The following is a 72089-nucleotide window of genomic DNA, read 5'->3' as shown; positions in this document are numbered from 1 at the left end:
ATCAATGATCATATGAATGTTGTAGTGTACATATTTTAGTTTTGTATTTAGATATATACCTCAAATAATTGTTATGATGTATAATATGTCTAAATAAGAATATAATTTGTAGTTTTGCACAAAAGGTAAAGGGTTTTACCATTATGCAATTAAAACAAGTGTTATACCCTTACATACCACGATAAAGTTTATGGTGAGACTATAAAAATAAAGGTAATTATATTCAAACTAAAAATGTCATACATATTGTATAAGACTCAAATTGGTGAACCCCATTATTTCTCGATTCTCGATTGAAATTGCTCAAAGAAACTAGTTTTGACTAGTGTCCCAAACCACTTGATTGAGAATCTATTGGTATGTGTGAATCTTGTATTCAAAGCAAGATTAATTCATGACTTCTTTCTAGAAAAGAATTATGAATATAGCAAGATATTCGCCCTATTTACACTTTGAAGTGTATGGTCGAATACAATTTCAATCAAAAGGGGTTATTACTTCTTCATCTCTTTTACCAACGAACTTGGTAGATACTTGGTATCCACTTAGTGAGGTAAGAAAAGAAATTCTATGAATAAGTTCAATGAATGTTTAAAAGTATCATAACCTAGAAATTATGACCAAAGTATTAGTACTTTGTTAATATTGGGAACAATAATGTGAAGACATTTATATGCACCAAAAGGAGTGTGATATGGTATCACAAGTTCACCTTCATAATATTAAAAGGTGAAAAAGAATCCTATGCGATATGATTAAATCTTTACTATAAAGTTTATAAAGTTGGAAGTAGTTTCTATCACAATTTGTCTAGTATTTTCTTATTCCACTAAAACAAAACATAATTAAAGCAATCATCTACATTTTATATGTGATATGGTTAGGCATGGTACCTAAATTGTAGCTTGTTTCGATAATGAACGTGTGGTCTCTCTTCCTACATGATCACAAGAACAAAGGGTTTGTGGCTCGTGATGCTGTCTATTAGAGAAAAGAGGATTATTTCTTATAGACAGAGTGGGAGAAAATGTTCAAGAGCCACAAACTGAGAATAAGACGTAGGAAGATGTTTCTTCCTGGTCAAAATCAGTAAATATTTCTTCAAAATCTAAGTCGGACAGGAGTTATGTTATTTTAGAAAATAACAATCCTGTAACTTATTATGATGCTTTATCTAGTTTCAACTCCGCAAAAGTCCGAAGCAAGCATAAACATGAAAATGTTTATTAACTTGGTTAGTTGGTGGCAAAGGGTTTTGCACGCAACAACAATGCTTTATTGTATTCGGATATGATTTGATATAGTTGGATTTTAAAATCATCTTGCATGAGTTTTGTAAATCACAACTATCCTAAAGTAGTATGCGAACTTAAGAGGAAGTCTTAAGTAGATGTCAAAGAGTTAAATTGTATGTTTTGATCATGTGATAAACATTTCTCGATTTATCGAGTAGTTTTGTTTATACATGAAGTTTAGTGGGAGTAATGTGGTGTTATTAGTCTTATATGTGAGGGACATATTGATCATTGTGAATGATGGAAGACTTAGGAGAAGAATAATACATTTCTAAGATATCCAGACCTATAAAGATAGTGCTGTGAGGATATTAGCGTTAAATGAATATTCTTATATTGATAAGAGTCTAGTCATGTTCAAAGGTATTGAACATGTAAAAATTGAATCCACTCGTTTCCGCTGCTGGATTAATTCATTACGCTTAGATGTATAACCATTCTTAAATTTCCTATATTTGGAGTATGACGAAAAGTTACAAATCGAATTTTTGAGAAAAGTCTCAATATAGCGATATAGTTTATTGGTTAGTTCCCTTGGAGCACTAAAGAAATGAAGCTAAGTGATTAGAATTGATATGGATTTATGTGCAAGCAGTTACACGATAACCATATTCTAATCACACTAGGATGGTTAGAGAACCATCTTGGCTATATTATTTAAGGAGAATATCTGCTAGATACGCTCTAGGCAGTAGAACAATGAGAGATTTACAACAAAAATTGAGTACACTTGCAATTTTGAAAAATGCAAGAAGGAAGGGATGTTATTAGGATTCGGTTTTATGAATTAGAGGAACCATGGTAGTTCGATCCAACAACCAAAGGTCTTATCCCTGCACACTGTGAGGACAGTGGGAGTGATTCCATGTAACACCCCCATACTCCGAGTGCCTTACCAGGACCACTCAGGTATGAAGACATCACCATCTCGGTTGCCCGAGGTATGATAATCAAATAGACAAAACAGAAACAACATTTATTATAAGTAATTTAATGAATAAGTACAATCCTCGAAACCAAACTGAAAGTACAATACATTATTCCAAACTATCTGTTCTCAACTGAAATGTAAATAAATACTAAACTACAGCGGAAGACTCTATCGTCATGTCGTGGCCATCCCAAGCCTATCCCAAGATCATCTCTATACCTGTTCAATATCTGCTCACCATCCCCGAATGGATCACCGCAGGTTTTACAAAACAACACCGGGGTCAGTACTAATCACACAATCAATATAGATAACAACAATAAGACAAACAAACAGCTGAACACACACACACCACCAACTCCCATCATCTCAATATCGATCGTCCACTTTGGACTAGTCCCGCCGCGATGGGGGACGCAGCCGTTCCCACCTAAGCCCCGCTCATCGTACGAGCGATAACCCTGTCCATTAATGTGCACATCCCCTTTCGTGGCGGGTTCCACGAAGGGCGAAACTAGGGCGTGAGATCACTCCCGCAAGTGACCCCACTCAGCCGAGAACGCATCTCGAGAGCCATAGAAACCAATCACAATCACAATCACAATCACAATCACAATCATCATATCAAACAACTAATTACAGCACATCACCAATATCCCATTATGGGACTAATGCGAGTAGGAAATCCTACCCGGAAAGCACAACACGCAGACGGTATCTACAGTTGTCTCAAAACGCCTCTTCTACGAATTCTCCTCCTAACATATAACACATAAAGACTACCAATTACTTACTATTCACAAAACCCCAAATCCTAAATTAGGGTTTGACCAAACCTAGCAAAACATTATATAAATTATACTAAAAGCTTACCCTCGACGCAAGGAATCCAACGACACGAACTACGATACGAACTGACCGTCTGAACTCCGGGAATTGTTAAGGATGCGATTAAGAAGATGATGATCGCTTTCTCTCTTAAACAGGTTTTAGGTTTTGGTAAAAGTGAATTAAAACAACGACGATTATGTTTAAATACCCTAATCGCATAATTAACAAAACCCGCGAAAAACTCCCCGTAAACCGGACACTCGATCGAGTACCCAAGGTACTCGATCGAGTACCCCCTTACTCGATCGAGTGCCCCAGCTACTCGATCGAGTGCCCAACAGGTCAGAAACTATTTTGCTTCGCCACTTACCCTTACTCGACAGAGTAAGGCCTACTCGATAGAGTACCCCCAAGACTATAAATACGGAGTATTACAGTCTTCCCTCCTTAAAAGGAACTTCGTCCCCGAAGTTCAAACCACCACTAAACAAAGGTACTCCCATAAGCCTCCCGACTCGAAGGTCAAACAAAACACGACGTAAAACATGATACTAACCCCAACCTATCCCGACAATCATACCGACACAACATATAAAAGGTGTATATAGAACTCTTAAAAACTCTCGCGATCATCTCCTACCCCCCTAAAAGAAACAAGGTTACGTCCCCGTAACCATACATACCTGATCAAAAAGGAGAGGGTAACGCTCTTTCATGATATCCTCTGCCTCCCATGTAGCTTCCTCAGACTCGTGGTTAGACCAAAGGATCTTAAGCAAAACTGTCTCACCACTCCTGGTCTTTCTAACCTTTCGGTCTAGGATCTGCTTAGGCACCTCCAGATATGATAAAGACTCATCCAGCTCTAAGCTCTCTGCCTCCAACACATGTGACGGGTCACTCACATACTTCCGCAGCTGCGATACATGAAACACATTATGCACTCTCTCCAATGCAGCCGGTAAAGCCAAACGATAAGCCACTTCCCCAACTCGCTCTAAGATCTCATAAGGCCCTATAAACTTCTGACTTAGTTTGCCTTTCTTCCCAAACCTCATAACCCCACGCATAGGAGACACTTTTAGAAGAACCTTGTCCCCAACCTGAAACTCTATGTCCCGACGATGTAGATCTGCATAACTCTTTTGTCGATCCTGGGCTGCTCTCATCCGTTCTCGATCATCTTAACTTTCCACCATCTCATGTACCATCTCTGGTCCTAAAACCACCGCCTCAAAGACTATCGTCCCAACAGATCGGACTCCTACATCTCCTCCCATACAAAGCCTCAAACGGTGCCATACCAATACTAGTGTGATAGTTGTTGTTGTAAGAAAACTCTATCAAGTCCAACCTCTCGCTCCCGGCCTACCACCAAAATCCATCACACAAGCTCGCAACATATCCTCAAGAGTCTTGATTGTTCTCTCAGTCTGCCCGTCTGTTGCAGGATGAAATGCTGTACTCATCTTCAAAGCTGTTCCCAACGATTCCTGCAACTCCTTCCAAAACCTTGATATAAACCTCGCATCTCTGTCAGACACTATGTCCTTAGGGACTCCATGTAACTTAAGCACGTTCTTTCGATAGGCCATAGCCAGTTGTGCCTTAGTCCATGTATCTTTCATTGGAACAAAGTGAGCTGACTTGGTCAGACGATCCACTATCACCCAAATCATGTTGTTACCTTGTTGACTCTTCGGCAAACCCACAATGAAATCCATGGAAATGGATTCCCACTTCCACTCAGGCACCTCTAAAGACTAAACCTTACCTTGTGGTCTTCTCTGTTCCCCTTTAACTCTCTGGCATGTCGACAACGGACACAAACTCAAATTGTCTCTTTCTTCATCCTGTGCCACCAAAACGTTTTCTTCAAATCCTTGTAAAGCTTGTCTTCACCCGGATGAACTGAATATGGTGTGCAATGCGCTTCTGTCATGATTGTCTTTTTCAACTCCTCATCATTAGGAACACACCACCTACCATCAAACCTCAAGCTACCATCTGTATGAATGGAAAACCGGACACTGTCCTTTCTCTACTCCGCTCTCCACTCCACTATCTTAGGATCCAAAGCCCGCTTATCCCGAATATCATCATAAAACTCCATGTGTACTGTCATATCACCCATAGCATCTCCTTTCTGCATCATATGAATCCCAAAGCTCGCTACCTCATCCCTCAGCCTCATCAAAGATAGAGCTGTACACAAGGAATGTATACTCTTTCTACTCAAAGCATCAGTAACAACATTGGCCTTCCCCTCATGGTAGATGATTTCCATGTCGTAGTCACCAATCAGCTCCATCCACCTCCTCTGTCTCATGTTCAACTCCTTCTGCGTGAAGATGTACTTGAGACTCTTGTGATCAGAAAATACCTTAAAGATTGCTCCATAAAGGTAGTGCCTCCAAATCTTGAGAGCAAACACCACTGCACCCAACTCCAGGTCATGAGTAGGGTAGTTCTCCTCATAAGGCTTCAACTGCCTAGAAGCATAGGCAATTACTTTACCATTCTGCATCAACACACATCCCAACCCATTCTTCGAGGCATCTGTATAGACCTCGAAATTCTCGCTCCCTTCAGGCAATGCCAAGACAGGAGCTGTGGTCAAACGCTCCTTTAAGGTTTGAAACGCCGTCTCACAACTCTCATCCCAACGAAACCTGTTCTCTTTCCTCATCAACGCTGTCATCGGTCTAGCTATCTTGGAGAAATCCTTCACGAACCGTCTGTAGTATCCAGCTAAACCCAAGAAACTCCTCACTTCAAAGAACATTCTTTGGTGCTTCCCACTTTGTCACCGCCTCAATCTTCGCCGGATCCACAACTACTCCATCTTTAGAGATTACATGCCCCGTAAAGGCAACTTTCTCCAACAGAACTCACACTTGGACAAGCTTAGCATACAACTCATGATCCCTCAAAGTCTGCAACACGATCCTCAGATGCTCCTCATGCTCCTCCTTAGTCTTAGAGTAGACCAAGATGTCATCGATAAACACTACTACAAACTGATCCAAGAATTGTCTGAAGTATCTATTCATCAAATCCATAAACACTGCCGGCGCATTAGACAACCCAAATGGCATCACCACATACCCATAGTGGCCATACCTTGACGTGAAAGTTGTCTTTGGTATGTCCACCTCTCTAATCTTCACCGATGGTACCCCGACCTCAAATCAATCTTAGAAAAGACTGTTGCACCACTCAACCGATCAAACAGGTCATCTATCCTTGGCAAAGGGTACTTGTTCTTTATCGTCACACGGTTCACCTCCGGTAATCTATGCACAGACCTCAAACTCCCATCTTTCTTCTTCACGAAAAGAACGGTGCTCCCAAGGCGATACACTTGGTCTAATGTATCCCTTCTCTATCAAATCATCCAATTGCTTCCTAAGCTCCTCCATCTCCTTAGGACCCATACGGTACGGTGCCTTAGAGATTGGCCCCGTCCCCGGCTTCAACTCAACGGTGAAATCTATCTCCCTCTTCGGTGGCAACCCGGAATCTCCTCGGAAAAACATCTCGCAAACTCTCCCACCACCGGTATCTCATCAATCGCCGGGCTCTCTATCCGGTCATCTCTCACATGGCACAGGATCAAAGGACATCCCTTCCTCGGATACGACTTCAAGGTGATGTTTGCAATCAACTTAACTTTGGGTTTGACTAGAAACCCACGGTAAGACACACTTACACCCTTAGGACCTCTTAGGGACACTTTCTTTTGATGACAATCTATCTTAGCCTTATACTTTCCTAACCAATCCATCCCAACTATCATCTCAAAACCATTAAAAGGAAACTCTAGCAAGTCTACAGGGAAATCGACTTGCCCAACTATCAAAGATATATCTCTAAACAACCTCCCACACGATACAGACTCACCTGAAGGTATGAAAACTTGCTCCCTAACCGACTCATATACCCTCAAACCCAATCGTTTTACATGACTCAAGACACAAACGACCGAGAAGCCCCCGAATCAAACAAAACAAACGTAGGAATACCATTAACAAGGAATGTACCGGTGATAACGTGCGCATCCTCCTCACCGCTTCTTGTCCATCATGAACAACTTCACATCGGTCTTCTCGCCCACCTCCCCGGACAAGATTAGGCGATGCGGTCGGCTTAGCACCCGACCCTTGATTGTTGTTGTTGTTCATCGGTGTCTTCGCATAAGAATTACCGCCGTTGCGGTTGCCTCCACTGGTAGCTCGACCTCCCGGTTTGGCCATGATCCACTGGTCCGTTGCTCGCAAAGCTCGTGTGCGGGTCTCGAAAAGATCCGGTGCGCTCGTGCACTCATGTCTCTTGTGGCCTACGCCACCACAACCAAAGCAGTCACTCCCCAGCTATTGCTCACACTCCCACGACCTCGCCCAAAGGAAGTTCCAAAGACTAAACCCGGACCCGTAAGAAAATCCCTTAGATTGATTGTGGTTGCCTTTCTTGAAATTAGATTGGCCACCACCCTCGCTCTCGGACTTCCTCTTCTCCCCACCCGACCTCTCCCGAGCCATCTCCACTAGTCTCTCGGCTCTCCCGGCCCTCTCATACGCTTCCTTCACATCGTAAGGACTCCCACGGGTAACTTATCCATAATCTTCGTGGTTAGCCCTCTCTCAAACCTCAAAGCCAGATTCTCCTCACTCAAACCCATATCCTCAAAGATATCCGGATTTCTCATTGAACCGCCCGTAGTACTCAGCCCACGTACATCTCACCGTCATCTTAAACTTGTCGAACTCCTCTCTCAACTTACTCCTCACATGTTCTCGTACGAACTCCTTCCTCACGGCCCTACGAAACTCCTCCCAAGGTATAGCAGGTAACCCTTGGTTGGTATATATCTCCTTGGCACTCACTTTCACCGAATCCCACCATTTGCCACCGCCTCCCTCGATAGAATGCAGCCGATCCACTCTCATCTCATCAGGACGAACTAAATCTAGTATGTTCTCCATCTCCCTCACCAACTATCAAGATGGTTAGGCTCCTCAACTCCCTTGTACTCCTTCGGGTTAAACCTCGCAATATAGAGGCTGACTTTAGCATGGTCAACCTCCTTCTCCTTACTCTTATCCTTGTCCTCATTCACTCTCTTCAGGGTCTCAAGAAGAGCGTCCTGGTGCTCTAACATCTTGACGATGTCGTCCGTAGTCATAAGCTCAGCTCTCGCGTACAAAGCATTTCTCTTGGGCGGCATCTTGAAGCTATATAAGAAAGGGATAAACATAAACACGCGTACTAAACCTCAAAACACGAAACGCGCCGCCAGAACCTACTCGATCGAGTATCCAAACCCACTCGATCGAGTAACGGGCTACTCGATCGAGTGCCCCATGTACTCGATCGAGTACCCAAACTCCGTAACCAAACAGACCTTCGATCTCTAACCCACTCGATCGAGTATCTAGGCTACTCGATCGAGTGATTTCTACTCGATCGAGTACCCTAGTTACTCGATCGAGTGCCCCAAAACTCGATTCTGGACTCAAAATCGCCAAAAACCTACCCGATCGAGTCAGCCTCACTCGATCAAGTACCACCAATACGTAAGAGCTACCCGCATATTACGTCGTATACTAACATTCTAACTTTATAAATCACATTATATCATAACAATCATGCTATTAATTGCCACGTTGTAAAAACATTCCATCATGCTATCATTTTATCAACAATGTCTATATATATATAACATTACTTTTCTTTCATCTCATCAACTTCCAATTCGAACATCCAACCGTCAACACATTCCATCACATTGTTACGCAAGTTACTAAGCACACACATGACTCAACACACATTTCCCCCATGTGGCCGGTTCAAAGTTGTAGGGCGACCCCCGCGACTTTAGGACGTCTCCCAAGCCTTTGCACTAGCTCCTACAACTTTTACCCCGGGTTCATTTTAATTGACTCCCTATGTTCATTAAGTTCATTGGTTACGAGTTTCGTGGATCGTCGCTCGATACCATTTGTAACACCCCATACTACTCCGAGTGCCTTACCAGGACCACTCAGGTATGAAGACATCACCATCTCGGTTGCCCGAGGTATGATAATCAAATAGACAAAACAGAAACAACATTTATTATAAGTAATTTAATGAATAAGTACAATCCTCGAAACCAAACTGAAAGTACAATACATTATTCCAAACTATCTGTTCTCAACTGAAATGTAAATAAATACTAAACTACAGCGGAAGACTCTATCGTCATGTCGTGGCCATCCCAAACTATCCCAAAGATCATCTCTATACCTTTCAATATCTCGCTCACCATCCCCGAATGGATCACCGCAGTTTTACAAAACAACACCGGGTCGAGTACTAATCACACAATCAATATAGATAACAACAATAAGACAAACAGACAATTTGAACACACACACACCACCAACTCCCATCATCTCAATATCGACCGTCCACCGGACCACCGCCAGTGGGGGACGCAGCCGTTCCCACCTAAGCCCCGCTCATCGTACGAGCGATAACCCTGTCCATTAATGTGCACATCCCCTTTCGTGGCGGGTTCCACGAAGGGCGAAACTAGGGCGTAAGATCACTCCCGCAAGTGACCCCACTCTCACCGAGAACGCATCTCGAGAGCCATAGAAACCAATCACAATCACAATCACAATCACAATCACAATCATCATATCAAACAACTAATTACAAAGACATCACCAATATCCCATTATGGGACTAATACCGAGTAGGAAATCCCACCGGAAAGCACAACACGCAGACGGTATCTACAAATTGTCTCAAAACGCCTCTTCTACGAATTCTCCTCCTAACATATAACACATAAAGACTACCAATTACTTACTATTCATAAAACCCCCAAATCCTAAATTAGGGTTTGACCAAACCTAGCAAAACATTATATAAATTATACTAAAAGCTTACCCTCAACGCAAGGAATCCAACGACACGAACTACGATACGAACTGACCGTCTGAACTCCGGGAATTGTTAAGGATGCGATTAAGAAGATGACTGACTGCTTTCTCTCTTAAACAGGTTTTAGGTTTTGGTAAAAGTGAATTAAAACAACGACGATTATGTTTAAATACCCTAATCGCATAATTAACAAAACCCGCGAAAAACTCCCCAGTAAATGGGACACTCGATCGAGTACCCAAGGTACTCGATCGAGTACCCCCCTACTCGATCGAGTGCCCCAGCTACTCGATCGAGTGCCCAACAGGTCAGAAACTATTTTGCTTCGCCACTTACCCTTACTCGACAGACTAAGGCCTACTCGATAGAGTACCCCCAAGACTATAAATACGGAGTATTACATTCCAAGCCTAAGGAACCTATCTCTAGATTGGATTTGGACACGTACTCAAAAGGTTGTTATGATAAAGATTATACAAAGGGAAATGGTACAAGGTTAGGGAAAGTGGAATGTATTGCTAAAACTTGCTAACCACGGCCTTTTCATAGGCTAAGCTTAATAAGTCATGCCATTTCAATTGAGTTGAGATGTATAGTTGTATTCAATATTGAGTATGGATTATAGATTATGTAGTAATTGATATGATATCAATTTTACATATGTGATAATGCATTCATCGTTTGAGTTTTATTAAAACTCTTTTATTACTTTGTTATATCCAAATAGCTTGTAAGGCCAACGTTGAACCCTATTAAAGTGAACTGGATTAACATAGTATTCGCCCCTAGTTACTTATATGAGGTGACATCTCGAAGTAACTAGAGTGGGATGCGATTGATGGCAAGTTCAAGAGCCATAGAGTCATAAGAGATGACTAGTCGATCACATAGGGAGACTGTGAGGGACACTCTGTCGGGCTTATGACCGCTAATAGAGTTCTGGAAATTTTTATAGCTTGGTCGTGGCGAGAGCTACTATGGTATTCTTATGAATCGATTCTTTGACTAATGACTGTTCACCTAAGATGGCACAGTTTCAGAGTGACTTTGATTTATGTCCGGCGACCTTCGTAATTGGGATATAATGGACATGTTTTGGGTCATAATGAGCTGTGGCTAATCGAGGGAAGAGTGCAATAAGAATTGTCCATCCCCGTCAGGGTTATCTTATATCTCAAGGCCACTCAAGGAGCAATGAACTGGAAATGTGTGGCCACGCTCGGAAGGTATCTATGGTAGATAATTCCCGTCAGACAGTTATTCTCCAAATCAAGGAAACCACTCATGATATGATCAAATGCAAGTACGACCTGTAAGACACCTTGCATTGAGTGGGAGATAGTAATGGGACAAGAGAAATGGTGACGCACACTTGTCGCGGACAAGTGGGAGATTGTTGGAGTATGTGTCCTCGACAATAATGCGATCACATGTTTAAATCTCATAATAAGAATACATGAGGGAAAGAAATTTTTATTGTCAACTGATCCACATTAATCGGTAATGATTTGGATGACTAGAGTTTGACATTACTGTCGTATGACGGTGGTGATCAGTTGATCCCTTAAGGTCATACCTCTAGGGTAACACTCTTAATTGATTAATTAATTAATTGTATGATGATACAAGTTAATTAATTTGTTAAAATTAACAAGTGATTTTGTGAGTGAGAATTCTTATCTTATTGTAATTCGATTAAATAAGATTCGTACTAAGTGATTAAATTGTTTTATTACTTAGGTTTATTTATTGTTTATGAAACAATTAAAATAAGAATGAATGGTTTATTATGAATACAAGTAGTTGTGATTTATAATTCTATGACTCATTTTAAGTACTTGTAATTGTGAATTACTAGTTAATTTTGTATGTGATTTATTTTATGTATAATGATTTTAAATAAGTTAAAAATGCATTATTAAGTAACATGTCCAATATGTCACACTACACAAATTGGCAATTGACAAAGTTAAAATGGAGGTCATCTATTATAATGTAAAACCGAAACAAGGGTGTGTTAGTGGGTGTTGTTTTATCAATTATTTTATTAGCATGCTTAAGGACATAATGATGTGCCTTTTGCATAAAACAAGAACAACACCCTACCCTATACTTAGATAAGAGAAAAAGGGTGTCTTAAAAAAAGAGAAGTGTGCTCCCCATACACACCATGGAACCGACACCCCCTTCCTCTCTCATCTTATTGAGAATTATTCTCTAAAATTTATTCATTCTCACAAAATAATTATATTGATAATTTTCTTATTCTCTCTAGCTTTTGTTGAAGAACACACTAGAAAACTAACTCACAAATTTCTCTAATATTATCTCATCCTTACTAGTAGTAGTATACAGTAATATTAGTTGTTATCTTTAAGGGACATATACTAATTTCTAGCATCAAAATTAGTACATGTATTAAGAATGATTACCTTGGTACAAATCCTTAAGGAGTACATCTTGCAATTAGATCTAAGGTTTTTTGGGGCATTTGGATTATTCTTTAAGGAGACTAATTTGGTAGGAGACCAAATTAGTATAAACCACTCGACCCTCTTTGTAAGAATAATTGATTTTTCTTCTTACTTTGTAATTTTGTTATGTATGCATAAGTTCCTTTTAGTTTATGACTAAACTAAAATAAAATGTTATTAGAAGTGTCTAATAAGAGATATATGAATCCTTCAAATATATCCCATAAATCTTATTTTACGAAATAAGGAAGTAGAGATCCACCGCAATTTCCTAAAAGAAACGCGGAATTCTTTCTTCCGCAGAAAGAAACCTTTGGGGAAATGACGCAGCATATGCTACGCCTCTTCGAAGGATCGCAGCAGCTGCTGCGCCTCTTCCCCAGCTCGTTTCTGCCTGTTTTCAGATTTTTCCGTGATTTGTTTCCAAAGTTTGAGTCATTCCATAACTCTTCATATTTTTTAGTATAAATAGGGACCTTCGTGCCACATATTTTTCACGCGAGTGTCCCCCCTTCTCTTCTCCCTTTTCATTCTAAGACCGTGCTCTAAGCTTTCGACGCCTACGTGCTTGATCAATCGACCACGTAAGCTCAGATCATTCCGAGTTCCACTCACGTTGCATGACCGACCAATTTGACCACTATACATCAATCAATTTAATCTAAATCTTCTAACGAGGGCACTTTCTACGTACATTCGAGTCGACCAATCACAAAATGTTAACTTAGTTAATCTCGTTTCGTTAAACATGTAAGTCTGAGGGTATAAATCTCATCTTTTATTGTATTTTTCATTTTTTGTACCACTTATTGTAAGATTTACGTCAAAAGTATGTTTAAACCGACTTCTAAAACCCTTTTATCAAACCAGACGCCGAGAAGAAATGCAGCAATAGTTGCGCCTCTTCGAAGAGTCGCAACATCTGCTGCGCCTCTTCCAGAGGCTGCCGCTGTTTCTGCTCTTCTTCTTCTTCTTCCTCGGTTTTCCTGTTGATTTCGTTCCTTTTGTTTTAGTTTCTTATTTTCTTTCCTTCCATCATACATAATAAATTTTAATAAATTCTTAATAATTATCGCGTTTTATTCCGGCTCCCTTATAATCAATATTTGCGGGTTTTCGTCATTAAATCAAACTCGAATTTTAGAAACTCGATTTGTGCATATCAAGTTTCTGGAATTCGTCCTTTGTACATGTTTTCGTCGTTTATTTTCAGTTTATTATGCCCTTTCAAGCATGGTTTCCATCTTCATAATTAAACCTAATTAGTTTTAGCTCGTTTTAATTTGCTTTTAACCCGTTTTGATCCGTTTTAATTCGTGTTTAACGCTTTTATGACGACTTCATATGTAATTAACACGTTAAATCAATTTCAATTGAGTCAAAAGTCGGTAATCAATCGTTAAACATACTAATGAATGTTAAATACCCGCAGTTCTGACTTCACACCAAGAACTCACCTCAGGAACAGACGCAGTTATAGCTGGGCCTCTTCCAAGGGACGCAGCAATCCTGCGCCTGTTCCGGGATGAATTTCCGTTCTTGCTTTGACCTAATCCTTTAATTACGTAATTAATTGACTATTAGCCGTAATACCACCCTTAATCTGTCCATATTTTCCGACCTTATTTATATTCCTTCATTTTCTCAAATTGTCCGTCTTAGGTATATTTTTGACGTAAATCAATTAAACCATTGTAATTCATTGTAATTTTAATTTCCGTTATTTTATTTCTTATATTTTATTATGAATGATTTATTTATTTGTTTTTCACATGTAATCAATTCTGACTCTCAACTCGACATTAACGGTTGCTTAATTATTTGCTCACCGACATAGTTTAATTCACATGTTAGGATTAATTTGTGTTTGTTGCATTGCATGCATATAAATCGACAACATATCGAGTATAGACAATTTCCCTAATCATTAGTAGAGGCCGCTATCAAGGCGGGCGGGATTAGGTGTTCGACCAAAAGAGCTTCCTAATACGTACCCTCACCCCTTACTCCAAATCTCTGTGAACATCTGTGTTCATTGGCATCCACAAGAGTCATTATAGACATAGAACGCTAAGGGTAATGAGTTCTTGGTGTTCATGTCACTACTTTGTGTCTTGACATGACACGAGGTATTCGAACGGTTCCAATTTCCCATAAAAATTGGCGGCGACTCCACAAATACAAACGCTTGTCGCAAGCGCCCCCGTGGCCGCCCGTGTCCACACTATTCAACTCTTATGCATGGTCTAATGAGGCTCGAGTTGGTTTATGTCTTACAAACCTCATTGAAAAGATAGGAGATGGGTAAAAAATGCAAGGATTCATAGGCTCGCATTTCATCAAACATAACATGTGCATAGGTTGAAATCACAACAAGCAAGCAAAATAATTATAAAAACATATTAGATTAAGCATAGATCAATTCCCATGTTTGTTTCCCCTAATTCCCCATTAACCTAGCTAAAGAACTACTCACTCATGATCAAGTTTAGCATGCTAATAAGGCTGTCAATCATACTAACAAAGTAAAACATGATGAATAAAAGATGTGATTAACAATAATTAAACAAGGGTAAAAAGGAATTATACCTATGGAGATGATCCAAATAATAAAGCAAAGAATAATAGAAGTACTTGATGATTGATGGAAGGTTGTCAATCCTCCAAATAAACCCAAATGATCTTCTAATGACCCAAATAAAACTAAGAACAACTGAGAAATTATGGAAAGATTAAGATGTGATTAATATTGAAAAGTGTATTACAACTAGATTAAGACTAAATTAAGAGAGGATTAAGAATTGACTAAAGCTTGATTAAAACTTGATTAAGAATTTATGATAATCTAGGTAGTACAATGGGGTATTTATACTATAATTAAGTACAAGGATTAGGGTTACTAAGGGCTTAAATGACCATTAAGACCCTAAGAGAAGCTTGAGGAAATGCAACTTCCGAGGGACTTGCGCGGATCATGCTTGCAACTCCCACCAGGATCCGCTCATCCTTACCTGAAGCACGGGCTGTCCTGTAAGAAGATCCGTATCGTCCAGGAGACACTCGGATCATGCCTGTGGTACGATAGGATCCAGCTCTTGGACACTCGGATCGTTGCTCTGATCTGTTCGTCCCGAGCTCGCGCCGCTCGGATCGTTGGACATAGTTGTTCTCTTGTTTGGCTCCTTAACAATCCGCGAGGATTGTGTTGGGAATGAAAGGATCTTTTCATCATTGCCCATTTCACTCTATTTATTTTCTTAGGTCCCTAGTGTTGGTCTCCTCTTCGATGCTTGGTCGTTGATGCGATCCATTTAGGTCCATTTCGGTCCATAAATGCAAGGTTAGCAATGCTCTCCTACCAAGGACATAAAACCTCAAAGAATATGCAAAATGTGAAACTAAAGATAAGAAATGTCCCTAATATATACTAGAAAGCATGGGAACAAGGTTAATTCGGGGACTAAATGTGCTCAAATATGAGTCACATCAAACATCCCCAAACCGAACCTTTGCTCGTCCTGAGTAAAGAGGTGACTAAAACTATGACCTTTATTTAAACTAACCTCGGAGACAATTAGCGGGTCTCACTCTATCCCTTCAACTCACAACAAGACATCCATGAGGTAAGATGCCTTTCTTGCAAGGCAAGGTGGGGCTTGCCAAAATGGTGATACATCCAAGCATTAAGCACACAAAAGAAGGTAATGGATGCATCTACAAAAGAATAGCCACTTTCCTCATCTAAGTGGCGGAAATTATCTAAGGGGGAAGCAGTCTAAGGGTACACACTCCATTATAGATATGGTTTTTTCAAGTTACTAAGCCTAGAAGGATACCAATAAATCACCTCTAAGTTGTGTCAAGCTAGGGTACCTTCGTCCTCAATTGCTAAATGCTTTCGTCAATAGGAGACTCCCTATGATGCTAGAAACACTGTAGGATCGCGGAATTTCCCCTTTTGCCTAGACAAGAAGAAGGGTCGTCCCCTCTCTACCATGCACAAAAGTGGGTTCAATGGAAAAAGGGATCATAGATTTTGAGTTTCATAATGGGAGTTTGCTTTTGATGTTGTTATTCCACCCAATTTCTTGTGGCATTTGACATTTTTGAGAACAATTTACTTTAACCATTTCTTTGAGTTCGGCATTTCAATACTTGACAATTTTCAACTTTTGCATTTTTTGAACATTTTCAATGTCACCCCAATTTGTAACGAGGGTGCTTTTATATGAAGCATAGAAGTTCTTATTTTTGTACTCGTATTTTCTTTGATGCAATTTGCAAACTTCTTGATTTTCATTTTGGTACTTGAACTCAAGTTGATAACTTTTTTGTGCACATTCCCTTTTTGTTGACAAAAATGATGATAGAAGTGGAAGATGGTTACATGGTTTCAAGGTTCACCTTGGAATAAACGGTAGCCAATGAGTTATCACACCACAAGGTAATATTGACTAGGCCTTAGTCCATGGGTCAAAGGATACTAGCACGACACATCCTAGGGTGTTTTAGAGGTATTCTAATGAGCAAAGTCTTAAGAAGCAAAAGTATCTACATGAGCCTTATATACACTTGTCAAGTTTCCCAAAGAGATGTTTTCACAAAATTTTTCCTAAAATGCAACTACATGCCATGATGCAACTAACATTTTTACAACCTAATACATATGCTTCTATCAACTAGTATGCCATATTAACTAAATGCAACTCCTAAGATCACATTGGTTTGTACCGCATCAACCAAAATAAAGCCACATAGTCACGAACATAGAGAGGAAAAGGGAGATTTGGAAAGCTCATACCATGCGGTCTTCATATTCCTCATGCCTTGGATGTGGCGTAGTCGATCAAATGTGATAAGAGGACAAACAAACACAACTATATACACAATATACAATTCTACACTACAAAGGAATGAACATGTTTTTGGTTTTTCAAATTGTCAAATTTTTATGCTTTTTGTTTTTATGAAATAAAAGAACATATTTTTGAGTTTTTCGAAATTTTTCAATTTTTATCATTTTTGATTTAAAAGTTAAGTTAGAATTTCCCATCCCCACACTAGTATGGGCATTGTGCTCAATGGCCAAAACGATAGGAAATTATGCAATGCAAGCTAAATGAAGATGCATGATTTCTATACTAATATGCAAGCTATATGACATATATACATAAGTGATGCATTCTAATCTATTTTATATGATGCATGCTTTCTATTGTTCGGAGAGCTAGTTTGAATTAACTCGCATCCCTTGTGTTTGAACTTCCCCGAACCAAACAAGACACTATTTCTAGTGCAAAAATAGGGAAGTTCATGCACAAGGGAAGTATGTAATGCATGAATCTAATTGTCATTTTGGATTGTACAAGTGGGAACAATAAATGAGACACCTCAATGGAACTGAGGTGGGAGTCTTTTAAGTGTTTCTAGGACTCAAAATAAATGATCAAGATTAAAATTCTAAAGCAAGAGATATAAACAAAGCTAAAGGAGGTGTAGGAAACACACAATGGAATAGGTTGAAGTCAAGTAATCAACCCCGCATATGTGGCATCCTCCGAATAGCTTGTCAACCCTCAATTGTCGCTTATTGTGAGATCCTCATCACCGGCATTATTGTCGTCATCATCATCATTGCTTTCATCATCAATTTCCTCATTATCTTCTTCATCATCCACCTCCATTGACCCGAAGGATTCATCATTTCCATCATCATCATTAGAACTTGAACCTTGCTCTTCTTCTTCTTGGCATGAATCACTACCTTCCCCGTCTTCATAAACAACAACCTCCTTTCCATGTGCCACCCGACTATCCATTTCGGCATCTTGAGAATCATTAGGGCAGAATACCTTCCTATCCGCCCAACTAGGCAAAGGACATGAAGGATCAAGAAGTCCTTGCCCAGCTAGATGTAGAAGGGGTGGATATTGGGCATGGTAGGCATTCACCCAATCATCATTAGCTTCTTTATGCATTTGTTGCAATAATTGGGTCAAATAGTCGTTGCCTACCATGACAATAGAGCCACTCTGTTTGAATTCTTGGTAGGCAAAGGGGTATGGTGGAGTCACAATGGTGGAGGAGGAGGGCTTTTCAATTGGTTCCCTATGTTGCTTAATTATCTCTTCGGCTTCCTCGGAGACGGGCAATAGGTAGTTTAGTCTACGGATGGAGAGATGGCAAATCTTGCTAGGCAAGACAAAGGACTTAGCTTCTTTGATGAGCCACTCATATTTGTTCTCAAGATTGTCATTATTGACCCAATGGAATTTGTTGATCATAATTCTCATATCAAGGAGGTTGCTCCGTTTAACCGGTTTGTATGTGTTATCTTTGTTGAAATTTGGGTTAAAGTGCTTAGCTAGCCTCATTACTAAGCCGCCGTTTATAATGATGGCCGCTCCGTCTTTCCCATTATCAATCTCAAGCCACCGATCAAGCAATAGTTAAAGAATGTTGTAATTTTTGGTGAACTTTCCATTGATATTCATGTAGGACTCAAGGTAGACAAAATCAAGTTCGGTGAAGTGATTGGTGCCTTTTCTACCAATCAAGGTATTGCCCACAAACTTGTGCCATACTCTTATGCACTGATGATGAACATATAAAGCATGATACTCCCCGAAAGAGTCAAATTTTCGACCGGTAATAGCTTTCCAAAGTGGTGCGGCATCATATTTCAAAGGCTTCCTCTCATAATGATGATATTGTAAAAGACCAAAAACATTAGCAAACTCACTCAAAGTCATGTTTATACTCTTATTCTCAAAATGTAATTCAACATAATGTCGAGTCTCTATCTTAGACACTTTCAAGGAGCTTATGAACTCCATGGTTAATGAAGGGTAGGTCAATTCTTCCATTTCAAAAAGGGCTAACAACCTCATAGACTCGAAAAATGTTCTAGTTCGCTCAAGCACACCCAATTTTTCCAAAGTGTCTTGACATATAAACTTGGTAGCCACAATAGTCTTTCTAGTAAGGGATAAGAATGCATTCCTATGAGCATCGGTTAAGAAAGTTACCTCCGGAAAATTTGGCAATTGTTCTATAACCGGAGTAGGTGTGGTAGCTTCCTCAATAGGAGTTGCGATTTCTTGTATCTCCACCCTTGGTTGTGTCAATACCAAAGCCTTTGATGCAAGAAGGGCTTTTTGTAAATAAGGAAAGGAAGTCCCGTGTTTTGCTTAAGTAGCAGCTAGGGACGCTCGGATGCAAGCTGGGGATTAATGGCAAGACGAGCGTCCTAAAGATGGGGACGAGCGTCCTGAGGATGATCTGCTCAGATTTTCTTACAGCACGTTTTCTTCAATTCAAACTTTCTCAGGACCCGCGTCCTAAGGCCAGGACGCTCGGATGCAAGCTGGGGACACTCTGATTCCCTTGGGGATGCTTGGATCCTCTCCAGCTCCCACGAGCTCAGGTCCGCTCGTGGGGATTCTTTTACCCATGTCGTTCTTTCTTCTTTTCCTTTGTCTAAATGTTGTGGGTGCACTACAAAGGATTGGTTAGCCTAGGAATTTTCTATCCCCACACTTGGTCAAACACTACACATCAAAACACGTTAAAATACCTCCTTCACTTGCTCCCATGTCATAAATCTTGATCAAAGCACAAAAATGCAAATCCAAAAATGACAAAAATGCAATAAAGGAAATAAAATGTAAGTTAAGGGGTTAGAATATTTAAAAATGGTGGTTTAGTGAGGACTCCACCAAAATCTCATTCTTCGATGAGATGTCAAGACGGCAAAGCGAAGGTGTTGTTGATGTTGCTCAACACCTTGTAGAAGTAGTCGAAGGCTTGCTCATTTTCATAATAGAGGTCTTGGGTAGACCTTTGTACATTGTTCTCTTCATTGATGTAATCTAAGTCAAAGTGATGATAAGGATCCACAAAGCCCTGGTCTAAGGTCATAGTATTTCCAATATAAGGATTGACCAATCCTTCAAATTCATCGTCCCATAGACCGCAAACTTCACTAGCTTGTTCCCCAATGATGTCATGAGTTGATAAGGGTAACTCCTCTTTCTTGTTATCTTGGCCAATGAGGCCTTCTTCATTACTTGTCATGATGGGTGAGCTATTCCAGCTCTCATTGTTGTTGAAAATTTCTTACTCTCCAAATAGAGCTACTTGAAGGTCATCCACTTTCTTCTTCCATGTGGGTGGTATTTCTTTACCCATTGCTTGATCCTTGCATAGAGATTCTAGCTTCTTCCTATCACTTTCTCGGCTATAGTGATCGACCATGAAACACGGCTCATATAGTCGGGGAGCTCTCATTGTTTTGTCAAGATTGAAAGTGATTGTCTCATCCCCTACCTCAAGTGTGAGCGCTCCATGTTTCACATCGATTACCGCTCCGACGGTGTGCAAGAAAGGTCTTCCTAAAATGATAGGAATGTTGGAGTCCTCTTCCATGTCTACAATGACAAAGTCTACCGGGATGAAAAATTTGCCAATTCTCACGGGCACATCCTCCCATACCTCTAAAGGTACCTTTGTTGAACAATCCGCCATTTGAAGAGTGATGTTGGTGCATTTGAGCTCTCCCATTCCTAGCCTCTTACATACCAAGTATGGCATGACACTTACACTTGCTCCAAGGTCACATAATGCTTTGTTGATTGTAGTGTCACCAATGGTACACGAAATAGAAAAACTTCCCGGATCTTTGAGCTTCGGAGGGGAACTCCCTTGAAGAATAGCACTACTCACTTTGGTAAAGGCAATAGTTTCCAACTTTTGGACGGATTTCTTCTTGGTAAGAATGTCTTTCATGTACTTTGCATAGGCCGGAACATGATTGATCAATTCCGTGAATGGGATTGAGACTTCTAAGTTCTTCACAATTTCCATGAACTTTCCAAGTTAGTCATCAAGCTTAGGCTTAGTTTGGCGACTTGGGAATGGAAGTCTAATCACAATAGGCTCTTTTTCCTTAGCCTTCTCTTCATTCTTCTTCTTTGAAATTTCATTGGTGGTATGATCTACCTCCTTAGAGTCCTCCACAACTCTGTGCTTGTCACTAGCATCCACAATATCTTCATCAATTGGCCTCTTTGGCCCCTCATATGTTGTACCACTCCTCAAATGGATAGCACTAACCATCTCATGTCTTGGGGGATTACCTTGAGAAGGTAATTGCCCCTTTTGTCTTTGAGGGCTAGAAGATGCTAATTGAGTCATTTGAGTTTCTAACATTTTGGTGTGGGCAAGAATGTTGTTGATGGTGATCTCTTTAGCTTGGCTATCTCTTTGCATTTGGGTGAAAAATTCTTGTTGGTTCATTTGCATTAGGCGGACCATTTTTTTAACATCAAAGCTTTGGTCATTTGATTGGTTGTAGGAAGGTTGATTTTGATAACGCTGGCTTTGGTTGAAAAAGGTATTGGAATATGTGTCCTCCGACAATAATGCGATCACAACTGTTGATCAGGATGATCACATGTTTAAGTCTCATTTTAAAAGAATACAATTGGGAAGTATTTTTACTGTCAATTGGTCCACACATATCGGTAATGATTGGCTGACTAGAGTTTGACATTACTGTCGTGCGACGGTGGTGATCAGTTGATCCCCTAGGTCATACCTAAAGGATATTACTCTTAATTGATCATTTAATTGATCGTATAACGTTACGAATTAATTAAATTACTTGAAAATTGACGGACGATTTTGGAAGTAAAATTTACGTATCTCATTGTAATCTGATTAATTAAGATACGGTCTAAGTAATCGAATTGTTTCATTACTCAGATGAAATTATTGTTTAAGGAAACAATTGAAATTGAATGAATTATTATAAATACAAGTTATTGTGATTTATAATTGGTAAATATTTTGGTACAAGTAATTATGAATTACTAGGTCGATTTTTATATATGACGTATTTTTATTAATACGTTGATTTTTAATATGTTAAAAATACATAATAAATTTATGTGACATGTGACATATGACAAATTGACATTTTTACAAAGATAAAATGGAGTCCATTTTATCCTCTTGACCGAAATATTGGAGAGGATTAGGAAAATATTAGGTTAATTGTATTAGTGGTAAACATAATCATGTTTACCTAATACTAGACTTGCATGCCTACTTGTTCTTGTGAATGCAACCATGAGCATGCATTGGCTCCCTTGTTCCTCCTCTCCCACCCGGTTTTGGGAAGAAAACCATTGTGGTTTTTCTTCTTATTTTTGCCTAATATTCACTAATATACTCACTAGTGAACATTCATTCATTCATCCATCTAAAAACAAGAGTTTTAGAAAGATAAAAATTTCCTCTATTCTTCCTCTCTCCCAACCGGTTTTGATAGAGAAACCAAATAATTTTTGGGTCAATTTTCATACAAAATTAATATTATTCTAGTAATAATAATATTAGTTTTATTAAGAGTTTATCTTGGGTATTAATCCTTGGGAGGGATTCTCATCTTGAATCCTTGTTCATCCATTAAGGAAAGCTCAAGAACAAGAGAGTAGGAGAACTCTCTTGTGCCCTTTGATCCGAAAACCATATGTAAGGATGAATATTTCTTCTTTATTTTGTTCATTGTTTGCATGCATAAGATCACTATTTAATTTTATGAGTACATTAACAAAAACATATATGAATATGTTAGTATATAGATCTACTTTTACTTCAATCGGTATCAAGAGCCATGGTTGTTTGCATGCAAATCGGTTAAAAGTTATTCCGAGTTATACGATTAACATATAAAACTTGTTAAATTTGTGTTATTATGATATATCACGAAAATCATTATGCATGTTAAAATTTCTGGTCCTAAAATGTTTTTAGGATATTTTGGTTAATTTATGGATTTTTATTGTTCATATTATATAATAATGGCATTAAAATATGATTTTATGAATAAAATGTCATTTTCGGACTAAAATTAGCTAAACTTTGAATTTTCCAGTGATTTGTGGATATGTTGTCACATATATTATTTTGAGATGACCTGTAAATTTTCATAATTTTTGGACTACTTATGCTCGAAAAATGGATTTTTCATTATTAAAATCGGATTTAGATGAAAAATAGGTTAATATGAGATAAATTTCGAAGCTGGTCATAGAAATTTAGTATGTTGTCACATGCAATTTTACAAGATGTGTGTAAAATAATAGGCTATATTGAAGTCTTTATGCATGATTTATGATTTTTTGAAGAAAAATAGCATAAATAGTGACTTAATTAGTGAAATATTAATAAAACATACTTCATGACTAAGGAAAAACGTCACATGTTGCATTTTATTATCTTTTCAGATCTAAAATTTAAAAGTTGATGAATATAATTTTTCTCATGTTTTTATGATTATTTTGTTAAAACCGATAAACCGCAACATCGTTTTTTCGGATAAAATTCGATATTTTTAACCTAAGTTTTTGAACATTATGAGTGTCATGGTATTTTCCCAGAATGTTCATGAGTTTAAATTTCAAATTTTCAATTTATTTGAAATTTTTGTGATTTATTTGAAGTTTATAGCTTTTTATTTTAATTTTAAGTCCATTAATGAACGAATTTTAGAAATATGAGTTAATTATGGTCAAATAATTAGTGAAGACTAAATTTTGAGTCCTAAGAGGTTAGGGTAATTAACTTATGCATAAATATGAGTTTATGTAATTTTTTTGATTATAAAATGTTGAATCACGCAAATCCGTAAAAACCGAGTAATATACGATATTGGCTATTTAAAGGCGATTTAGCATAAAATTGGGCATGTTCATACATATTATAATGCTGCATTTTCTTTATGATTGTCATAATTTTATTTATGTAATTTTGAATTATGTAATTTTACTTAGTATGGCCTTAGTTTTTAAATTGGTATTACCCGAAATGTATGGGAATATCGATTCGGTTGTAATTTATTGTGATCTCGAATCACCGTTTTGTAATTTAATAGATTTATTTTATTTTAGTTACAAATGTATAATAGGAAATTATGTAATTTGTTATGTAATTTTATTTATTTCGGAGTTCCCAAAGACGGATCTCTTCAAGATGGCGATACATAAAGACGGTGTTACCTCAAGATGCGTGCCACAACCGAAGTTCAAGGGACCAATGGAGTTGGTTTCCGAATATGTAATAGTTAATTAGATTTTCTATTTTAGGAAGGCCATACTACGATTTATTTTTATGCTTTGCATTTTATTTATATGTCGCATGCATCGCTAAATCGCCATAACTAAAACATGCATCATCCTTCATCGAGTATTTCGACCGTGTCAATTAGAATTATCGTAGTTTACCGCTTTAGTTCACTTAAAACGTGATAGATAATAAATTGACATGACCTCTCGCTAAAACAATCAATTGAGATATAGCCTTACCAAAGAGTAGAAACCATGAAAACCTATTTCGTGAGGGAGTGCACTCGGCCCTACCGGGGTACAAACCTTATTACGTAGGGGAAGTGGGTGATAAATGTCTATCCACCAAATTCATGTTGATAAGGGTTTCATCGGCCATAACGTGCCCAAGTTGATGTGGATTTGGATCATGGACACATTTATTCGAAATTTGGATTGAACTCAACGGAAGTATTCGTGACCGTAGTCGCATGTGTTCCGGGCTAAAGATAAAAGTTAATGTAATTTTATCGACCAAGAGTTCTAGAAGTAGAATCGATTAAAGCGTTAATCCACCGAGTTATATTGATAAGGGTTTCATCGGCCCTACCGTGCCCAAATTAATATGAATTTGGATCTTGGAATCATTTATGATAGTTGGGTAGAGATCACTATATAAATGCTCATATCTTGTTAATTTATTTACAAGTATGATTTAAAAGACAAATGTTAATATTTCCTTTCCTCCATACTTGTAGTTCATTACAATGAATCCATCAAACGCTACCGCTCCGATAACCATTGAGTCATACCACAATGTTTTTGACGACGTTTGCTCCAACAATGATTTCGACACTACTAGAGAACTTCATTTTGGGATAGGATCGGATGGAAACCTTAACTTCATCACCTCTTCTAAACCACCTACTACTACTAGATCTCGTGTGAGCCCGTCTCAGGAAGACTACCTCATACAATCTATTGGGTCTTTGTCTCTGGAAGATAAAGATGCCAAAACTAGTGGGAGCTCAAGCAATCAAGTTCTTGCTTCCAAGGGCAAAAGGTTCAAAAAGAAGGGAAAGAAAGTCAAAAACTTCAAGCAAGTTAATGATGAGTGCCATTATTGCTATGGCATGGGACATTGGCTTAGGAATTGTCCCGTATATTTGCGAAATATAAGGGAAGGAATCATCACTCCAAAAGGTAAAACTCCTAAGGAAATTTATGTTATTGATATAAATTATACTTCCACTACGACATGGGTACTGGATACCGGTTGTGGTTCTCACCTTTGTAATCATTTACAGGGTTTAAGAGATATGAAGAGGCTTAGCAAATGAGATGTGGATCTACGCCATGGAAATGAAGCTCGAGTAGCGGCCGAATCCAAAGGAACTTATGTTTTAGCTTTGCCTAACGGATTTGAGTTGTATTTACATAATTGTTTTTATGTGCCTACTGTTGGGAAATGTGTCCTCAACAATGGTGCGATCACATGATTTAAATATCATTATTAAATCTCATTACAAGAATACGGAAGGGATGATACATTACATATATAGTCAACTGGTCCACACATATCGGTAATGATTGGATGGCTAGAGTTTGACATTACTGTCGTGCGACGGTGGTGATCAGTTGATCCCTTGAGGTCACACCTAAAGGACGATTCCCTTAATTGAAAAGGTTAATTAATTGTATACCGATACAGATTAATTAATTCCTTAAAATTGAACAATTCAATTTGTGAGAGAGAATATTGATATCTTATTGTAATGGGATTGAATAAGATTTATTTTAGTAAATAAAATGCTTTATTACTAAAATTGTTTATTGTTTGAGAAACAATAAAGATAAGAATGAATGGTTGATTATAATTACAAGATATTGTGAATTATAATTATATGACCCATTTTATTTATGTGATCAAGTATCACTAGTCAATTTGTTGAATGTAATTTAATTAATTTATAAAATGATATTTATGTGATAAATATGCATTTAATTAATTAGTAACATGTATCATACTACATGTGACATATTGTGTGACAATTGACAAATTGACAAAATAAAATGGTGGTTCATATTATGAGTAAACCGAAATGGAGGAGGAGTTAGTGGGTTGTGGTTATTTTATTTTATGTGATAAATATAAGACAATGATGCCTACACCTAATAGCCTTACACCTACTCTTACACATCTATTTCTTGTGAAAACAAAAAGTAATAAGTAGATGCCATTTTACTCCATTCCAACCGTGACTTCTCTACAACAAAAGAAGATTTATTTTTCTCTTATTATTCATTCATACAACACATGCAAAAGTTCATGTACTTTTCTCTCTTCTCTCTCTTTAATCTTCATCAAAAAGATGAGATTTTAATCCTAATTGTTCATGAAAGATTACTAAAATTATTAATGTAATATATGAGTATTAGTAATCAATTTTAAGGTAAACCACAATATAAATATCTAGAACATATTAGTTTGTGGGTTTGAGGGATAGTCTTGGGTGCAACTAATTGGAGGGCTTCTATTTTGAGGTCATGTATGTTCATCCAATATGGAAAGCTCAAGAACTATCAAGAAGGAGATCTTGTTGGTGCCCATTTGACCGAAATTCATATGGTGAGAAAATGATTTCTTCACTTATTTATTTTAGTTTGCATGCATAAGATCTAGAATTTATTTTATGACTAAATAAATTTGAAACATATAAGAATATGTTGTATAATGAGATATAGATTTCCAACAAGCGGTATCAGAGAGCACAAGGTTGTTTGCATGCAAATCGGTTATTGTTTTTCCGAGTTATATGATTAACAAACAAAACTTGTAAATTTGTGATATTATGATATATCACGAAAATAATTTATTCATGTTAAAGTTTCTGGTCCTAAAATGTTTTAGGATATTTTGGTTTAATTTATGGATTTAATTGTTCATTTTATATAATATTGGCATTAAAATGTGATTTTTATGATAAAATTGTCATTTTTGGACGAAAATTAGCTAAACTTCGAATTTTTCAATGGTTTTTGGATATGTTTTCAAATATATTATTTTTAGATGATCTGGAAATTTTCATAATTTTATGAGTTTTTATGCTCGAAATATGGATTTTTCATGTTAAAAATAGAATTTAAATAAAAAATAGGTTAATATGAGAAATATTTCGAATCTGGTCATAGAAATTTAGTATGTTGTCACATACAATTTTACAAGATGTGTGTAAAATAATAGGCTATAATTAAGTCTTCATGCATGATTTATGGATTTTTGATGAAAAATAGCATAAATAGTGACTTAATTAGTGAAAATTGCTAAAACATACTTCATGACTAAGGATAAACGTCACATGTTGCATTTTATTATCTTTTTCAGATCTAAAATTGAAAAGTTGATGAATATAATTTTTCTCATGTTTTTATGATTTTTATTGATAAATCCGATAAACCGCAACATTGTTTTTCCCGATAACTTTTGAAATTTTTAACCTACGTTTTTGAATATTATGAGTGTCATGGTATTTTTTTAGAATGTTCATGAGTTTAAATTTCAAATTTTTAATTTATTTGAAATTTTTGTGATTTATTTGAAGTTTATAACATTTTTTATTGTAATTTTGAGTCCTTTTATGAACAATATAAAGAAATATGAGTTAATTATGGTCAAATGGTTAGTGAAGACTAATTTTGAGTCCTAAGAAGTTAGGGTAATTAACTTGTGCATAAATATGATTTTATGTAATTTATTGTGATTTTATAAAGTTGAATCACGCAAATCCGTAAAAACCATTTAATATACGATATTGGCTCCTTAAAGGCGATTTAGCATTAAATTGGGCATGTTCATACATATTATAATGCTGCATTTTATTTATGATTGTCATAATTTTATTTTATGTAATTTTTGAATTATGTAATTTTACTTAGTATGGCCTTTGTTTTTAATTGGTATTACCCGAAATGTATGGGAATATCGATTCGGTTGTAATTTATTGTGATCTCGTATCACCGTCTTGTAATTTAATAGTTTTTTATTTATTTTAATTACATATGTATAATAGGAAATTATGTAATTTGTTATGTAATTTAATTATTCCGGAGTTCCATAAAGACGGATTCATTCAAGACGGCGATACATAAAGACGGTGTTACCTCGAGATGCGTGCCAAAACCGAAGTTCAAGAGACCAATGGAGTTGGTTTCCGAATATGTAATAGTTAATAGTTTTTCTATTTTAGGAAGGCCATACTAGGATTTTTTTATGCTTTGCATTTTATTTATATGTTACATGCATCCCTAAATCGCCATAACTAAAACATGCATTATCATATAATCGAGTTTATCGACCGTGTCAATTAGAATTATCGTAGTTCACCGCTTTAGTTCACTTAAAACGTGATAGATAATAAATTGACATGACCTCTCGCTAAAACAATTAATTGAGACATAGCCTTACCAAATAGTAGAAACCATGAAAACCTATTTCGCGAGGGAGTGCACTCGGCCCTACCGGGGTACAAACCTTGTTACGTAGGGGAAGTGGGTGATGAATGTTTATCCACCGAGTTCATGTTAATGAGCGTTTCATCGGCCATACCGTGCCCAAGTTGATGTGGATTTGGATCATGGACACATTTATTCGAAATTTGGATTTAGCTCAACGGAAGTATTCGTGACCGTAGTTGCATGTGTTCCGGGCTATAGATAATTATTAAAGTAATTTTATCGACCAAGAGTTCTAAAAGTAGAATCGATTAAAACATTTATCCACCGAGTTATATTGATAAGGGTTTCATCGGCCATATCGTGCCTAAGTCAATATGAATTTGGGTCTTGGAATCATTTATCATAGTTGGGTAGAGGTCACTATATAAATGCTTTACTTGTTATTTACAAGTATTAATAAAACGATAAATGTTAAGTTTTCCACTATTCCGTTTTTTATATTGTTCTATTTCTTTACCACAATTCATATACGATATCATTTCGATTTTGATCCAAATCTCCATTAAAACAGCGTAACTAAAGAAAAAATTTGAATTGGCTTCTAAAACCTCAAATTATCCATTGTAAGGATCTCTTGTAAAGAGTATAGATTAAAGTTATTCATTATCAAACAGGTTTTTGATTCTTGACTAACACTTCTACTTACAATGGATTATGTTTCATATACTTAATTGAATTAAGTACTTTAAAGCGATAAATTGTTTTGGTAATTAGTTTTGTCAGAATTCGTAATTGACCAAAATAACGCAACCACTTCAAATGAAAGTTTTAAGACTAAAACGATTGAATTGAAGAGTAATCTTCATAAGATTCAACTTTGCTTCTCTAAGTAAAGACTCTTTGAAATGAGTGGGAGCATTCTCTTAAACCGTTAAGAAAAGAATGAGGTTCAAGAAGTAAAGATTATAATGGAATTGATACTAGGTAATGTTGAAAGTAAAGTTATTGAAAATAACGATACTAAACCTATCAATCCCGACCGATAAAGTTTCCATTGTCTTAAATGTTGGACACCAGGAAGGAAACTACCCCAAATTATTGAAGAATCAACAAGTTAGTTGTGGGACATCTAATGGGATCTTCTTCTTTAAATGTTTATTTGATTGACATACATTTTGCTAGTACCACTTCGTCAATATTAGAAACCAGTGGAGGTTTTCATCATTGTATTCGACACATAAGATGAATAGAATATGACGACTAGCAACAATGAAGTCGAGAGATAGAGTCATTGTGTACTAAAATCTAGTTTTTGGGTTTGGAGTTGTACTTAATTGTGACTATTAAGTACATAAACTCTAAATAAGAATACAAACTTGTTAAGATACAAAAGAGGTTTCACTATTGTGACCCTATACACCACGATTTGATGAATGGCTAGCCCATTATCAAGGTGAGTATATTCTAAACCAAACTAGAATTATATATCATGAAGATGATGCAAGATTCAAATTGGTAACCCAAGATTAAACCTTAAATTTTGGAATAATGAACGCAAAGAGTTATCGAGTACTCTTGAAACCATTAGATTGTTAATGGTATATGCGTATCTTGTATTCAAAGCAAGATGTCTCGTGCCTTTTGGTTGAAAAGGAGATCGATGTTGTAAATCATCGATCCAAAATAGGTTGATCATTTTCTTTTACCTACGATTTAAGTTGACACTAATATGTTCACTTAATAAGGTAAATAGAGAAATTTTTGAAGAAGTTCAAAGTGTTCAAAGAATCACGATTTAGTCGTGATAGGATTATCAAAGTGAAGAATTTGATATAAGCCAAAGTAAATGTGATATAGTATCACAAGTTAATCTCTCTTAGCATGCATTATGGAATAATGTGTGATTGGATAAGAATTCAAACGCTATTCGATATGGTTTGGACTTCGATCAAGTTACTTTGAGTTACTTGATCCTTTTGGGGATTTTATCATTTTTGTCTAAATTATTTTTCCACTAAATCGAATCATATGAGATATGAAATGGTAAGGGTACCATGTTTGTAAGTTTTCACAAGAAACAAATGCTCATTTTTCCCTTTTCAATTATCACGACTACGACGGGTTTGCGGCTCGTGAAGCTGTCTTTCTAAAATACATGTTTATTTCTAGAAGACAGAGTGGGAGAAATTATTCAAGAGCCACAAAGAATGCCACAGAGAATGTTATGTCGCAAGAAACTGGTCTTTCTTGGCTACATGAGACGTTTTGTGTAAAATGTTGTTTCTTTAAAACCTAGGAGGTTAAAATTCGTCACTTGTTAAAAATTATGAATTCATGCTACTTTTAAGAAAGTAAAGAGCTTATAACTTACAAAAGAAATTGTTTGATTCAAGTTGATTACTTCTAGAAAGTAATGAACAATGACTTACATAAGAGTGTTTAAGTCACAACTCAATACAAGGCTTAGAGCCATGAAAATCCGAAACAAAAGGGCTTGATTAGTGACAAAGGGTTTTGCACTAATAAAGAGAGATTTCAAAGCAAGATTGGTTGCAAAGGGTTTTGCACTAATTGAAATGCTTAAGTCTATTTGGATCTTCTTAGGGATTGTGTTTCATTATGAGGATACGCATACAACATGTGAATCTAAAACCCACTTCTTCAAAAGAAGGAATGTATTCAATACATGTCATGAGTTTTATAGATTCTTGCAATCCTAAGATAATGTGCAACTTAAGAGATGGTCTTAAGTAAGACATTAATGAGTTAGAATCAATGTTTTGATCATGTTATAAAACTTTTCTCGATAAGTCGAGAAGTTGTGTTTATACATGGAGTTTAGTGGGAGTTACGGAAATTTTTATTAGTCTTATATGTGGATGACATATTGATCATTGCGAATGATTTAAGACTTTTGGAGTATTATAATACATCTTGAATATCCGGTTCTATGAAGATAAATCCACATGATATTAGCGTCAATAAGAAGTCTTATGTTGATAAGATTCATGACTAGTTCAATTAAATTGAACATATTTGATTGATTTCATTTGCATCCGCTGCCGGATCAATTAAATGAGTAATGATGTATAACACTTCATATACTTTGAGTATGATGAATTGTTTTCAAAATCGAATTTAAGTAATCTTTACCAAGTAAGCCATAAAGATTACCCTTAAGTGCTTGTAGAAGCATTAAGGAAGTAAAGCAAAGTGTTTATGATGCAATTTTGTGTAAGGGTGTTACACAAGTGACAATTGATAATTAAGATTGCGCATGGTTTCCGACAAAACCATAATCAAAACACATTAGGATGGTTAAGATACCATTGTGGCTATGTTATTTAAGAAATAGATTTTCTAGAATCGTTCTAGGCAATAAAGAACAATGAGAGATATTTATAACGGAAATTGAGTACACTTGTAATCATGAGATGTGCAAGAGGATGAGTCCTGCACACTGTGAAAACAGTGGGAGCCATTCTTGGGCTAAAGGGGCTATGTCTTGATTGGATCTCGACACGTACTCAGAAAGTTTTGTAATGCAAATGTATACATTACAAAGGAAAACGAGTATGTAGTAAGGTTGAGTAAGGTACAAGAAATTGATAAAACCTACTAACCAAAGCCTTCTCATAGGCTTAACATGATGAGTTATGTCATTTCAATTAAATTGAGATGAATAACTACATAAAAGATCAAATTAGATTATAGAACATGAAATAGTAATCAGGCATTGACTATTCATATGTGATAATCGCATTTGTCGTTCGAGTTTTTACTTTGTTACATCCAAACGGGTTGTAGAGACAACATTGAACCCCGTTAAAGTGAACATGGATTAACATTGTATTCGCCCATAGTCACTTGTATGAGGTGACGTCTCGAAGTGACTAGAGTGTGATGCGATTGATGGCAAGTTAAAGTGCCATAGAGTCATGTAAGATGACTAGTCGATCACATAGGCAGACTGTTAGGAACACTTTATCGGGCAGTGACCGCTTATAGAGTTCCGGCAAATTTATATAGCATGGTCGTGGCGAGAGCTACTATAGTATTCTAATGAGTCGATTCTTTTGACTAAAGACTATTCGCCTAAGATGGCACAGTTTCAGATTAACTTTGATTTGTGTTACTACGACCTTCGTAAATGGGGTCAAATGGGCATATTTTGGGTTATGATGGCTGTGGCTAGTCGAAGGGAATAAGTGCGATAGGAATTGTCCACCCCCTTGTCAGGGTTAAAACAATATATCAGGGCCACTCGAGGAGTAATGAACTGGAAATGCGTGGCCACGCTCGGAAGGTATCCATGGTGGATAAATTCCGGTCAATCAGTTATTCTCCAGATCGAGGAAACCACTCTCGATATGATCACTTGCAAGTACGACCCGAAAAACACCTTGCATTGAGTGGGAGATAGTAATAGGACAAGAGAATTGGTGACGCACACTTGTCGAGGACAAGTGGGAGATTGTTGGGAAATGTGTCCTCAACAATGGTGCGATCACATGATTTAAATATCATTATTAAATCTCATTACAAGAATACGGAAGGGATGATACATTACATATATAGTCAACTGGTCCACACATATCGGTAATGATTGGCTGGCTAGAGTTTGACATTACTGCCGTGCGACGGTGGTGATAAGTTGATCCCTTGAGGTCACACCTAAAGGACGATTCCCTTAATTGAAAAGGTTAATTAATTGTATACCGATTCAGATTAATTAATTCCTTAAAATTGAACAATTCAATTTGTGAGAGAGAATATTGATATCTTATTGTAATGGGATTGAATAAGATTTATTTTAATAAATAAAATGCTTTATTACTAAAATTGTTTATTGTTTGAGAAACAATAAAGATAAGAATGAATGGTTGACTATAATTACAAGATGTTGTGAATTATAATTATATGACCCATTTTATTTATGTGATTAAGTATCACTAGTCAATTTGTTGAATGTAATTTAATTAATTTATAAAATGATATTTATGTGATAAATATGCATTTAATTAATTAGTAACATGTATCATACTACATGTGACATATTGTGTGACAATTGACAAATTGACAAAATAAAATGGTGGTTCATATTATGAGTAAACCGAAATGGAGGAGGAGTTAGTGGGTTGTGGTTATTTTATTTTATGTGATAAATATAAAACAATGATGCCTACACCTAATAGCCTTACACCTACTCTTACACATCTATTTCTTGTGAAGACAAAAAGTAATAAGTAGATGCCATTTTACCCCATTCCAACCGTGACTTCTCTACAACAAAAGAGGATTTATTTTTCTCTTATTATTCATTCATACAACACATGCAAAAGTTCATGTACTTTTCTCTCTTCTCTCTCTTTAATCTTCATCAAAAAGATGAGATTTTAATCCAAATTATTCATGAAAGATTACTAAAATTATTAATGTAATATATGAGTATTAGTAATCAATTTTAAGGTAAACCACAATATAAATATCTAGTACATATTAGTTTGTGGGTTTGAGGGATAGTCTTGGGTGCAACTAATTGGAGGGCTTCTATTTTGAGGTCATGTATGTTCATCCAATATGGAAAGCTCAAGAACTAACAAGAAGGAGATCTTGTTGGTGCCCATTTGACCGAAATTCATATGGTGAGAAAATGATTTCTTCACTTATTTATTTTAGTTTGCATGCATAAGATCTAGAATTTATTTTATGACTAAATAAATTTGAAACATATAAGAATATGTTGTATAATGAGATATAGATTTCCAACACCTACACTCTCTAAAACATTATTTCAATCGCCATGCTAGACATGGACGGTTTTTGTTTTGTCATTAATAACAATCGTTGTACTATTTCTAGGAATGAATTGGTTATAGGCCAAGCTTCTTCCATAAATGGCATTTACATTTTAGAGACCTCAAATCCGACTAATGACATCTATAACATTCAATCAAAGAAACTCAAATCAAGTGACCCAAGTGAAGCGTTCATTTGGCATTGTCGATTAGGTCACATAAACGAGAATCGCATCAAAAGATTAATTTCGACTAATGTGATTACACCATTTGATTATCAATCATATGGTACATACGAATATTGCCTACTTGGCAAAATGACTCGTAATCCTTTTAGTGGTAAAGGGACACGAGCTAGTGAACTATTAGGACTCATACACACCGATGTATGTGGACCAATGAGTATCACCGCTCGTGGAAATTATGACTACTTTATAACCTTCACCGACGATTTGAGTAGACATGGGTATGTCTATTTAATGAAACATAAGAGTGAAGCATTTGAGAAATTCAAGGAATTTCAAAAAAAAGTAGAGAACCAATTGGACAAAAAGATAAAAGCACTACGTTCCGATCGTGGTGGAGAATATCTTAGCCTTGAATTCGATTCACACTTGAAAGGTTGTGGTATTATATCGCAACTTTCTCCACCCGGAACACCACAACTCAATGGTGTTGCCGAAAGGAGAAATCGAACCCTACTTGATATGGTTCGATCAATGATGAGTCAAACCGATTTACCAAACTCGTTTTGGGGATTTGCGATTCAAGCCGCAATTAGATCTTTGAACAATAGTCCCTCTAAGTCCACCGAAAAGACTCCATATGAGATGTGGACGGGAAAAGTTCCCAATATATCCGATATGAGGATTTGGGGATGTGATGCTTACGTCAAGGCAAAAACCGACAATAAGCTTGCCCCAAGATCCGAAAAATGCACCTTTGTAGGTTACCCCTCGAACTCTCGAGGATACTACTTCTACAAACCTCAAGAAAACAAAGTGTTTGTGTCTTGCGAGGCTGTTTTCTTAGAAAGTCAATTTATTTCTAAGAGACAGAGTGGGAGAAATTTTGAACTTGATGAAGTTCAAGAGCCACAAACCAGAATAGAGACGCCAGAAGATGTTCCTTCGTCGTCTAACACGGTTGTCTCTCTTAGAAGGACGAGTCGGGTTATTCGCCATCCCGATCGATATGTAGGACTTATCGAAGAAGATGGAACACTCGATGTGTTGCTTATAGATAGTGACGAGCCCGCCACCTACAAGGCCGCAATCTCTAGTCCAAATTCCTCCTTATGGCTTGAAGCCATGAAGTCCGAAATGGATTCTATGCATGAAAACCAAGTTTGGGACTTGGTAGATTTGCCGAAAAGGGCAAGACCTCTTCAATGCAAATGGATATTCAAAGTCAAAAATGGCATAGAAGGACATGATGATGTCTACAAAGCTAGGCTAGTGGTAAAAGGATTTACCCAAGTCCAAGGTCTCCATTATGATGAGACCTTCGCACCCGTAGCCATGCTAAGATCCATACGGATTTTGTTAGCGATCGCCGCATTTCATGATTATGAAATATGGCAAATGGATGTCAAAACCGCTTTTCTAAATGGGCATTTAGAAGAGGGGGTGTACATGATACAACCCGAAGGTTTTGTTGATTCTAAAAATACTAACAAAGTGTGCAAGCTTAAGAGATCCATTTATGGTCTTAAGCAAGCATCTAGAAGTTGGAATCATCGATTTAATCATGTGATAAAAGAGAATGGTTTTACTCGAAGTGTTGAGGAACCATGTTTATACATGAAATTTAGTGGGAGCAATGTTGTGTTCCTAATCTAGTATGTCGATGACATACTACTCATTGGAAATGATATTCCGATGTTATCTTCTGTTAAGAAGTGGTTAGGTAACCACTTCCAAATGAAGGATTTAGGAGAAGCACAACGCATATTGGGTATCCGGATCCATAGAGATAGATCCAAGAGGATATTGGAACTGAGTTAAGAGTCTTATGTTGATAAGATTCTTCGACGGTTCAGCATGGACAAATCCAAAAGGGGATTGGTACCTATGGTAACCGGGACGATATTGAGCAAGACTCAATCTCCCTCCGAACCCCATGATGTTGAACTCATGAAGACGATCCCCTATGCTTCCGTTGTTGGATCAATCATGTACGCCTTGATATTCACACGTCCTGATGTCTCGTATGCTTTAAGCATGACGAGTAGATATCAAGGAAATCCAGGTGAGAGTCACTGGATTGCTGTCAAGAACATCCTTAAGTACTTGAGAAGGACTAAGGATTCTATCTTTGTGTTTGGAGGAGACACCGAACTCCGTGTTAATGAATACACGGACTCAAGTTTTCAAACAGATAGAGATGACATGAAATCACAAGCTGGTTTCGTTTTCAAGCTCAATGGTGGTGCCGTTAGCTGGAGAAGCTTCAAGGAAGCTGTGACCGCGGATTCAACAACGGGAGGTCGAGTACATTGCAAAGCATCGAAGTCGCCAAGGAAGCTGTGTGGATCAGGCAATTCACAGAAGGTCTAAGAGTAGTACCTACCGCCAATGATCCCCTCACTCTCTATTGTGATAATAGTGGGACGATCTTCCAAGCTAAGGAGCCAAAGTCTAGTAATATATCTAGACATGTACTGAGAAAATATCATGTAATAAGAGATTTCATTGAAAGAAAGGAAATTGCAATTTGTATGGTTGGGACGGATGACAACATAGCCGATCCGCTCACCAAGCCTTTATCGCAGGCAAAACATGATGGACATGTGGCATCCATGGGACTTAAACGTGTACCAAGTTTATGTTAGATTTTGAAATGAAATAAAAGTGTTGTTTTTGTTCATATTCATAATCGAATTTGTCTTTTATCTTTTTATTATACATTGTTATATCCAAACGGGTTGTGGAGACAATTGAACCCCGTTAAAGTGAACACGGATTAACATAGTATTTGCCCATAGTCACTTGTATGAGGTGACGTCTCGAAGTGACTAGAGTGTGATGCGATTGATGGCAAGTTCAAGTGCCATAGAGTCATGTGAGATGACTAATCGATCACATAGGCAGACTGTTAGGAACTTTTTGTCGGGCCTAATGACCGCTTATAGAGTTCTGGCAATTTATATAGCCTGGTCGTGGCGAGAGCTACTATAGTATTCTAATGAGTCGATTCTTTTGACTAAAGACTATTCACCTAAGATGACACAGTTTCAGATTAACTTTGATTTGTGTTACTACGACCTTCGTAAATGGGGTCAAATGGGCACATTTTGGGTTATGATGGCTGTGGCTAGTCAAAGTGTAACATTTTGTTTCCGACCTAAATCCATGTGTCATCTACCTTAGGGAATCTGTTTTGGGGCCCACATCGATGCGTGTGGGGGTTTGCTAGATGAGTGAACTTCGGGACGAAGTTCATTTTAAGGGGGGAAGACTGTAATACTCCGTATTTTATATCGCTAATTGAGTCGAGTTAATTGTTTAGTCGTATTAAGATCGTAAGATCGAGTTATCGTAAATTTGTTAAGACGGGTTTAACTGAACAAAGTCACGTCAACTAATTCTTTTAGTACACTTACCCATTTACCCGTTGACCCAAGCCCGTTTACCCATGACCCAATTAACCAATTAACCTAAGTTTAACCTAATTCTACCCTAACCCTACAAAACCCCACTCCCTCACCCGCCTATCATTTTCAGCGGCACATTTCCCAACAAACACACAAATCGAGAGAGGGAGAGTGAGTGTGGGCGTTGTCGGAGCAGCAAGGAGGGCCTTAGGGTGGTTGTCGACGTCCATAGTTGACCCTGGTGGCTGTTGAGGTGGCGGAAAAAGGTATGAGTGCAACTCTCTCTTTTGTTTTCGTTTTCTGTCGGGTTTTTATTTCTGGTGTCGTGACTCAGGGAGGTGATGTTGGTGGCTGGTGTCGGGGATATGGTATTGGGTGGTTTGGGTTGTCTCTATTGGTGGCGGTTACGGAGGTTCTTGGCGGCAGAATTGGCGGCGAGAGGTGTTATTGACAGGGTAGATCACACGGGTGTCAGCAGGGGGTTTTCAGGCGGGTTTTAGATGCTTAGGTTGGGGTGGCACCACCGTGGACTCGGGGGAGGTCGAAATGGTGGTGTCACGGTGTCTGGGTGCGTGGTCTGACGGTGAGCAGGGCTGTGGTGGTTTAGCAGAGGGTAGGGCATGGCTGCGGTGGTTGTGAGACGAGGACAGAGGGGTGTTTGGTGAGGCACGGTGGTGAACCAGGCCAAATGACGGCTCTGGTTCGACTCGCCGGCGGCAGTCGACCAGGTTGGGGTCGGTTGTTAGTGGTGGGGTCGAAGAGGGGAGCAAACCTGGTGGTGTTTGTGGTGGTTTAGGGCGGCGCGTGAGGGGTGTGAGAGAGAGTGAAAGTGCGGGTTGTAGGAGACGGGTTGATAGGATTAGTTGTGTTGTTTCGATTCTTTTAATCGTATAACGTGTTTTATCATTTATTATATCGTACTCTTATTTAGCTAATTAATCCCCGAGTTATTTAAATGTTTAGAGACGGGTTTGAGTCGGGTTGGTAAAATAGGAAAAACTGTTAGATCGGGAAAGTTTCCATTTAAGGAAACTTTCCATTTTAAGAAGCTTCTATTTTTAGTAACTTTCTATTTTGGGAACGGGAATGGTTTAAGTAATTGTTTATCATTTATTTATCTTTCAGAGGGCGAATTTGTTGTGGAATATTACTGAGCACCCGACTTTTTGTCTGCAGTACTGAGGTAGGGGAATACACTGATTGAATTCTTACGCTTATAAAGAGTTGGCATGTTTGGTGATTATATGACATATCTGATTATCTTATTTATCTTCTTGAGCATTATTGTTTCATACGTTTCATACATTGCATTTGCATCGGAGTTGGAGTTGGAGGAGATGAGATTATTGTGATTAAGGCCCAAGCGGGTTCTGCAGGACTTGCCCTGGTGTCCTCAGCTGCGAGCTGGCAGATCGGCTACGGTCGATGTATAGTCTACCGGGGATCGGTATGGCTGGGCGTTCCGGGGATGTGTTTGATGGAGATGAATGGAGGAGCATAGCATTGCATTCTTTATTATATCGTATTACCTACTCAACCTCGCGGTTGACCCTGTGTATTCGTGTATGCCTGTGATGATCCTTTTAATGGGGAGCAGATTGACAGGTTGTTAAGACATTGGGAGCTGGCAGGGAGAGAGCGTGGACCACCTGACTTAGAGCTAGCCCACTTTTATTTTGTTTAGTTGTCAGACTTTATTTCAATTTAAGACATGTTCTATTTCCGTTGTAAACATTATTAACTTTTAATTTAAAGTACTGTTTATCTTTCTCTTTGTTATCTACTGCCTCGGATTCCCGAGATGGTAACACCCTCCTTTATCTGAGGAGTCCTAGCTCAGGCCCTTCAATAAACGGGGGTGTTACAAAGTGGTATCAGAGCGATCGATCCTCAGGCCTAAACCAATGAATCCAATGAATATAGGAAGAGTCTAAATAAAATGAACCCCGGGACAAAACTGTTAGGAGCACACTAAAGGTAAGGGATGAGTTAGGGGCCCCCTCACACCGAACCATTGGCCCTCTCAGTTTGACCCGGGAACCCTGAGTGCAAATGAGAGGAAGGGTAGAGAAGCTGCATGATGTTGAACATAACTTCATATATCGTTGCCTAAGTGTTAACTGATTGATATGTTAATTGTTGCATAAAGAGTTGGTAGGAGGTTGTGGCATAATACTTTGCATGTTTTAAGGTTGATTTATACTTATACCTCTATAAAGTTGTGTTAGAAGGCTATGTCTAGTGATATGCGGTTATGTGACCCCTAAACCATGCTAGATAGACAAGTAGGATAAGAGTGATCGAATTGGCTAGAATTGCCAAGGTGTTTTTGTGTTGCAGCTAATTCCTAAAATTCTCTTGTAGTCATGCCTCCAAAAAGGAACACGGCTGTAAACATCACCCAGGAAGAGTTAGACCGGCTACTGGCTGAGAATGAGGCCCTAAAGGCTAAAAGAATGGACCCTGCTAAGATGAGTACAATAGTGGCGAGGCATAACCCTACCTTCACTGGAGAGGGGGAACCTCACTTGCTGGGAGATTGGTGTCGGGAGTTCACCAACCTATTCGAGCTGATAGCTTGTCCTGAAGAGCTGCAAGTAGACCAAGCTGCACATTACCTCAGGGCTACAGCTGGGGAGTGGTGGAATAGGAACAAGGCGGAAATTCGACATGTTGCTAGGGATGTTGAGGAAGGATACGTGTCTTGGTTAGAGTTTCAAGTGATATTAACGGACCAGTTCATGCCAGAGTTCAGGAAAGCTAAGCTGAGGGAGGAGTTCGATACGTTTAAGATGACAGAGGACATGACAGTGGACACATACCATAGGAAGTTCCGACTGTTGGCTTCATATATCGATGAATTTGCAAAGAACGAGACCATGCTGGCTATGAGGTTTGAGAGGGGTTTGACGGTGGACATCAAAAAGAGACTCACGGCAGCTCCACCTACCACCGTTCAAGACATCTATCTTAGGGCTGGTGCTGCTGAAAGGCTCTCCGAGCAGATCAAGGAGGATAAGAAAGGAAAAGCTGAGAAGAGAAAGTCGGAAACTGTCAGTGATAATACTGGGGCCAAGAAGCCGAATTCAGGCAAGTTCAGTGGATACTCCACCCATAGTGCTCCTGGGGGGATGAGGAACCAAAGCGGAGGCAGTTTCAGAGGTGCTAGTATTGGAGGTAATGCGTCCAGGGTCACTTGTTTCGGGTGTGGGAAGTTGGGACACAGGAAATTTGAGTGCCGAAGTTCTGGAGGAAACCAATCTGGGGGTTTCCGAACACCTACATCTGGGTTCAGTGGGTCTCGGATAGCGGGATCGGGATACAAAGAACTACCGTACTCCTAACACCGGCTATGGAGGAGGTGCCCGATCCGGGGCAAGTAAATGATTATCAAGGAAGCTACAACAACTACCGTAACCGTAGCCAAAAAACCAGTCCAATGGGGTGGTAATTTCGGAGAGGAACCGAACGAGGGGAACAAGCAACCCAATACCGCTTCATCGAGTCGATGGGAGCTAAGTCCAGTGGCAAGCTCTTTGCCATGGGGAAGGAAGCAGCAAAGGAGGATGCACATGTCGTGACTGGTACATTTCTTGTCAACTCTAAACCCACCTTTGTGTTATTCGATTCTGGTGCCACACATTCATTCATATCTAGGGAGCATGTTAGAGCCTTGAACCTTACTACATATGATAGAGTGGTCGATTCTGTTATAGTACCCTCGGGAGAGTCTGTGCCTTGTGATAGAGTCTATACCTGTGTACCTATTCAGATTGGAGAGGTTGTCTTTCACTGTGACCTTATGGAGTTCCCATTGGGTGGGTTCGAGGTGATTTTAGGGATGGATTGGTTGGGAAAGTACAAAGCTTTCATTGACTGTTACCAAAAGAAGATATCTACGAGAGGACCTAAGGGAGTCGAGTAACCTACAAGGGATACATGATCAAACCCAAAGTCAAATTTATCTCTGTAAACACCCTAAAATCGAGTCTGAGGAAGGGAGACCAGATTGATCTGTGTCGATGTGGGATAGAGAGTCCGAGACCCCTAGGATTTCGACATACCCGTGGTGAGAGACTTTGAGGGGGTATTTCCGGAAGAGATCCCGGGGCTACCACCTAAGCGCGACGTGGACTTCTCCATTGATCTAAAGCCGGGAGCTGGACCTATTTCTAAACCACCGTACCGTATGGGACCAAAAGAGATGGAAGAATTAAAGAAGCAATTGGATGAGTTGGCTGAGAAGGGTTATATTCGACCCAGTGTTTCACCTTGGGGAGCACCTGTCCTATTCGTCAAGAAAAAGGATGGGAGTTTGAGGCTGTGTGTGGATTACCGAGAGTTGAATAACGTGACTATCAAGAACCGATATCCTTTGCCAAGGATCGATGATTTGTTTGACCAATTGAGTGGGGCTGGAGTATTCTCGAAGATCGACCTAAGGCCGGGTTATCATCAACTGAGGATAAAGAACGAGGATATCCCTAAAACTGCATTCAGAACCAGATATGGACACTATGAATTCGTGGTTATGCCCTTCGGGTTGACCAATGCGCCAGCTGTGTTTATGGACCTGATGAACCGGGTGTTCAGTCTGTACCTGGATAAGTTCGTGGTTGTATTCATCGATGATATTTTGGTTTACTCCAAGAATGAGGAAGAGCACGAGGAGCATCTCAGGATAGTGTTAAGAACTCTGGCAGAGAATCAGTTGTATGCCAAGTTGAGTAAGTGCGAGTTCGTTGAAGAAAGTTGCCTTTCGGGGCATGTGATTTCCAAGGAAGGGGTGTCGGTGGATCCTAGCAAGATCGAGGCCGTGACTAGATGGCAGAGCCCAAAGAATGTGGGCGAAATTCGAAGCTTCTTGGGACTAGTGGTACTACGGGAGGTTTGTCAAAGATTTTTCGAAGATAGCAAAACCATTGACATCTCTAATGAGGAAGGAGAACCGGTTTGTTTGGGACGAGAGTTGTGAGAAGGCTTTCTTAACACTCAAAGAGCGCCTAACCACAGCTCCTATCCTTGCTTTGCCAGACGGGAATGATAACTTCGAAGTGTATACTGATGCTTCCAAGAAAGGGTTGGGGTGTGTGTTGATGCAGAACGGGAAGGTAATCGCGTATGCTTCGCGACAGCTGAAGACCTATGAGGAGAATTACCCTACCCATGATCTAGAGTTGGGGGCCGTGGTTTTTGCTCTTAAATTGTGGCGATATTATCTCTATGGAGCGACCTTCAAGGTATTTTTTCGACCATAAGAGCTCAAGTATATCTATACTCGAATGAGCCGAACATGAGACAAAGGAGATGGATCGAGTTGATTGGCGACTATGACATGGACTTACTCTATCATGAAGGGAAGGCGAATGTCGTAGCCGATGCTTTAAATCGGAAGTCTATCCATGCCCTAACCAGTGCCAGATCCAGGGTGAGAATGTTCGGTGAGCTAAGGCAGATGGGGTTTTACATGATCCGACGAGGTGAGACCGTTGGAGATATGACAGTTGAGCCGGAGTTGTACGAGGAGATCCGAGAGCTACAGAAAGAGGATGCTAGAATCCAGAAATGGCGCAATGAGGTAGAGCAGGCAGGTGCGGAGTCTTATTCTAAATTCAGTATCCATTCAGATGGGAGCTTGAGGTTTGGGCAGAGGTGGTGTGTGCCAGCTAATGGGGAACTGAAGAAGAAAATTCTCACGGAAGCACATGCTACTCCGTATTCTGTACACCCTGGAGGGGATAAGTTATACAAGGACCTAAAGAAGACGTTTTGGTGGCCTAATATGAAGAAGGAAGTCGCTGAGTTCGTATCTCGATGTTTGACATACCAGAGGGTGAAGGGTGAGCACAAGAGACCCCAAGGGAAAGTTCAGCCACTAGACGTGCCAGAGTGGAAGTGGGAGAGTATTTCCATGGATTTCATCGTCGGGTTGCCTCGGACATAAAGAGGTAACAACATGATTTGGGTGATCGTCGACAGATTGACCAAGTCAGCTCACTTTATTCCCATGAAAGATACTTGGAGTAAGGCTGAGTTGGCTAAGGCTTATGTTCAGTACGTAGTTAAGTTGCACGGTGTGCCTAAGGATATCGTCTCCGACAGAGATTCCAGGTTTCTATCCAAGTTCTGGCAGGAATTGCAGTCATTGATGGGTACTCAACTGAAGATGAGCACCTCTTTTCATCCTGCTACTGACGGTCAGACAGAGAGGACCATTCAGACCCTCGAGGATATGTTGAGAGCTTGTGTCCTAGAGTTTGGCGGATCTTGGGAGGACAAACTGGGATTGATCGAGTTTTCTTACAACAACAGTTATCATTCTAGCATTGGGATGGCACCTTTTGAGGCACTTTATGGTAGGAAATGCAGGAGCCCTGTGTGTTGGGATGATCGATCGTATTTGTCATTTTGGGGCCGAGAGATGATTCAGGAGATGGTTGAGCAGTGCAGATTATCGGGCAAAAGATGAGAGCTTCTCAGGACAGACAGAAAAGCTATGCTGACACTAGGAGAAGTGAGATTTCTTTCGAGGTGGGAGAGAAGGTACTACTCAAAGTGTCGCCAATGAAGGGAGTTATGAGGTTCGGGAAGAGAGGGAAGCTGAGTCAGAAATTCATCGGACCTTATGAGATTTTGGACAGAGTTGGAGAGGTGGCCTATCGTTTAGCCTTGCCACCAGCGTTAGCCAGAGTTCACAATGTCTTTCATGTTTCCCAGTTGCGGAGGTATCTGAGCGATCCATCACATGTGTTGAGTCCTGAGGTGATCGAGGTGGATGAGCAAAGTTGTCCTATCCGGAGACACCCAAGGAGATTCCGGACGGGGAAGGTGAGGAAGACCAGGAATGGGGAGACAGCTTTGGTGAAAGTCTTGTGGACTAACCACAATGTTGAGGAAGCTACATGGGAGACTGAGGCTTCCATGAGGGAAAGCTATCCACACCTATTTGCATGCGGTAAGTTCCGGGACGTAACTTTCTTTTTAGGAGGGTAGAATGTAACATTTTGTTTCCGACCTAAATCCATGTGTCATCTACCTTAGGGAATCTGTTTTGGGGCCCACATCGATGCGTGTGGGGGTTTGCTAGATGAGTGAACTTCGGGACGAAGTTCATTTTAAGGGGGGAAGACTGTAATACTCCGTATTTTATATCGCTAATTGAGTCGAGTTAATTGTTTAGTCGTATTAAGATCGTAAGATCGAGTTATCGTAAATTTGTTAAGACGGGTTTAACTGAACAAAGTCACGTCAACTAATTCTTTTAGTACACTTACCCATTTACCCGTTGACCCAAGCCCGTTTACCCATGACCCAATTAACCAATTAACCTAAGTTTAACCTAATTCTACCCTAACCCTACAAAACCCCACTCCCTCACCCGCCTATCATTTTCAGCGGCACATTTCCCAACAAACACACAAATCGAGAGAGGGAGAGTGAGTGTGGGCGTTGTCGGAGCAGCAAGGAGGGCCTTAGGGTGGTTGTCGACGTCCATAGTTGACCCTGGTGGCTGTTGAGGTGGCGGAAAAAGGTATGAGTGCAACTTTCTCTTTTGTTTTCGTTTTCTGTCGGGTTTTTGTTTGTGGCGTCGTGACTCAGGGAGGTGATTTTGGTGGCTGGTGTCGGGGATATGGTATTGGGTGGTTTGGGTCGTCTCTATTGGTGGCGGTTAGGGAGGTTCTTGGCGGCAGAATTGGCGGCGAGAGGTGTTATTGACAGGGTAGATCACACGGGTGTCAGCAGGGGGTTTTCAGGCGGGTTTTAGATGCTTAGGTTGGGGTGGCACCACCGTGGACTCGGGGGAGGTCGAAATGGTGGTGTCATGGTGTCTGGGTGCGTGGTCTGACGGTGAGCAGGGCTGTGGTGGTTTGGTAGAGGGTAGGGCATGGCTGCGGTGGTTGTGAGACGAGGACAGGGGGGTGTTTGGTGAGGCACGGTGGTGAAGCAGGCCAAATGACGGCTCTGGTTCGACTCGCCGGCGGCAGTCGACCAGGTTGGGGTCGGTTGTTGGTGGTGGGGTCGAAGAGGGGAGCAAACCTGGTGGTGTTCGTGGTGGTTTAGGGCGGCGCATGAGGGGTGTGAGAGAGAGTGAAAGTGCGGGTTGTAGGAGACGGGTTGATATGATTAGTTGTGTTGTTTCGATTCTTTTAATCGTATAACGTGTTTTATCATTTATTATATCGTACTCTTATTTAGCTAATTAATCCCCGAGTTATTTAAATGTTTAGAGACGGGTTTGAGTCGGGTTGGTAAAATAGGAAAAACTGTTAGATCGGGAAAGTTTCCATTTAAGGAAACTTTCCATTTTAAGAAACTTCTATTTTTAGTAACTTTCTATTTTGGGAACGGGAATGGTTTAAGTAATTGTTTATCATTTATTTATCTTTCAGAGGGCGAATTTGTTGTGGAATATTACTGAGCACCCGACTTTTTGTCTGCAGTACTGAGGTAGGGGAATACACTGATTGAATTCTTACGCTTATAAAGAGTTGGCATGTTTGGTGATTATATGACATATCTGATTATCTTATTTATCTTGTTGAGCATTATTGTTTCATACGTTTCATACATTACATTTGCATCGGAGTTGGAGGAGATGAGATTATTGTGATTAAGGCCCAGGCGGGTTCTGCAGGACTTGCCCTGGTGTCCTCAGCTGCGAGCTGGCAGATCGGCTACGGTCGATGTATAGTCTACCGGGGATCGGTATGGCTGGGCGTTCCGGGGATGTGTGTGATGGAGATGAATGGAGGAGCATAGCATTGCATTCTTTATTATATCGTATTACGTACTCAACCTCGCGGTTGACCCTGTGTATTCGTGTATGCCTGTGATGATCCTTTTAATGGGGAGCAGATTGACAGGTTGTTGAGACATTGAGAGCTGGCAGGGAGAGAGCATGGACCACCTGACTTAGAGCTAGCCCACTTTTATTTTTTTTAGTTGTCAGACTTTATTTCAATTTAAGACATGTTCTATTTCCGTTGTAAACATTATTAACTTTTATTTTAAAGTACTGTTTATCTTTCTCTTTGTTATCTACTGCCTCGGATTCCCGAGATGGTAACACCCTCCTTTATCTGAGGAGTCCTAGCTCAGGCCCTTCAATAAATGGGGGTGTTACACAAAGGGAATGAGTGCGATAGGAATTGTCCACCCCTAGTCAGGGTTATAACAATATCTCAGGGCCACTCGAGGAGTAATGAACTGGAAATTCGTGGCCACGCTTGGAATGAATCCATGGTGGATAAATCCGGTCAATCAGTTATTCTCCAGATCGAGGAAACCACTCTCGATATGATCACTTGCAAGTACGACCTGAAAGACACCTTGCATTGAGTGGGAGATAGTAATAGGACAAGAGAATTGGTGATGCACACTTGTCGAGGACAAGTGGGAGATTGTTGGAATATGTGTCCTCCGACAATAATGCGATCACAACTGTTGATCATGATGATCACATGTTTAAGTCTCATTTTAAAAGAATACAATTGGGAAGTATTTTTACTGTCAACTGGTCCAAACATATCGGTAATGATTGGCTGACTAGAGTTTGACATTACTGTCGTGCGACGGTGGTGATCAGTTGATCCCCTAGGTCATACCTAAAGCATATTACTCTTAATTGATCATTTAGTTGATCGTATAACGTTACGAATTAATTAAATTACTTGAAAATTGACGGACGATTTTGGAAGTAAAATTTACGTATCTCATTGTAATCTGATTAATTAAGATACGGTCTAAGTAATCGAATTGTTTCATTACTCAGATGAAATTATTGTTTAAGGAAACAATTGAAATTGAATGAATTATTATAAATATAAGTTATTGTGATTTATAATTTGTAAAATATTTTGGTACAAGTAATTATGAATTACTAGGTCGATTTTTGTATATGACGTATTTTTATTAATACGTTGATTTTTAATATGTTAAAAATACATAATAAATTTATGTGACATGTGACATATGACAAATTGACATTTTTACAAAGATAAAATGGAGTCCATTTTATCCTCTTGACCGAAATATTGGAGAGGATTAGGAAAATATTAGGTTAATTGTATTAGTGGTAAACATAATCATGTTTACCTAATACTAGACTTGCATGCCTACTTGTTCTTGTGAAGGCAACCATGAGCATGCATTGGCTCCCTTGTTCCTCCTCTCCCACCCGGTTTTGGGAAGAAAACCATTGTGGTTTTTCTTCTTATTTTTGCCTAATATTCACTAATATACCCACTAGTGAACATTCATTCATTCATCCATCTAAAAACAAGAGTTTTAGAAATTCCTCTATTCTTCCTCTCTCCCAACCGGTTTTGATAGAGAAACCAAATAATTTTTGGGTCAATTTTCATACAAAATTAATATTATTCTAGTAATAATAATATTAGTTTTATTAAGAGTTTATCTTGGGTATTAATCCTTGGGAGGGATTCTCATCTTGAATCCTTGTTCATCCATTAAGGAAAGCTCAAGAACAAGAGAGTAGGAGAACTCTCTTGTGCCCTTTGATTCGAAAACCATATGTAAGGATGAATATTTCTTCTTTGTTTTGTTCATTGTTTGCATGCATAAGATCACTATTTAATATTATGAGTAAATTAACAAAAACATATATGAATATGTTAGTATATAGATCTACTTTTACTTCAAAAGGGTCTTTGAGCTTGGTTTCTCATTGGAGGTGGGGTGTATGTTTGTTGGGCGTTTTGGACATTTTGGCTCTTGTATGAAATATTTGGATGGAATTTGGTGTTCTCATTAGAGTAGTTGGAATAAGGGGTGCCATTCTTGTATGCTTGGAAAGCATTAACTTGTCCATTTGTTCCCCTACATTCACTTTGCGCATGTCCCAAAGTTTCACAACTTTCACATACTCCACTTGGAATTGAGGATGATGCCACCATAGCATTGACATGTTGTTTGGGTGATTTGGAAGCTTCATCACGCTTAGCCATGGCTTTCTAAAACTTTAAATTGATGGTGTCGATATGAGCACTTAGTTGAGCACCCAATTGAGTGATGGAATCTACCTCATGCTTTCCTCCTCTTGTGGCCTTTCGAGGCCTACTATATTGGGAATTATGAACTGCCATCTCTTCGATTTTGGCCCATGTTTGATTGTCATCAACTTCGGTAAACATCCCATTGGATCCCATATTGAGAATATTGCGGGAATCTTTATATAAACCGTTCCAAAATTGTTGCACAAGGAACCACTCACTAAGCGCATGGTGTGGACAAGAACGACAAGTGTCCTTAAATCGCTCCCATGCTTCATATAATGACTCCTCATCCCTTTGTTTGAACCCGGTGATTTGGGCTCTTAACATATTAGTCTTCTCCAGAGGATATAATTTCTTGTAGAAGGCAAGTGATAACTTCTTCCTTGAATCAATACCAAGGGTAGCCTTGTCTAGGCTTTTTAACCATTGCTTTGCGGTACCGATCAAAGAAAAAGGAAACAATACCCATCGGATTTGGTCTTGAGTAACTCCGATTTTAGAAATTGCATCACAATAGTCACAAAAAGTCTCCATATGTGAATGATGGTCTTCACTAGGCATCCCTCCAAATTGACTTCTCTCAACTAATTGTATGAATGCGGATTTGGCAATGAAATTACCGGTTAAATGTGGTGGTGTAGGAGTACCGTTTGGTAGGTTCTCCTCGGTTGGTACGGAATGTGATGAAAATTTAGGCATTGTAGGTTTATTTGTGGTGGGTTTTGAATTGGGTTATTCCTTCCTTATCTTGCTAAAGGGTTGACAAACTCAATGTTATTTGGTTGAATGTCCACAATCTCACCAATACCTACGACTCTTGAAGTACCTCTAACAACTCTTCTATTGTTGGTTAAAGGTCCTTTCAATCTCGAAATCAATAGGTAATAAATTACCTTGTGATCCCCTAGTCATGCAAAATATCAAACAACTCGAAAACAATTAGAAAAACCTTGAGGAGATTGACTTCCCCAAGGTAAAGAAAGACACAACTAAAAACAATTAACGAAAATCAAATAAATTGAACACCGTTCCCGGCAACGGCGCCATTTTTGGTGTGGCTATAACTCGTCGTCAAAAGCTACCAACCAAAACAATATTTATAACTTCACAAACTACTCTTAGCAAAGAGGTAAGTAAAGGTCGGATCCCAAGGGACGGGTATTGATGTAGGATTTTCTATTGCAAAAAGCTATGTCTTAGGGTGTCACAAATTGGGTTGAGATGAGATATGGTCTAAACTAATCAACAAGATGAATATAAATTATGTAAAGCAATTAAAGGGGTTGTAAATAATTGATTAAAATCACTAGGGTGTCACGGGTTTATAAGGGATTCATCGAAATAGATTATACACACATGTTCTCAAATAGATGCAAGCACTTATTGTTGTGATGGGATCGAGTTAGTGTATATCTTACAATCCCTAGGAGAATTTATGTCCCGGAGCCGAGTCGTCTTGAATGTACAACACCTACAAGTCGACTTAGTATCCCCCTATTCAACTCTTATGCATGGTCTGTCTAATGAGGCTCGAGTTGGTTTATGTCTTACAAACCTCATTGAAAAGATAGGAGATGGGTAAAAAATGCAAGGATTCATAGGCTTGCATTTCATCAAACATAACATGTGCATAGGTTGAAATCACAACAAGCAAGCAAATTAATTATGAAAACATATTAGATTAACCATAGATCAATTCCCATATTTGTTTCCCCTAATTCCCGATTAACCCTAGCTAAAGAAGTACTCACTCATGATCAAGTTTAGCATGCGAATAAGGTTGTCAATCATACTAAAAAAGCAGAACATGACGAATAAAAGATGTGATTAACAATAATTAAACAAGGTTAAAAAGAAATTATACCTATGGAGATGATCCAGATAATAAAGCAAAGAATAATAGCAGTACTTGATGATTGATGGAAGGTTGTCAATCCTCCAAATAAACCCAAATGTCTTCTAATTACCCAAATAAAACTAAGAACAATTGAGAAATTAAGGAAAGATTAAGATGTCATTAATATTGAAAAGTGTGTTACAACTAGATTAAGACTAAATTAAGAGAGGATTAAGAATTGATTAAATCTTGATTAAAACTTGATTAAAAATTTATGATAATCTAAGTAGTACAATGGGGTATTTATACTAGAATAATTACAAGGATTAGGGTTACTAAAGGCTTAAATGTGTGGACGCGGGCCCATGGGGGCAAAAAGCGAAGCAAGCTTTTCCTCTTTGTTTGTTTTGCATTTGTGGAGTCGCCACCAATTTATTGTGTAAATTGGAAACCGTTCGAATACCTCGTGTCATGTCAAGACACAAAGTAATGACATGAACACTAAGCACTCGTTACCCTTAGCATTCTATGTCTAGAATGACTCTCGTGGATGCCAATGAACACAGATGTTCACAGAGATCTGGAGTAAGGGGTGAGGGTACGTATTAGGAAGCTCTTTTGGTCGAACACCTAATCCCGCCCGCCTCGATAGCGGCCTCTACTAATGATTAGGGAAATTGTCTATACTCGATATGTTGTCGATTTAAATGCATGCAATGCAACATCCATTAAATTAATCCTAGCATGTGAGAATTAACTAAGTCGGTGAACACGTAATTTAACATGCAATTGAGTCAAAGTAGGAATTTAGGATCGATTACATGTGAGAGCATACAAGCAATAAAAATACAATAAGGAAAATTACAATAATTACATCGGATTTATTGATTTATGTCGAAAATACATTTAAACCAGATAATTTTAGAAAAGAAAGAATAAATAAATAAACAAACAGAAATTAGGTGATAATACGATTAATATTTAATTAAATACGTAATTAATAAACTAGGTCAAGGCAGAAACGGGAGTTCAGGGACAGAAATCAACCGGGAATAGGCGCAGCAGAGCTGCGTCCCTTGGAAGAGACGCAGCAGTCGTTGCGTTTGTTCCTGGGTTGAGTTCTGGTTGTGAAGATGGAACCGCATCTCGTTAATGTTCATTGGTGAATTTAATGGTCGATTAATGGTATCTGACTCGGATGAAAGTGATTAACCTATTATTTACATGTGAACGAGGTCATGAAAACGATAAAAAACGAATGAAACTGATTAGAACGAATTATTTACAAGATGAATTAATGATGGTGACGGTAAATAACAGATACAAATATATCAAAGATGAATTCCAGAGATTCAATATGGGTAAATCGAATCTCTAAAACCCGAATTGACTTAATGACGAAAACCCGCAAATATGGATTATACGGGATTTAAGTCGGGATTTTGAAAGATGAATTAATTAATGATGATTAATGAATTACAGGTCAAAATTATCATATTCAAATTGTTATGTTAATGAAACAATGAACAATTAATAACAAAGCGAAAAACAAAAGGACGAACAAAAGACGAAGGAAGAAGAAAGGAAGCAGGAACCGCGGCAGCCTCACGAAGAGGCGCAAAGAGGTCTTTGCGTCCCTTCAAGAGGCGCGCAGCGATTCTGCGTCCTTTTTCTCGTTGTTGTCTCGATATTCCGTAAAAAGGGTTTTTAAACAAGGTTTTACAAATCAGTTTTTCGAATACTTTCGACATAAATCTTACAATATTAATTACGATAATAAAGAACAATAAACAAAAGAAGGATTTACACCCTCAGACTTACATGTTTGACGAAACGAGATGAACTAAGTTAACGTTTAGTGATGCTCGACTCGAATGTACGACGAATGTGCCCTCTAGGAGGAAAACAAATAAGATTGAATAATGTTGATTGATGTGGAGTTTGTCAAATTGGTCGGTCATGCAAAACGAGGTTGGTACTCAGAAAGATCCGAGCTTACGTGGTTGAAAGTTCAAGCACGTAGACGCCAAAAAGTAAGAACGTGGTCTAGAATGCAAAGGGAGAAGAGAAGGGCGGACACTCGCGTGAGAAATATGCGAGACCGAAGGTCTCTATTTATACTAATCACACGAAAGAACCAGGGTTTTCGGAGAAACTTTGGAAGTGAATCTCGAAAAGATATGAAAAATACACAGAAAAGGACTGAGGAAGAGGCGCAGTAGGCACTGCGTCCCTTGGAAGAGGCACAGCACTTGCTGCGTCCTTTCCACAGTGGTTTCCTCCTGCGGAAGAAAGATTTCCGCGTTTATATTATGGACTAACGGATTAATATCGTTTCCTTAATATTTTGTGTGAATATTACGGGAGATATTTTACCAAAGAGCAAAATATTAAAAAATATAGAATAAAAATATCCGGAACATTCCAGAACATTCTGACTCGGCTATTAAAAAATGAAGACGGTTTTTTGACCTGGACTCCAAATGTACTCTAATTACTGCCAAAACGACCGTATCAGCATGTAGATGACAATTAAGAGATAGACACAAGTGTTTGAGCGATCACTTGATGATAAACTTACGAACTGTTGACAGGGCAGTCGTATACCTATCAAAAATAACCAACTGGCTCTAACTAATATAGCTAGAGAAGTCGGGTCGATCTCCACAGGGAGATGGAAAATTGTCAGCTTAGTCTAAGTTCGTCACGGTAACCAAATTGGGGGGTTTTTAATTGTATTGTTCTAACTAATAAGGGTAAGAAAGAGAATACAGCAGAGAAAAAGGATTAAGCAGATAAGGAAAGCAGCTAAGACAGACGGTTCACCATGATCATTCAGTCAAGTAATCTAGGTTTCAGGTTAGTGCAAATATAGTTCAGGGAGCAGTGAATATCTCCTTTCGGTCTCAATTCGCTATAAAGCACAAATAGCTTAGCTTTTGCCCTCATTATAGTGCCTTATTGTTCGCTACGAGTCTCTCCCTTTCCAACCTTTCGGTCCAGTCAAGGTTTACTATGATTTAAATGCCTAATTGCGTCGACTCAATTAGACAGATACAGACAAATGCAACAATTAACAACAAAAACTACACCAGCATTAACCTAATATGGCAACTACTATCCCTTCATGATCATGGATCCCCTAGTCTTAGCAGGGGAAATTAGCTATGCATAACTATTGAATCAACAACAATAACATAAAGATAATTGAAATTAAACATACTAACAAAGATAATAGAGATTGAATAGGGTAAAGATGATAGCAATAAAAGGAAGGAAGAAATAAAGCAACAATTAAGATTAAGGAATTAAGAAGGAATAATAATACCAATCACAAATCCGAATTCAAGTAGCAAAAGGGTAGAAGGAGAGCAAAATCCAAGAAACAGTAGGAAATGATAGAGTAAAAGTGAATGAGGAAGAGTTACGCAGTCTACTGTATTAGTAGTGTACGAAAATCCTCCTCTAAACCTAATCCATAACTAAATTACAAAAGCCCATACGAAAATAGGCGGAAAAACTCTAATACAAGCAAAACCACTTGATCGAGAGGAAATAAACCACTCGATCGAGTAACTAAGTGCCAAACCCCTCGATCGAGTGGAAATAAACCACTCGATCGAGTAACTCCTTGTATTGCCTACTTGATTGTATACTGGGACTGCTCGATCGAGTAACCTCAGTATATAAAGCATTCGACCGACTAGAAAATCTACTCGATCGAGTTATCTTGGTACGTTTAGGCACTAAACACCTTCCGAAACTTGCTCACGCGTCTTCAAAGTGATAGATTCCAAGCTCCGGCTCCTTGTTCTCCATAAATGCATTCAAATGGGACGAATTTAGGCTCGATTTAGCTCTTTTTTGGTTTATTCCTGCAATTTACATAAAACGAACCAAAGTAGAATATTCGGGGGTATTTGTAGCCAGATGCTACATAAATAGTACAAAAATGCGTGTAAAAATGAGGTAAAAACCTTATATAAAATAGACGCATCAAATCTCCCCAAACCAAACCTTTGCTTGTCCCCAAGCAAACTATGAATGCAACAGTGGAACGGGACCAACAAATCAGCTACAAATCACCCACCAAAACCAGTTTAACGCAACAACTAACAAAGTGGCAAATGATAAGTGCAAACGAGTTAAATCAATGTTTCAAACTTACTTAACAGTCGACCTTGCAAGACTCAAAAGATATCGGACTCTCACGGGTCGCTCATCACTCAAAATTAGGCAAAAGGTGAGTATATATGTGAAAGATAGAAAGAAGTAAAGACACTCACCTAACTCGACCTATAAGAACATGCATGCAGTTAATCATGAATAAAGTCTCTACAACCGTACATATGCATTCCAACCATACTAATGACCACGACACATGCCGAGGACTTACATTTGGGTAAGTGAGGTAATGGGTAAGAAGGGGCTAAGATGAATTTGGATGTGTGGGGTTAATAGCCAGGCTAGCAACAACGAATCCAAATATGAACTGCATCCCAACTTCATACTCAATATATATAATAAAACAAAACGGCGCAAAATCCATGCACTCAACTCACGAAACACCAAGAACTTGTCTACTACCCATAAGATGTAAATTAGACATGGGAGTGAAAATCATCCGTACAATTTTTCATTTTTTTTCTTTTCACACTTGTTTTTTCTTTCTTTTTCTTTTTCATATTCCATATTTTTTTCATTCTTTTCTTCTCTTTTTTTTTTCATCCATCATTTTTTCTTTCACTCCCTTCAATTCTTCCACCATCTTCTGAATTCAAATAAAAATAACCAAACTGAAGTAAAGCATTCCAAACAGCTACTCATTACTAGCTCGGCTAGGGTAGGAAAAATTATAGTATGTAGCTAAAAGGACAAAAAGGCAATTTGGCTATGTGAGGCTCATTGGTAGAATGAAATAAAGGGGAACTGCCTCTCCTTAACATGTGTCACCATCCACAGACTGAATGCATACATGTATTAAGAAGACTAAACTCATGCTTATGCAAATTGATGTTACATGTCTTAAAGAGAGTACTACTCACATCCTAAATGAAACCGGTCATGAATGTCACCAGTTTATAAAGCTCTAACCTCAGAATGTAATGTAGCTTGCCGATATATGAGGCAAGTCTATTCATTCAGATAAGAGAGAAACAAAAACTCGTAAATCATGCACATTATCATGCCAACTATATGTCAAGAAAACTCAAGGCTAAGGTAAGGATTCAATGTAGCGTCAAAGTTCAAACGTTCCGACTCAAATTAAACGTGATTTTTTTTGAATTTTATGTGATTTTTTTGAATTAAAAACGACAATACATGCGAAAATAATGAAACGTGGAAGCGAAAATGCAAGAAAACATGCAGATACAGATATGGATGCATACCTCCCCAAACCAAACCATACAATGCCCTCATTGTACCAAAAATAGGGAAAGAAATGCAAACTGAGGAGAAAAGGATAAGTGGAGTCGGAATACTTACAAAACGTCATGAAGAGGGACCTCCCCAAACCGACCATGAACATGGGAGGTCAAAGGAAGTCAAGCAGTAGCTCAAAAGACGTAAAGTAGCAGCTGGAAGACAAAACTACTTGATCGAGTAGCTTGGAATAGCTCGATCGAGTGAAAATAATCACTCGATCGAGTAAAATAATCACTCGATCGAGTAAACGTGATTATGCAGCTTGTCGATCGAGTATATATCACTCGATCGAGTGGAAATAATCCCAAAAGTGCTCGATCGAGTAGAAAAACTACTTGATCGAGTGACTGTACCTGCAGAACACGCATCAAAAGCAAGAAAAATACATAGGGTGCATAAAACAGCGTCTAAAGTTCAGCAAAAGGCTAAAGAACAATAAAAAGTTCAACAAAAGTACAATAAAACAGTCCGGGCTGCCTCCCGGAGAGCGCAGGTTTATGAGGTCCCGCACGACCTTTCTGGCATCAATTAACTGGCACATCTAGCTCGTCGAAGTACAAGACTTCAACACAATTGTCTGCTTCATTTGCCTCGTGATATTGCTTCACATATTGCCCATTCACCTTGAACCTACTTCCTTCGGAATCTTCGAGCTCCACGGATCCAAATTTGGTAACAGCCGTCACCGTATAAGGACCACTCCACCTGGACTTCAGCTTGCCAGGAAATAATCGCAATCGGGCATTAAACAGCAGTACCTTTTGCCCAACATGAAACTCCCGAGGTAGAATTCTTTTGCCATGCCATCTCTTCGTCTTTTCTTTATAAATGCGCGAGCTATCATAGGCATTAAGCCTAAATTCTTCCAACTCATCTAGCTGCAAAAGACGATTCTAACCACACAACTTAGGATCAAAGTTAAGCTCACGAATTGCCCACCAAGCCTTACATTCCAATTCAACAGGTAAGTGACATGATTTCCCATAAACTAGCCTATAAGGTGATGCACCAATTGGTGTCTTAAAGGCAGTTCTGTAGGCCCATAATGTGTCTTCTAATTTAAGACTCCAGTCCTTCTGTGATTTAGAAACTACCTTAGACAAGATCTCTTTCAGCTCGCGATTAGAGACCTCAACCTGACCACTAGTTTGGGGATGATACCCAAAACCACGCCAGTGTTGGACACCAACTTTAGACAGAATAGAAGTTAGTTTCTTTTCTTTAAAGTGCATTCCCCCATCACTAATGACGACCCTTGGGACACCAAATCGGGGAAATATGACCTTTTTAAACATTTTTATCACGGTCTTGGCATCACAATGAGGTGAAGCAATTGCCTCAACCCATTTCGACACATAATCTACAACCACTAAAATGTACCTGTTACCTTTACTAGACGGGAACGGTCCTTGGAAATCAATGCCCCAGACATCGAAAACCTCAACCTCTAAGATACCATTTTGTGGTATCTCATGTCTCTTTGAAATGTTCCCTGATCGTTGGCAAGCATCACAAGCTGAAACAAAAGACTTAGCATCAGCAAACAAAGAAGGCCAGTAAAAACAAGACTAAAGTACCTTAGCCACGGTACGCGATGGACCGTGGTGACCACCATAGGAAGAGGAGTGACAGCCTTCCAGGACTACTTTGGCCTCCCACTGCGGAATACACCATCTGTAGAGACCGTCTGCACATTCCTTAAATAAATAAGGATCGTCCCAAAAATACTGCTAAGCGTTATACAGAAAACGCTTCTTCTGCTGATGAGAAAGGTCAGGCGGCAGCTTGCCACTGACAATGAAGTTAGCTATATCTGCATACCAAGGCTCTTGGTTAACAATAGACGATAATACATCAAATAAAGTTTCATCAGGGAAAGAATCATCAATAGGTAAAGAATCTTCCCCTTCTTGTCGCGACAGATGATCAGCTACAACGTTCTCAGCTCCTTTCTTATCCTTAATCTGAAAATCAAACTCCTGAAGAAGGAGTATCCATCTCAATAGCCGTGGTTTAGCCTCCTTCTTAGCAAGGAGATGCCTCAAAGCTGCGTGGTCAGTAAAAACAGTAACTACTGACCCAATCAAATAAGAACGAAATCTCTCTAAGGCATAAACTACAGCTAACAGCTCTTTTTCAGTGGTAGTGTACTTCACTTGAGCCTCATCCAGAGTTCGGCTCGCATAGTAGATTGCATTTAAAGCTTTTTCTTTCCGTTGGCCTAGCACCGCTCCTAGTGCATAGTCACTGGCATCACACATTATCTCAAACGACAAGTCCCAGTCGGGAGGCTGTATGATCGGCGCAGAGACTAAAGCCTGCTTTAACCTATGAAAAGCAGAAAGACACTCATCAGTAAACACAAAAGGGGCATCCTTAAGTACCAGCTGTGTAAGTGGTTTAGCAATTTTTGAGAAATCCTTGATATACCGGCGATAGAAGCCGGCGTGGCCAAGGAAACTCCTCACCCCCTTAACATTAACAGGAGGTGGTAATTGCTGAATCACTTCCACCTTTGCATTATCAACCTCTATTCCCTTGTCAGAAACTAAGTGCCCTAAGACAACTCCCTCGTTGACCATGAAATGGCACTTCTCCCAGTTAAGCACGAGATTAACCTCGATGCAGCGCTGCAACACTTTATCAAGGTTAGACAGACAGTTAGAAAAATCACTTCCATAAACACTGAAATCGTCCATGAAAACTTCCATAATAGACTCGATAAACTCTGAAAATATCCCCATCATGCACCTTTGGAAGATGGCAGGGGCATTACATAAACCAAAAGGCATCCTGCGATAAGCAAACACGCCTTGAGGACAAGTAAATGTAGTCTTAGCTTGATCGTCTGGGTGGATAGGGATCTGAAAGAACCATGAATACCCGTCTAAATAGCAGAAAAACTTATGAGAAGCTAACCTTTCTACTATTTAATCAATAAAAGGAAGGGGAAAGTGATATTTCTTGGTGGCGGCATTAAGCTGTCTGTAGTCTATACACATCCGCCAACCAGTCACCACTCGAGTGGGTATTAACTCATTCCTATCATTCTTAACCATAGTAGTCCCTCCTTTCTTCGGGACTACCTGCACTGGACTTACCCATTTAGAATGACCAACAGAATAGATAATACTTGCGTCGGGCAGCTTCATTACCTCAGCCATCACAACATCTTTGCATCTTGGTTCATTGCCGACCGACTGTCTGCAAGGTTTGTGATCTTCCTCCAGCTCTATCCTGTGCATACAAATATCGGGACTAATCCCCTTGATATCCTCCAATGAATAACCCAATGCTTTCCTGTTTTTCTTAAGCACAGCTAACAAGGAAGTCAGCTGATCATTATCAAGCTTAACACTAACAATGACTGGATATTGCTCAGTATCGTCTAAGAAAATATATTTTAGATGAGAAGGAAGAGGCTTACGCTCTGGTACCTTTACCTCAATGGAGCAAAGAGTGCTAATCATCTGTTCCACTTGCTCTCCCTCAGCGTCGGTGAGTCCACGCTCATCTAAATCATCTATAAGCAAATCCATCACACCGTCATCGTCATCTGGGCTATCTGCACACTCATCCAAAAGCATAAGAGCTTCTAGTGGGTCCTTCATGAAAGAACCCGACCAGAAGTCATAAATAGACTCGTCAATAATATCAACAGAATAACAAGTATCCACTATCATTGGCCGAGCCAAAGTACTAGGCAGACTGAAAGTAATCGCGTCATCCCCTACTGCAAGAGTCAAACGCCCTTGTTTGACATCAATAATGGCCCCATCTGTACAAAGGAATGGTTCCTAAGATAATTGGGGTCCGGGTGTCCTCAGCTATATATAAAACAATGAAATTCCTTGGTATAAAGAGCTTGCCTACTTTCACATGCACGTCCTCAAAGACACCTAAGGGTCTCCTAACAGATCTATCAGCCATCTGTAGGGTAATGTTAGTCACTTTAAGATGACTTATATTCAATTTCTTGTAGACAGATAGGGGCATGGCACTGACGCTGGCTCCTAAATCACAAAGAGCCTTATCAATAACCACATTGCCTATAATACAGGTAATAGAGAAGCTACCCGGGTCTTTCATTTTAGGTGGAGCCTTATTTAAAAGTAAATTACTAGACTCTTCCATAAATGAAACTGTCTCAAATTCACTTAGCTCTCTCTTATGCGTCATAATATCTTTCATAAATTTAGCGTAAGTAGGTACCAGGGTAACACGTTCGGTAAAAGGGACAGTTACCTGGAGGTTCTTCACAACGTCCACAAACCTACCGTACTGTCGCTCGATCTTCGCGTCCTTCAGACGATCTGGGAAGGGTACTCTGGTAGCAATGAGTGGACCCGCGACTTTCCCCTTACCTTTATCAGTGCGTGACGTCTCCACAGCAGGGGAAGATGACACGGTAGCGGAATTAGATAGTAAAATAGGGTCTCCGCTACTTCTGGTACTCGATCGAGCACTTTTACCACTCGATCGAGTGGTTTCATGTTGGCTTTTACTCGATCGACCACTTTCTTCACTCGATCGAGTGATCTCTTTTTCAGGCTTACTCGATCGATCATTTTTATCACTCGATCGAGTGATTTCTTCAGCTATTTTACTCGATCGAGTAAGAATATTACTCGATCGACCATCTTTGATTTAGGCACTCCTCGATCGATCACAATTATCACTCGATCGAGTGATGGGATGAATTATTTCACTCGATCGAGTAAATTTTTCACTCGATCGAGTATCTGAAGAAAACGCAACAAGGATTTCGTCTAGAAATTCATCCAAATCATCATCCGGGGTATTATCAGCTGTCATAACCCCCTCTTCTGGTACTTTTGGGCCCTCATGAACCCGGCCACTTTGGAGATTCGTTGCATTAACCGGATCGCATGTCGGTAGAAGGTTGTCTTGGTCTTTCGCGAGTGTTAACTGCGCGACTTGTTCTCTCAACTCCACTATGATGGTTTCATTCCTATTGCATTTCTCCCCAAACTGTTATGTTAAGTTGAACATCAAAGATTTCAGTTTGGCAATTTCCTCGTTTGCAGAAGGGGAGACCGGTTGCGGCGCTGGCGTAGAAAGAGTAGAAACATTCTTCATTTCTTCATACAATTGAGAAAAAGGAACTCCTTGCTTGTATTTCTGATAAGCAAGGACGTTCTCTATACTTGCCAGACACTCAATAGGGTCATGCCCTTCCATGCCACATCTACCACATATTTCCACATGCTCAGTAATTGAGCAAACCTGTGCGATTTCACTGACGGCTTTCGTGATCTCCACATTACCTAGGTTTTTTCTAGGATTTTCTACTGCAGCTGTAGCCAACTCGTTAACTTGCTCACTACCTCGGGGATTTCCATATTGTGAAACATGAATGGCCATCTCTTCAATAAGGTGCCACCCTTGGTCATCTTCAACATTCTTCGTGAATCTCCCCTTAGCTACACTATCGAGAATAGCTCTTTGGTTTCGATATAACCCGTTGTAGAACTAGGTACAAAGGAACCAACGTTTGAGACCATGGTGAGGCACAGAACGGACGAGCTTCTTGAACCTCGCCCACGCCCCATCCAAATCTTCAGTAGGTAGTTGCTCAAAAGAAGTAATCTGAGCTCTCAAGGCATTAGTGCGCTGCGGTGGAAAATATCGCCTGTAAAAGGCCAAGGCAAGGGAACTCCAGTCGGTTACACCGGCTGCCTCCCTATCTAGATCCCTCAACCATTCCCGGGCATCATCAGCTAAAGAAAAGGGAAAAAGACCTCTCTTCACTTTATCCTGTGTCACCCCAGCAGCAAAAGGAATGGTAGAGCAATACTCCGTAAACAGCTCTATATGCCTGCATGGGTTTTCTTCAGGTACCCCCCTAAAGAGATTTCTCTCGACTAGCTGTATGTAAGATGGGTGGATTCCAAAGATTCCCGAATCAGTAATGGGTAGTAAGAAACCTTTTGGAAGGGAATCCACATTCGACTCTGAATGGCTGGCTATATTCGGCATTCTTGGCAAATAGAATTTACAAAGCAAAACAGATAACCTGCAAAACTAATCAAAAACTTTGCAGAAATGAGATCAGTCTCAAGGAATAAATTCCTTGAGACGAGAGACAAACTTAAATAAAGCAACAAAATTGCGCCACCTCCCCGGCAGCGGCGCCAAAATTTGACAGGGCAGTCGTATACCTATCAAAAATAACCAACTGGCTCTTACTAATATAGCTAGGGAAGTCGGGTCGATCTCCACAGAGAGATGGGAAATTGTCAGCTTAGTCTAAGTTCGTCACGGTAACCAAATTGGGGAGTTTTTAATTATATTGTTCTAACTAATGAGGGTAAGAAAGAGAATACAGCAGAGAAAAAGGATTAAGTAGATAAGGGAAGCAGCTAAGACAGATGGTTCACCATGATCATTCAGTCAAGTAATCTAGGTTTCAGGTTAGTGCAAGTATAGTCTAGGGAGTAGTGAATATATCCTTTCGGTCTCAATTCGCCCTAAAGCACAAATAGCTTAGCTTTCGCCCTCACTATAGTGCCTTATTGTTCGCTACGAGTCTCGCCCTTTCCATACTTTTGGTATAGGTCAAGGTTTACTATGATTTAAATGCCTAATTGCGTCGACTCAATTAGACAGATACAAACAAATGCAGCAATTAACAACAAAAACTACACCAGCATTAACCTAATATGGTAACTACTATCCCTTCATGATCATGGATCCCCTACTCTTAGCAGGGGAAATTAGCTATGCATAACTATTGAATCAACAACAATAACATAAAGATAATTGAAATTAAACATACTAACAAAGATAATAGAGATTGAATAGGGTAAAGATGATAGCAATAAAAGGAAGGAAGAAATAAATCAACAATTAAGATTAAGGAATTAAGAAGGAATAATAATACCAATCACAAATCCGAATTCGAGTAGCAAAAGGGTAGAAGGAGAGCAAAATCCAAGAAATAGTAGGAAATGATAGAGTAAAAGTGAATGAGGAAGAGTTACGCAGTCTACTGTATTAGTAGTGTACGAAAATCCTCCTCTAAACCTAATCCATAACTAAATTACAAAAGCCTATACGAAAATAGGCGGAAAAACTCTAATACAAGCAAAACCACTCGATCGAGAGGAAATAAACAACTCGATCGAGTAACTAAGCGCCAAACCCCTCGATCGAGTGGAAATAAACCACTCGATCGAGTAACTCCTTGTATTGCCTACTTGATTGAATACTGGGACTGCTCAATCGAGTAACCTCAATATATAAAGCATTCGATCGACTAGAAAATCTACTTGATCGAGCTATCTTGGTACGTTTAGGCACTAAACACCTTCCGAAACTAGCTCACGCGTCTTCAAAGTGATAGATTTCAAGCTCCAGCTCCTTGTTCTCCATAAATGCATGCAAATGGGACGAATTTAGGCTCGATTTAGCTCCTCTTTGGTTTATTCCTGCAATTTACATAAAACGAACCAAAGTAGAATATTCGGGGGTATTTGTAGCCAGATGCTTCATAAATAGTACAGAAATGCGTGTAAAAATGAGGTAAAATCCATATATAAAATACACGCATCAACTGTCACAAATCGTTCCATATACCAAACATGCGGCCCAATCATCACCGGGTGGTTTGCGGGAGGTGTAGAAATGAGGTATCTACAGAGCCCTCACTTTTACTCAGGCTTGGACAAGGCGAAAGTCAAAGTATAGCCATCAGGTCAATCGAAGATTACAACCTGACGACTATGGCGACGCGAGGCGGCTCAAGGGGTCTGAGCCAAGGACCTATCGTCGAGAACATTTTAGAGTCTATCGACTATCGGGGAGGGTCGTTTAATGTCTATTAGACTACGTAAGGGGGCTCGCTAGCCCTAAGAAGAGACCATACCTGAAATTTCTTGAAACTCCAGGGGAAACAAAACGCGATATTGGGAGGAGGCAGCAAGACGTAGTCAGGAACTGCTGGGAGAAATCTGCTTGGGTCAGCTTCAAACAAACTTCGGAAGAGCTTAGGGTTGATGTTGATCTCCATGTCTCGAGAGGGACGATTGCCTGTCCGTGAACTCTCGCTAGGGGAACATAATCCGGAACTGATCTCCATGTCTCGAGAGGGACGATTGTCTGTCGTGAACTCTCGCTGGGGGAACATAATAAAGGTGTGTCGAAACACCTGTCAGACAATATTCGCTTGTTGTGACAAGCAAGGTCTTGGTAAAAATATGGTGACAGTTTGCAGTTGGCTTGGAAATACGGGTCCGGGCGAAGAAGAAATTTCAAACGGACCAAATATGAGATATGACATCAAGGAAGAGGCACACCAAAGATGGGCCCATAAAATAACGAGCTTATAACGAATCTTCGAAAATTCATATGAAGGGAAACTGAGGAAGTGGTGCATCAAGAGTTGCGTCTCTTGGAAGAGGCGCAGCACTTGCTGCGTCTTTTTCTGGGCGTGGCATTCCTGAGTAAAAACCCGATGAAACAGGGGTTTTGTTTCATTATTTTGAAACACAAAATCCTAATTTCTCTCTAAAATTCCAACCATTTCTCGTCAAAATTTGACCAAAAGCTTGCATTTGCCATGACTAATCGAGGTATGTGTATTATTTTTGCATTAATCTTCAATAATTGATCAAATTGAACCGACAAATTAGGGTTTTCAACCCTAATTATGTCGGAAAGTTGGGGCTTTTCCCCCAAATGATTTTGCCTTGAAAAATTGACCTTGTAAATGGATAATTGGTAGTATAAGGATCATAACCATGTATTTGTTTCGAATTTTCGTTGAGTTTTGAGCATTTGAGTGAAATTGAGACGGTCGCACAGCTAAACCGTAAATCGCTTCGAAAGTAGCCTTAGGATTACCCATTTGTGACGAAACTTGATATTTGGAATCCTTGTATGATGGGTAAACTTCCTATCATCTCGGAATTTTGATTTGTGACAGCTTTTTCAGGACACTTTTCTAGGGCATAATCATAACGAAATGTTGTCGAAATTCCGACTCGAACCCATGACTAGGCTTCAACATAGGCTTGACTTGACCCAAATTACCACATGAGCGGTCATGTTTGTGGGAAAATGGCCAAAGATGGCGAGAAAAGAGCGATTTCGGAGCTTTGAAACCTCGAAAATCCCCTAATTAAGGCTTGTCGTCATTTGACGCAGCCCAAATTCACTTTAATTTTGTAGGTGATGAGGCTTCTACGTCAGGCAGAGCTCCTATGGATGTGGATACTGCTATTGACCCTTCTCGTTCATTTGAGGAGGCGTTAGAGCAGGCTTTTACCACCGCGGCGACGGCTGCTGAGGACGAGGTACTTGAGGAGGAGGAGGCCCCGAGACGGGCCAAGGTTGGACGGGGTGGTCGCCAGCGGAGGGGAGAACATGCGTGGGCTGAGACTTGGGACAGCAGGCACCTACTTTGGGCTGTAGAGGGTCACCTGTCCTACAGGACGGTGAAGAGCTTGGTAAATCGAACTCATCACTCTTCACTCATCTTCTTTCATTTCTTTTTGTTATTCCTTTTCTTCTTCATTCAAGCTAAAGATAGCTTTTGTTTCAAATCCAAATAGGAGGTCGGGAACATCAGATCGTTCTCGGACTACACGACGGCGATGGGGTGCTACGAAAGGCTGTCGGCTGAGGAGCGAGCCATCATCGAGCGGGGAGCGTTCTGTGCTTTGGTGCAGGCTTGGAGGGACATCACGAAGAGGAAGCTTCGGGCTAACCTTAGCCTGGTCCGAGCTTTCTTGGACCGGTTTTGGGACACGTCCTCCACATTTCACATGCCTTTTAGCGAGGTGGGGGTGACGTTGGAGGATTACGATATGATTTCTGGTTTGCCGTGTTGGACTGAGGTGGTGGAGTGGCCGGAGACAGCCATTAGGGTAGAATCGGCTGAGGCTAGGAGATTGATCGGCTGGAACTTGATGCCGAAGGCTGTTGCGGTACCCGGGTTGGTGCCTAGTTCTTACGTCCGGGACTATTTTGGGGGGAAGACCTAGACGTCGTTGGTGATCGAGGGGAGGGAGACGGCCCCTCCTCCATCTACTGCAGAGCAGAGAGTCCGCTTGTGGCTCTGGTGGTTCCTGTCTTCGATCTACCTCGGAGACAAGGGAGAGAGGCTATCGACGAAGCTCCTTCCCTTTCTTTCTGACATGAGCGACCTAGGCCGTTGGGATTATGTCACTGCTAGTTTTGTGGTCCTCATTCGCTTTATGAGGGCCATGGTTCGTCCAGAGTTGATGGAGAAGAGGACTTCTCCTGCCGCTGTTGGCCCTGGACTGTTGTTGGAGGTATGAACCTTCATTTCATTTCATGAAAGATCATTTCCTTTTCTTATCGAATCACGAAATATCGTTGTTAACTGTATTATTTTACAGGCGTGGGTGTACTCCTACTTTCCGAGCCTCGCGCCCAAGAGGACGGAGCCGGTGGAGAGGGCCTATCTCATTGTGAGGGATTGGGTGATGTGCCGCACGAGGAGCCGACGTTCCTTTCACGACGTCTGTCGACGGGAGGTGAACACTGTTCAGTTGGACGGCGTGAGTATTTCATCTTGCGTTGTTTGTCTTTTTTCTTTACTTTTCAGAACTGTTCATAAGAATGACCCTTCGTTTGATTTTCCTAGTGGGTGCCCAGGCCTTGGGTGGACTACACTGGCGCTCCTCCCTTTGTGGCTAAGGTCCTTCGACCCAGGAGCTCGAGCCGGTTGCTGCTTGGGAAGTCAATGGGTCCTGTGTGGTACTTGGGCGAGCGTTTGGCTCGTCAGTGCTCTCGGGATGTCTTGACGGTTCCCATCGATCCTCCTCGGACGATGTTCAGGGAGCCTTCCGATGCTGAGAGGGAGGCTGACTTAGCTGCCGTTGGTTATGACGCCCTCCTTCTTCCGGGCGAGGACTACTCGGCGTTCCTCTACGGGAGGCTGGCGTACTGGCCGGTCGTGGTAAGTGCTTTACTCGTACTTTTGATCATTTTTGAGAACACGATGAATGATCATCGGTTAATGGAAATCCTTGACTTTGCAGGAGGTCAAGGCGGCGGGCATCGAGCCCCCAGAGTACCCCGAGACCCTTGAGTACACTGACGCGACGGGGATGACAACGATCTCCGAGCTTCGCCACTTTGATGCAGCGGTGAGAGATGTTGGCTTGGACGAGTGGCATCATCTGATTCGGAGGGTGAGTCTCCTAACTTGTATAATTTTGTGTATGAACACTTTTGCTTGAGTTTGTCCAATCGTTAAGAATCTCTTCTTTCGAAATGCAGGTTGCGCCATCCCGGTTCGTGGCTTTGTGGAGGGTAGCCAACCGGCTGCGGGCTACTGACGTCAAGGCACTTGTTGGCGGTCGAGGACGTCAGGTATGAACCTTCCGTTTACTTCATTTTCGAATTTTCTAACTTTCCTTATTGTTTGGAATGATTGCTAGGAGCCAATTCTTGCGTTTGCAGGGGGAGAGCGACCTGGAGCGAGAGCTAACCCAGTCTCGGGAGGAGACAGCTCGTCTGCTGAGGGAGCTCGAGGTCCGTGACGCCGAGATTTCTGCTCTCGAGGCGAGAGTTGCTGAGCTAGGCGGCGACCAGCAGTAGTTTGCTTGTTGTTTCTGTGTGTTTTTGGCTGTACTTCGCACATTTTGTACATTTTTTGGGCCTACATTTTGGACATTCGGACTTTGTTTTGGGGCTCGAGCCCCCAGTTTGGTGTACATATCCCCTCTTGGTTTTTATATATGATGGCCTGAGTGCCTTTGCTGCTGGGTTGCTTTGTTTGTACCTGCAGGTTAGCTTTGAATAGGTTTGGTAGATGACGGTTTATGCCGTCATGCTGCCGAAATCTACACAGAAATCACATAGAACATACATTTGTACACATGGCCAAAATTAGCGCAAAACAAAATGCAAAAAATTTGCCGGAAATGACCCGACGATAGGGAGGGCTACCCCCTAAAAAAAGGAAAAATAGAAACATATAAGTGTGAAATGTGATGTGGAACGGGAGTGAAATGATTCCCCAAAAAAGAAAATTAAAAAGAAATGTATAAGTTTGAAAATGAATAAATTAAATTGGTGAAATGATTCCCCAAAAGAAAATTAAAAATAGGAAATGGATAAGCGTGCTAAGATGACGAAAATGTCGATATCGCCTCGAAATGCGTGCCTATGGAATTAGGAAACACGAGACATGGATATTTGACGGATTTACCAAAATAATAACCCGTATGAATAGGAAATTATTATTTTAGAAATTAGGAAAGATCCAACGCGGAAAAACACAGAAAGAAGGTTGAGGAAGAGGTGCAGCAAGTGCTGCGCCTGTTCCCGAGTGTATCCGTCCTGACGGATTTTAGGAAACAGCTTTGAGTATATGTAGAGACGTCGAGGGAGGTTTTATTCACATAATTCTTCCATCTTTCCTTCATCTTATAACATAAAGCTCTCAAAATAAGCATACATCATGAATACTCTCGAAATTTGTCTAAAAGAATGGACAAATGAGTTCTCCAATGTGGAGAAACACGACATGGGTGCTTATAATTTTGGATCACATTTGAGCTTGAAGTTGATCAAGGTGGTCAAACCGTTCCTAGATGCTTGTCTTGATTATTGGGACCCGAATTATCACGTATTTGCCTTCCCCGGAGGCGACATTTGCCCATTTCCCGAAGAAATTGCTGCGATTGGTGGTTGGGACCCGGAACATTTGCCTGTTATTCCCTCTACTTCTCAAGGATATAAGAACAAGTTTAGGGATTTGCTTGGGTTGACAAGAGCTGAGGTGGACCGTCTTGTGACCTCAAAGGGAGTGCGAATGTTGGACTTCATTGATCGATTCATCAATAGGGCAGATCCCACTATCTCTTATGTTGCCAGGTGAAGGGCATTCGGGTTTTGCCTACTACATGTATATGTCTTTCAGGGGCATGTTGATGAGGATTTGAGAGGTGATCCTCTTTATTTGAGCCTGATTGAGCAAATGGAGTCGCGCAGAGCCCACTTGCTTGCGTGTCTAGGAGAGATCCTGTTGGGGTTAGATAACAGGAAAGCCAACCGTGACCTTCCTTATCTGGGAAGTCCCATTATTTTGCAGGTAAAAGAATAAAAAAAATCCTCCTTTTTTTTTGTTTTCGTTTTTTTTTTTTGTTTTCGTTTTTCATTTTGTTTCTAATACCTGCTTTTGGTAGGCCTGGCTTATAGAGCGTCTTCGCTTGATCGAACCCCCAGTTAATGTTCCTACTTATCATGCTCGCTCAATCGCGATGAGGACTAGGCTCTACATGGTGGACTTCACTCGGGTCTGCAACTATTGGGAAAACAAATTGAAGAGTGACGATGGCTCCTTGATTAGATGGATCGTACCATGGTGGCATCTTAAATCTGTCACGTGAGTATCATCCTTGGATCCTACCCGGTCTGTGCGTATTCCTGGCTTGGAGTTTATGATATGCATCTTCCCGGAGAGGTTGATGAGGCAGGTTGGATTGAAGCAGATGATTCCGAAGCTTGACACTGTCCCGTAGACTGCCGTGGCGCTTACTACTGAGAGTCGAAGAGAATGGGCTCAAAGAAATATGTGGTTTTTGAACTCTTCTGTTAGTGCTCTATGGGTGTTGGATTCTTATCCGCGGTGGAGGAAAGCTACTACCCTGGAGGAGCGCGAGAGATTGAGGAAACGCGAGCCTGTTGACTATAAGGTTCGTGATGTAGAAAAGGAGAAAGAGAAGCATCTGACTGAGGGAGAGGAAGAAGCCGGGTTTTGAGTTGTTCATCCTTCGAAGAAACCGAAGACTTCTCCCGTCGTTGAGATGATGGTTGACAAGAATGGCAAGGTTAGAACACGAGAGAGACCGTTGGTGATTAGGTCTGAAGTGGCACAGGAACGTCCGGCTCGAGGTCGGGACAAGAAATATGATAAAAATGACAAAGGCAAAGGGAAAATGGAAGAATAGCCTAAGTCTTTATTATTATTTATTATTATTATTATTGTAGCAAGAAGGTGGGGTTTTTATAATCCTAGCCTATTTTTATTTTTTATATTATGTGGCATATTATTATTTAAAAGGCATGGAATAAAAGAGGTTGATTGGTTTTGAAACCGTTACGATTTTCTATCATTATTCTTGTCGAATTCCAAATGCATTTGTAAATGTCCTTCTATTTACATTTAAAATAATTAATGGGTTGCATCCTGTGAAGGATTGCTTACGTATTCATTTAAAAAATGAAATCAAACCCTTGCGCGTAGTTCATGTAAATGTAAAAGAATAATTTTTCTAAGCAAGAGTTTGTAATGAACTTGGAAAATAAGCATGAGCTTTCACTTACTCCTAAAATGCATTTCAGTTTATTTGATGATATGAGGATGACAAATTGTCAAAATGAAAGAGCAAGATGACATTAGCTTATTTCAGCTTGGCCAGGGGCCGTTTATTTCGTGCCACAAGAGCGACACGTGAGGTTACGCGGGGCGCGTTTTTGCTCCTATTCTAGGCATAGTAATGTTTCAGTTGGTCGAGGTTTGTCGGGTTAGCAAATTCATTCCCATCTAAGTCTCTGATCCAACCGCACCCCCTGGAAGTATGGACTTGACTAGAAATGGCCCGGCCCGATTGGGTTTGAATTTTCCTCGTGAATCGACAGGTAAAAGAGCTCTAATTGATTTGAGGACCAAGTCTCCTTCTTTGATGTTCCTTGGCTTAACCCTTTTGTTGAAGGGTCGTTTGATACGTGCCTGATATGTTTGCACATTATGTAATGCACGCAATCTTCGTTCATCCAGGAGGATGAGTTCTTCATATCTATCCCTCTTCCAATCGGCTTCTGGGATTTGACTTTCGATTAAAATACGCAAGGATGGTATTTATAGCTCGACTGGTTGTACAGCTTCCATGCCGTAGGTCAAATAGAAAGGGGTGACCCCAGTGGGCGTCCTAACAGATGTACGGTATCCCCATAAAGCAAAAGGTATCTTGCTTGGGCAATCTCGATAGTTGTCAATCATTTTCTTGAGAATTGTGACAACGTTTTTTGTTTGCCGCCTTTACCGCGCCATTAGTTTGTGGTCTATATGGCGAGGAGTGGTGATTCTTGATTTTGTACTTGGCTAGCAATTGCTCAGTCTCAGCATGGAAATGTGATCCATTGTCACTGATGATCTCATGTGGGCAACCGTATCGACAGATGATGTTGGTTTGTATGAACTTTGCCACGTTCTTGGTTGTAAGACTGGTGTAGGAAGCCGCTTCTACCCACTTGGTGAAATAATCGATTGCTACTAGGATGAAACAGTGACCTCCTTTTCCGGCTGGAGTGATCTTGCCGATGATGTCAATTCCCCAAGCAGAAAAAGGGCAGGGAGATGTCATGGTGTAAAGCAATGAAGGAGGGACAT

At 39.7% G+C, this 72089-nt stretch overlaps 2 protein-coding genes and 1 non-coding gene across 3 annotated transcripts; all 3 read left to right on the top strand.

Annotated features, from left to right (window-relative positions):
• The first annotated feature begins 40785 nt into the window (after positions 1–40785).
• Positions 40786–44363, top strand: LOC141619268 (uncharacterized). Its single transcript, XM_074436297.1, has 4 exons — positions 40786–41753; positions 42077–42248; positions 42471–43146; positions 43777–44363. The coding sequence occupies exons 1-4, from the start codon at positions 40786–40788 to the stop codon at positions 44361–44363; spliced, it is 2403 nt and encodes an 800-aa protein (XP_074292398.1).
• A 521-nt stretch (positions 44364–44884) lies between these two features.
• Positions 44885–67304, top strand: LOC141619267 (uncharacterized). Its single transcript, XM_074436296.1, has 3 exons — positions 44885–45374; positions 65891–66015; positions 67293–67304. The coding sequence occupies exons 1-3, from the start codon at positions 44885–44887 to the stop codon at positions 67302–67304; spliced, it is 627 nt and encodes a 208-aa protein (XP_074292397.1).
• On the top strand, positions 49654–49761 carry LOC141625192 (small nucleolar RNA R71). The gene has a single exon (XR_012534985.1). It is a non-coding gene; the product is annotated as a small nucleolar RNA R71 (small nucleolar RNA).
• Positions 67305–72089: the final 4785 nt, after the last annotated feature.

Source organism: Silene latifolia, chromosome X, assembly GCF_048544455.1.
Source record: "Silene latifolia isolate original U9 population chromosome X, ASM4854445v1, whole genome shotgun sequence".
Lineage (NCBI taxonomy): Eukaryota > Viridiplantae > Streptophyta > Magnoliopsida > Caryophyllales > Caryophyllaceae > Silene > Silene latifolia.
This window is presented reverse-complemented; position numbering and strand designations above follow the sequence as displayed.

Bases quoted from the DNA above. Each gene is read 5' to 3' on its own strand.
- LOC141619268 (XM_074436297.1), top strand. From the start codon at position 40,786: ATGCCTCCAAAAAGGAACACGGCTGTAAACATCACCCAGGAAGAGTTA. The intron at 41,754-42,076 runs GTACTCCTAACA...ATTCATATCTAG, and splicing joins TCGGGATACAAAGAACTACC to GGAGCATGTTAGAGCCTTGA. The intron at 43,147-43,776 runs GTAAGTGCGAGT...TCTATCATGAAG, and splicing joins TCAGTTGTATGCCAAGTTGA to GGAAGGCGAATGTCGTAGCC.
- LOC141619267 (XM_074436296.1), top strand. From the start codon at position 44,885: ATGAGAGCTTCTCAGGACAGACAGAAAAGCTATGCTGACACTAGGAGA. The intron at 45,375-65,890 runs GTAAGTTCCGGG...TTAATTTTGTAG, and splicing joins TCCACACCTATTTGCATGCG to GTGATGAGGCTTCTACGTCA.